We start from the raw sequence: 72089 nt of genomic DNA, 5'->3' as shown, positions 1-72089 counted from the left end.
TTCATTATAAGATAACAATAACATTTTACAACTGACTGTTCCTTATCAAAAATTTCTAGGACTGTTCATCATAAATACTTAAATGTCATTTTAATATCATTGAATGATAATAACAACTGCAAGTTATGCAACATTTTTATTGAACATAAAAATTATACATATTTACATGTCATGTACCATAATTGAGATCAATAAGATACTGTCTTGTGATGAGTATTAATATCCATGCTCTACGGACAGAAAGATGTCTTCTTCCGAAGCAAATCTGGGAATAAAATCACGTTTCAGAAAAATTATTCCCATTTCATTACTCATCGCTGACTTTGACGGCTTCGGATATTTATTAAAACTAAATATTTCTTGAAAAATACATATCTGCAAAGCTTATTCAAAGTTGAATCAACCTAAGTGAAAATTGATCAGGAAGTTATATCTTCTTTTTTTTACCGCCAACACTCAACCAACTTATGGTAGTTAATAGATAGATTCTACATGCATTTTTTAAACCTCACTAGCTTGAAATATAACTGCGGAAAATCTATTGTTAACAGGGTGTGCGGTTATTACGTAGGGTTTTCCTGTCGACCATTTCCGCAAATAGATGAGAACATCGAAGCGTCAGTGCTATGAATGGTGTTATAATTTATAAAATAGCGTGTTTTGGAAGTTTTTTGTTGAAACTTCTCAAATCCCTCCAGAGGCGTGCACGTCACGGAGAAGGCACACGGCAGGTCAAGGTCAAGTCATCTCAAGTACCAGAGGTGATTGGTTGTCCTTTCGTGACTTACTCTGGAGGTTTGGCGCTAATGAATGCCGTTTTTTTGTCGTCAGTCAGGAAGTTGATGCTTGCCAGTATTGTCGTCTTCTTTACCACCAACGAACGAAGAATGGGCTACCAGGAAGATTCGGCTTGAAAAAGACGTCCTCGATTCTATAATCTCGGACATATGGGTATTCCGGCCCCGAGTATAAATAAACTTAAAACACACACACTTTTATTGAAAACAAAACAAAACAAGATTGCATTTGAGAAAAATGCTATGCCACCGCATTAATACAACACTAAATAGTAGTGTAGGAACAGATTTTTTTTTGTTTCTATACAATTTTGTAGATTGTCATAATGCATAGATCCCTGACCTATCTAATTCTTATCAGATTAGTGGTTAAATCTGTTGTTAACTCAATAAAAGATCAGAGTAGGAATATATCAATGCACTCAAGTCTAGTGAATTTGGTGGTGAAGGTCATATTTCAAACAGCCTAAATTTCATGACTACATCAAAGGACAACACTGTAAGACACTTTGTCAAAATCTAGGTCAGCTGATATCAAAGTTCACTTTACATCTTAATCTGTGCACATGGTTCAAATTTCATAGCTGTACATCAAAGGACAAGAAAGTAGGTCACATCATCAAATCTAGGTCACCTGATATCAAAATTCAATTTTACAACTAAAACTGTGCACATGGTCAAAATTTCATTGCTGTACATCAAAGGACAAGAAAGTAGGTCACTGTCCCCTTTGGCAAAGCAAAATTTTGGACCCAAGGGTTTAATTCAAAACAATCTTGATACAGGTCCACCAAACAACATTTCAAGTCAAATATCTAAGCTGTAGCTTTCTCCATTCAGAAACATTTGTTTTATTTTCTGTTTTTACTATGTGTACATAATGAGAATCACTGCCCCCGGGCACGGCCAATTTTAACACCAGGGGAAAATTTCAACAACTTTGGTAGAGGACCAATAGATGATATATATAATATAGCAAACATCCAAAGCTCTATGCCTTGTACCTTCAGACAAAAAGTATTTTTTATTTTTTTACTATATGTACATAATGAAAATTAATGACCCCGGGCAGAACCAATTTTGACCCCAGGGCTATAATTTGAACAATCTTGGTAAAGGTTCACTTCGCAAGTCTCATGCCAATATATTAACCTCTAGCCTTTGTCAATTCTGAGAAGAGGATTTTTCAAGTTTTTACTTTATACATATAAGGAAAACTATCGCCTCTGGGCAGTGCAATTTTAACCTAGGGGCATAATTAAAACAACTTTAGTAGAGGACCAAAAGATAATACTATATACCAAATATCAAAGCTCTAAGCCTTGAACCTTAAGACAAGAAGATTTTTTAATTTTTTACTATATGTAATAGTGAAAATCAATGACCCCTGGGATGGGGCCAATTTTGACCCCAGGGCTATAATTTGTACAATCCTGCTAGAGGTTCACTACATAATGTTTCATGCAAAATATCTTAACTCTAGCCTTTGTAAATTTAGAGAAGATGATTTTTTAAGTTTTTACTATATACATATAAGGAAAACCTATGGCCCTGGGGCGGGGCTAATTTTGACACTAGAGGCAAAATTTGAACAACTTTGGTAGAGTACCTATAGCTGATATCATTTAACAAATTTAAAGCTCTAAGCCTTGTACCTTCAGACAATAAGATTTTTTTTTTATGTTTACTATATGTATATATTGAAAATCAATGACCCCCGGGGCGGGGACAATTTTGACCCCAGGGCTATAATTTGAACAATCTTGCTAGAAGTTTCACTTCACAATGTTTCATGCCAAATATCTAACCTCTAGCATTTGTCAATTGCTAGAAGAAATTGTTTTAAAAGTTTTTACTATAAGTTTACTATATACATTTTAGAAAAACCAATGACCCCCGGGGGGGGGCGATTTTGATCCCCGGCCTATAATTTTAACAATCTGGGTAGAGAGTCTACCAGACAATGCCTTATGCAAAATATCTAAGCTCTAGGCTTTTGAGTCTTTACAAGAAGGTATTTTAAGTTTTTCTATATGTACATATAGTGAAAATCAAAGACTCCTGGGCGGGGCCGATTTTGACCCCAGGGCTATAATTTTGAACAATCTTGGTAAGGGTCTACCAGACAATGCCTTATGCAAAATATCTAAGCTTAGGCCTTTTGGGTCTTTACAAGAAGGTATTATAAGTTTTTTACTATATCTATATATAGTGAAAATCAATGACCCCGGGGCAGGGCCGATTTTGACCCCAGGCGCTATAATTTGAACAATCTTGCTAGAGGTCTAAACCAGACAATGCCTTATGCAAAATATCTAAGCTTCTAGGCCTTTTGGGTCTTTACAAGAAAGATTTTTTTTTAATTTATTCTTATAATTCCTTTTGGTTGCCATGGCCACCAGATTTCTGCATGGAATGAAATTCTTTGAACAAACTTTGGAAGCCCTTCACCCAAGGATCAATCCTGCCAAGTTTGGTTGAAATTGGACAAGTGGTTTTTCACAAGAAGATTTTTTAAGTTCACTATATAATCTATATAACACACACACACACAAACAAACAAACAAACAAACAAACAAACACACACACACACACACACAGGTGAATCGCTATATGCCACCGCATCGCAGATGCTGCGGTGGCATAAAAACAACAACACATTTTCTGTAGTATTTTTTCAAGTGTTGTAAAATGAATACGAAATTCCTCTTATGCCGCCGATTATTTTTAGAACACAACTATATAAGTTTTTTTATTTGATTTATTCAAATAAACATTAATCACTTCAGCGCCCGCAAATATCGTTTTCAAATTAAAGTCTCGTAAGATATGTTGATGAATTCCCGATGCTAAACTGTAAGTCATTTGTATATATATATATATATATATATATATGCGTTTTTTGTTGTTGTTTTTTAAGCCTCTTATTCTTTAATATTTTTTATGTATCTCATAATCTGTATTGAAAATTTGAATTTTATTACACATGGACTAGCAAATTATGATGCGTTGCCCTAGAATTGAATAAACTTTCTAATTACACAATACGGATCATTCATTTGATTGAAGACTGATCTTTGCGTCTTTCTCTGAAATAATTATTTCCTTGTTAAAACATATTTGACCACATATTTCTGTCATTTAACTGTTCACTTTACAGCTATATGATATGGCGGTTTATGAGCGTTTTCCCGCGTACAGCCTCCTAGGGTGTACTAATAAGTTAGTTTTCCTTAGTTATCACGCAAGCACGATCCATGTCATTGATGTAAGCGACAATTTACCTTTATCTGTCTTTAAAAAATATTAAGGACTATTAATGTTTATATCAACAAAAGAACATGCATGATATTGAGACTACGGTGTTGCAATGTTCTAGTTAATGACCCGTCATAAACAGTTGGTCGCTGCGTAGTAATTCGAAAATTTGTTATCAAAAATAATAAAGAATATTTGCCACCTAATAAAAGCATTTACTTATAAATTTTTCATTTATGCTTTTTGTTAAAAAAATTATTGATAAAATTATTATGTAGAAGGGTTTTCATACCAGAACTATTTATTACAGACGTACGTATGCCTAAACCTGATTACCGCCGCCAGTATGACGTCACGGAGTAGTGATTTTGAAAAAATAACAAACAAAAATCAAGAATTTTTCAGAGAATTATTATCTGATATGAAATTATAAAGAATGAAAATATTTTTCATATTGTAAATGTCTGTGATGAGTGATCAGTCAGCTTAGAAAAAATCAAGGTACTATTTTTTGACCTGATTACCGCGGCAGTAAGATTTGACAGATGGTATAAACATTGGGTCGGCATAGCCTCCCCAAAAACTGATAGCGATCAGCATGGATCCTGAGCAGACTGTGCGGATGGGCAGGCTGGTCTGGATCCATGCTGGTCGCAAACGCACTATATTGGTTTTGTCATGACACAGCTCATTTGACTCAATGTCCAAGATCAATTATCACAGAGAAATATCACGATACCCTAGGACAAACCAGCAACCATTGCCTTTACTTATCTAAAGATGTCTTTATTGTACTTAGCAGTAAATCATGTTTTAAAAAGTAACACTATAGAACTATTATACCTGTGGGCTGTACAGGGACGTCTGTGTATGCTGTCCTAGAGGAGGCACTTGATTTTTGGCGGTATGGCATATTAAACTGTCTATTCTGACAACAGCAGCAGACAATGACAACAGCTGTCAAGATGACAATGACAATAACTGCTACTATTATTCCGATGATAACACTGATACTGACAATATATGCATCTATACCATCGGCAAAGGCATCGGCTAATAACAAGGAGAAAAGGGAAAGAATTAAAATTAATACGATTTACCTAAGATACAAAAATTATTGAGTACATGCACAATGGAATATAGCAATATAAACTTCATCTACCTGCCTTAAAGAAAACTATGTTGGATATCATTAACTGTGAAGACTGCTAAACTTTCAGGCTTTTCTTCTTAGAAATCACTGATTAATCGAGATTAAGCAGTCATAATCTTATTTTTACTATTTCTTAAAAGATAACATTGGTACAAGTACATGTCAATCTAAGTGATAAAGATTAAAAAGTATATTTATACACCCAAAAATAGTGATAATTCTGGAACTTACTATCACTATATTGTCGAAGCACCAGCTTGAAATCATACCCGTCATGTGATAACTCTCGTTTCTTCATCAGGACGGTCAAATATTTACCCTCACTACATACCATATCAGGAGTGCTTTCTGTGTGACAGTTATATGTTCCCTGACAAAAAGATTTTAAAATTAAAATCTAATGTTTGAAATTTATGCTAAAACATCAAACATAATTATACTCATGAAAATCAACACATACTTTCTACATTTTAAAACGTATAATTAATTAGACTTTGGCCTACTGGCAGCAACAAATATTTCCCAATGCAACCAGTTCAGACCAAGATTTGCCAGATCATCTGTACCGTCTGATCATGGTCTGCACTGTCTGCTATTCAGTACATAAATTACTTTATTTACCTTAACAAGTTATTACTTCATATTTTATAAATAACTTAATTTGTATACTGGCCAGGACCGTTCTCAAAATAAAAAATATAAAGATAAAACTTTGCACACATGTTCAGTCTTGTTTTATAATACTGCATGTTTGTAATGTCAATTTTCATTGGATAATCGTGACGTTTATATTATTTTATATACACAGCTGCTATCAATTTATCAAGAAATCTCACTTTTGTCTCTAAAAAAGAAGTTTGCAGTATAATAAATTCTTTATAAATATTCCTGACAGGTTATATGGCCGAATATAAAAGGTTGTTTGCAATATAACCCTTGCCTAGAGGCTCACGTTATATTTCCAAACAACCGTTTATTTAGGGCCATATAACCTGTCAACAATCTTTATAACTTATAATATACATGTATTCTTCCTTCATCTTTATGATTCATGCATGGAGCTCTTTATTGTCATATTTATCAATGATCAATAAACCTGTACAGTTTTATGTCTTTCCTGGCCTTAAATACCCGTCCTTACTACACAAACATTAATCATTATATTTAATGAAGCAATTTTGTGTAACACTGCTTAATTAAACAAGAACCACTGCCAAACACAGGGACACAACTGAATTTTTCTTATATCTAAATTAAAAATATTTGGCAGAAGAATATTCCGGTAAAGAAGTGTAGAATTCTAAGACAAACAAAAAGGAAGTTTTTAAAATATGAGGAAAATTCCATATTTAACCTTGACAGTCAAGGTCTTTTCAAGACAAAGGTCATTTAAAGGCTGAGGTCATATTTATGATATTCAGATTTGTTGTAAGTGCTATTTTGTCAAAAAACGAATCAAATCCTTTAATAAATAACAAACTTATGACAAAACGTATGTTAATGTTTGTGGATGGCAAGGGAAACAACAACATGACTCCTAAGCAATAGCTTTAACTTTTCTCTTTGGAAAAACCATGATAAAAATGTTTCAAAATTTGTTCCCATAACAATCTCTACAAGTTTCATGAAAATCAAGTACAATAAAAGTTTATGAAAAATAACGATATCTGCAAACAGAATCAGATAAGGCATCCTCTGTATAAATCATTTAATTCAATATTTATTTTCAGTCAACATAATATTTTAGATCTTGCCATCACATATCCAAATCTCATATAAATTTCCAATCAAGTCAATAAAATGCTCTTAATGGTTCCCAAACAGAATACACTTAAAAGGCAAATAAAACAATTTTCCAAAAAACTGAAAATAACTTGAGAAGCACACAACTAAAGTGCTTTAATGTTCTGATTTCCCGAGACTGTATTGAAACCAATCAGATCTGCAAATGTTATTAGTTTAGTTGTTTATACAAATCTATTTTAGTTTGATTGTGTTAAATGGAAGCTATAAGCTTATTGAAACACTCTCAAATCTGTTCCTGGAACCAACCAGTACTAAGCAATGAATGTAAAATTTCCTGCTCAATAAAATAATGGCTTGCCCCTGACACAGTTTGAACTCATGCGATCAGCAATCTTAAGATTACTAGTCTGGTGCAATATTTGTAATATTAATTGTAATTAAAAGAACGATATTCTCATTTGGAAGCAACCAGAAAAAACAACATGAAAACTTTACCAATGGACTGCCAGTGGAATCCTTATCAGAATAGACTGTTAATTTGACATCACATTTTGTTATCATAAAACTGGAAAAACTGAGACACAGTCTGTCATCCTTCATTGATTTAAACCTCATTTCACATGTTAACGTGTCATAGGCGGCGCCACCTTGTGCCATGATGTTATAGCTCTCCTGTTCTACCTCCATGATTCCTTCGTGAAAACAGTCTCCATATCGGTCCATGTATACTGTAAACAAAAACATATCACATACAAATACATTTTTGTACTTTCATTTCATGCTTTTACAAGGATCACATAATTTCAGTAAGAAGTGATGGCATAGCTAATAAAGATAAAAGTTTTGAACACAAAATAAGTGGTTTGGTGGAATTTAACTTAATTACCTTGACATCATGTCAGGACTTCACAAAATTTCGTTCAGTATGAATTTCATTTTACAAAATGTACAAGGTTTCCAGTTTTATGATATTTTTTATAAAAATGAAAACAGAAAGCCCTGAAAAAAATGCTTGTTTACAGAGGAATTTGGATTAGAGGAGATCCCATTATGCAAGCATTCACTGTACTTTTACAATGTGTATTTGTACAATGAATTTAAAGCACAATTCTTTAATTTTCCAAAGCTAATGAAAATCACCTTTAATATTTCACGTCAACAACTATAAAAGCTAGTTCTTTATCAATAAATTTCAAATGTAAAAAGTAAAGGGAGAAGAGTGTCAGGTTCAGAAAGTAAAAAATTCTACTTTATGTCCTCATCATAGAAAGACAAAATTGTATTTTAACAGGATAAAAGTAAAGTACAGTAGCTGTAATCAGGAACTCTGGAAAATATGTTTTTTTCCAAAGCTAATCACTCAGTAACTGGCACTGTTGATTTGTAACTTTCATACGTAATAGATTAGTCAACATGTTGCGCTTATTTTCAACGTTTTAATGCTGTACAAGATTAGTTTAGAGAAACCAAAAGTATTCTTAATTCTGGAGTGTCTATTAATTTGCATCCACTTTAAATTTGCCCTTTAAAGATTTACACTAGAAAGAAACAGTTTTAAGTAACAAGATTCTGCGAGCAGGAAATTATACAGTAATTATTCAGTACCATCTATAACTAATGACTATTTACATTAATATTCATGCTTTTGTTAATTCTTATAATCTTGAACAAATTCAGTGACAAACAATAATCAACTACTCTATGAATACTAAATAAGTAAATGAAGACATTATGTCTGGATGGTTGGCTTAAAACTGTCATAATAATATTCAAGTCCTAGAAATCTTATGTATACAGATCAATTGTTTTTCTCTTTTAACCAAATGACTTTATTCATCAAGACTGATATTGATTTTAAATTCAAATATATCATTTTATCCACTGAGTGTCGACATGTTTTAAATTTGCTTGTAAGAAAGGGGCAATTATAAAGCCAGAAGTAAGTAGTTCATCATATATACCTGCAACCATTTATCTAGGAACACCTGACATAGGCACTTAACATAGGGCCCCCCCCCCCCCCCCCCCCCCCCCTCCCGCACTGCCACCCCTCTGGGATTTGGTTTTATTTCTTCAACCTAAAGTTCGATCAGAAGTGTGTGAAACTACTCTGAGATTTGGTTGTTAGTATAACTTTTTTACAAAAAATCACACAAAATAAGTTAAAATCAGAAAAAAAATTGACTCAAGACCCTCTCTGACAACAACCTCTTGACACAATTTTTGCTCCCCCACCCTGTTCTCCCTCTGTTCTGCCCATGTAGCTGATCAAACTCTAGGTTGATCAAACAAAATCGATAATGAAATGAATATAAAGGAACTAAAGTACAGGTAAATAATACTATATAACTAAAAAATATCATGCAAAGGCTATGATTATACTCACAATAACTATATATTCATCCCAGCATAACATAGGAACAACAACAACAAACTAAAAATATCAAAATCAACATAACTTTTTAACTGAATCACTGCAAAATACAACAAAAAAAATAACTGAAATAAAGTAAAACGAAAAAAGGGAAAACTATAATACATGTATATTTTAAATAATTTTATTGCTTTGATGTAAATTGTCCTAAAACATTTCTTATTTCATTCCAGAGAATAAACTGGCTGTGTGACCAAGTAGTTATGGTAAGTCAGGCTAGTAACTAAGAATTGTTGGCTGCATGGGGAAAACCATTGTTTCCTTGAGCAAGAAACATATTATACTCATTGCTCATAGTGCCAGTTTATCCAATAGTGTATTTTTGAGATTATATCTCCCTACATAATCAAACCGAAATAAATTCTAAACATTAGAGTAAAATGAAAAAAATATGACACATCAACTTTCGAGAGTTTAACCTTTTCCCTTATATAAGCGTGTTTCCACGGCTTTTTGCCCCCACCCTTTTTTGAGGCCTCAAACAGTAAAAAAATGTCCTATTTAGACCCCAAACACTGTTTTTCGTTTGAGAAATGTTGTTAAAAAAAGTGACCATTTTTTCGGCGCCGTCCCCCATCCAAATAATACATCAGGGGGTTGCCAGAAGGGGGATGTGCCCCCTTCTGTTTGGGGGGTTTGAAGGGGGGCGGAGTCCCCCGCATCGCCAAGAAAATTTTTGACTTGTGAGAGGCTTAAAATGACCCCAGGTTGATCATAAGGTAACGTGTAACCAACGCTGAAAAGCCTTTGACTCTATCTCAATCCCTTGAGAACTCTATCTCAATCCCTTGAGAAGTTGCAGCACTTTGAAATAAATTTTGATGGAAAAAAATCGAGGCAAAAAAGTGATTTTTGGCAATTTTGAGATGTCCCCTCGTTGCCATGGTAACAGGAAATTTAAGACTGAGCATGTCGTTACAAAGGCAATGGTCCAGTCAACATTTGTGCCAAGTTTGATTAGTATTGAAGCATTTTTCATAGTTTCATAGCAGTTTGAACTTGTAAGAGGAGGCTTTTCAGTGAAAATGGCCATTTTTCACCATATGCTCATGGGGGAAAGGGTTAAGGTAATTTTCATCTACCTATTTTGGTTTCACACTGAACCATCGTTAGCACAAAATAACTTCTGTATAAAATAATAAATGAGAAAGAAAAAATTAGCTGAGAAAGTATAAATCATTAGAATTCAGTAATTCATGTTAATTGTGCATGTACTTTAAATAAAGAAACTTTTGAAAGAAATACAATCATTTCTGGTAATTAAATAGAGCAGAAAATAAATATGGTATGACAAAGCTAAAACTGAAAATACAGAATTTGTTCAATATCGTTTTAAAAAACAACTCGGGGTCAATGAGTACCTTCAAACAACAAAAACAGTAATAAAACAACAACAAGATAATCATAATGAATCATCAACAATATTTACCTGTTTCTGACCATGACTTCTCCAAGCACATAAACAGTATCACAAACAAAGCACTTGTTGACCTCTCAACACCCCATCCTATCACCATGGTGATCACATTCAGGTCAAGGTCACTTTTGGGGGAAAAAGGGGAACTTTCCAATAAACCCTACGCTCCAGTTGAAATATAAATTTATATTCCTCCAAATTATCTTATTTTCAGTTATATTCCATGTCAAATTCACAATTTTTCAGAAAATTCAGTAAATTTAATACTTTCTTTGAATTTTCATCCAGATTAATTATTTCCACAAACTGTTTAATAGGCAGCTAATCATCTAATCTTCTTGTGGTAAAAAACATATACTTCAGCACACCTGGAAAAAAAGACAACAAATGCAGAATTTTTAGTTTTGAAATACACCAGTACAAAGCTTATCAATATTTACTTTTCTCCAACATAACATATGTTTCTATCAGATAAATTTTATACATATATCTGACAGATTGCAAACCTTTTAAAATAGTCAGGTATTTAAGCAAAATGAAAAACATAGGAAGAATTTTGTGATATATTACCTATATCATGTTCTACCAGAAAGTATCATGTGGAAAATTTACCTATGCATGTTATTAGTTATGGTAAGTATTTCTCCTGGAAACATATATATCTTACCCTGATAATTATTGGATAAATAATATATAATTTACATACATGATTGTGTAATATATGGTTCTATCATAAAACATTAATTAACATTTCTGGGTCATTTTGTGTTCCAAGATAGGGCCAGATTCCCCTAATAAAGATGTTTTTCACTCTGTTGTTTTTTAAAACATTTTTTTTTTGAAGAATAAAAAATCAAACTGAAAGTACATTGTATAAAACATTCGTATTTTTGGATGTTAAACTATATTTAATTACACCTTCAACTTCGATTTACATATTGTACAGTACATGATTCTGCTATATTATGAGAGAAAAGTTTACAATAGAAGTATAATTTCATACCCTATATGTTGATATTGACATATTAAATCAACATGACTGTACTCATAGTGTTAGTCTTTGTCATAACACTATTGTACTATCAATTTACAAGTAACATCAATTTCTATCACATCCTTGATAAAAACTCACCTCAATTAGCAAGTTGACTGAATACTACCTCAGTTATATTATCATAAAATCTATAAGAGAAACAGCATGAAAAATGAAAACAGGAGATAAGAAATAAACACAATATGCTGCAGATTCTGCCATCTGGCTGGGGAAACACTTGAAACATTTGTGATTATAAGCCTCACCTGTATTATATAGTTAATAAATCCAATAATACACAGTATCTAAATATTCAACCAGATGTACCAGTAATCATTTGTTTTTCAGGTTTCAACACATTCATTACCATTAGACACATTATTAAAACCAGTAATTTTTTTCTTAGTTTCTTATATTTCTTGATTTTTCCTACGATAAGAAATGTAGAAACTGGTTTCCCTATAGAAGTTCCATGATTTCCAATAATTGGTTTAATGCACTAAATTCATGTACAATACAGTGTATTTATTTCCAGGTCTCCATTGGGGAATGCCGATCAATTCTACTTATGATTTCCAATACACTAGCCATAGCAGTATCCTTCTGAACTTACTATTATCCAATACACAAAACATTCCCATAACTGCAGCCCATACCAACAACATGGTATAGATTTTTTCCTGTTGTATCTTGTAATAGAATACCCACATTAATGTAAGAACAGCTTCCAACACAAGCATGATATTGCTTCCTTTTAATAAGATAATACAAATAAAATATCATGTAAAATAATTATTAATTTTATTTTCATTTAAAATTTTCAGAATTTTTAAGTCTTGTCTATTTTATAGTTCTCTTTTTTAAAAATCCTAGCATTATGGTGTTCTAAACAGACTAATTTCATGTACGGTATCATGCATGGATCCAGAGAGGGGTACAGGGGGAGGGGGATGGGAAGGGAGGTCAGGGGGTCATGATCACCCTTGAATTTGGCCATTATGGTAAACCCTTCTCAAATTTAGATATCAACTAACATTTTTCGTGAAAATCGCACAAAAAGTCTTGAAATGAGCAAACATTTTATTCATGCCAACCCTATGGAAAACCAGTGAAATATGAATTTTTAATTTTTATCTGTTGAAATTTTGCACCCCTCTCCGGTAAAAAATTCAAGATCCATACCTGTATGATGGTCATTGTTATATAGACAATTATGACACATAATTGTACAACCTTACAAGATAAATCTATGAATGATTGAGTCAAAGATCAAAGAACACAGAAAAGAATAGACATTATCCGGAATTCGGCAAAGTGGGGTTTTCCTACCTTAAATCTTTTACCATTATAGCTTCACGGCGCACTACCCGTCAACCTGTTTGGCTTATTTTCATAGCTGTTACTGTAAAAGTTGGTTTGTACCTATGTTATAAGATGGGAAAAACCCAAATATTCTTAATTCAGGAGTAAGACTATTTCTTGCATATCTGACAGGATTATAAACTGTTTACACCTTGCTTTTTTAAATAATACACCCCATCCTCCGCCCTGCATAAGACAAGTCATGTGTTTTTAAAACACATTCTTTATGAATGAAATGTGTTCTTAGGATTATGTCATATGCTGTTATAAATGAAGTAATAGATTTCATAGTTTCTTATGAGAAAAAAATGCCTCATAAAAATATCAGTTTTTGTAATTTCTTTCCCAAATATGAATTAATATTTATATGCAAAAAACAGAATCAATCACCAGCTGTGGTCACAGATGGGAATATCAGGTGACAAGATAAATCTATGAATGATTCAGTCAAAGATTCACAGAAAGAATATCATTTCCTTTGAGAATTATTTTTAAATTTTCAGGAACCTTCCTCTCATCTTTATGTGATAAATAAAATATAATTCTTACTCAATCAAATAAAACATGCTTTCTGTAAATGATTATAATACAACTGTGGTCATTTTTGTCTGCAATGGGAAAAGAGGACTCCTCTTCCAACTTTAAAAACAGGTAGAACTACATGTATATTTCACATAGGCAAAAAAACAAACAAAACAACTTGTTTTTACTAATGTTCTATATTAAAATTGACAAATATAAAGCTTTTTCTTATTAATGTTCTATAATTAAAGTCATAATTGCTGTTAATTAGATTCTAAAAGTAAGTCTTTAAAAGAATTGGCAGCTGGTGTATACACATATGAACTTTATACAGAGGTGATGCTTTAGTAAAGATCAGCTTTGTAGTGAATAACAGCAGAAAACAATGTTTTATATAGCAGACAATACGGAACTGTTACCATAACATGATACTTGGCAATGAATGTATTCATAATGCGAGACTAATTAACAACCTGGTATGTTTAATTATATATCTATTTCACTAAGGCCAAGTGTTGAAAAAAATATGTTACCCTAATGTTAAATTTATTGTTTCAAGTCTTACTTTGGGAAAAAAAATGATACAGCAGGTGTACCAGTACTTGCTGGTATATTCCCTTGCAAAATCAAATGTGTTACCCAATAAGAAATCATAACAATTCACATAATTATATACTAGTATACTGATAGCACAATATTAATTGCCACTTGCAAAAATTGGTTTAGCCTTATATTAATTTTCTATACAAGAACAATTCAAATGACAATTATTTAATAATAAACTCTCTAATATACTTTTTGATGGCATAATATGGTACAATATGATTACAGAATACTGGAAAAAATGTGGGAAATTTTCATGGGAAAAGATAATAAAAAACAGCAATGCGGGAACTTTTTTCCCAATTTTTTCCTATTAATTATCGTGACAGAAACATTGAGTATATGACAGAACATCAATATGTGATGATTCAGAGGAAACAGCTGTTTTATTAAAACACAAGTAAAACAATAGCCCTAGACTGAGAATATTTACTGTAGCAATATTATACTTTAAAGGACTTCCACTAAGGTAATAAAGTCTAAAAAAAATATTTGAAAATCTTTCATGGATCAACTGGGGCACTTAAAATGAAAAGATATGTAAAAGACAATAAAAAATATACTGGGAATAAAAGCGGAAATCATAATTTAGTGCAATTCTTATCCCAGATTTGGTTAAAAGCATTTAAACGTCCTTTTTTTTAAAGCTCTTTTTGCAGAATAAAAATTATTATTCTTGTAAAATGGAGAGAGCAAAATTAATGAACACAAGTTATTAGTACAGACTTTACCTACATCAAATGGTATAAAAAATCTCGAAAAGTATTTCCAGACACATCTAAAAATTTTAGTGGAGTCCCTTTAATGAGTCAATCGTAAAGCAGAACATGTTGATCAGATTCATTTAAAAAAAAAAAAAAAATTATAAAAACCCATTATACATGATGTTGTATTTCTAATAGCATAAAAACGTTGTTCTGCGGAACTCAGCAAAGATGTATTTTTTCAAAGCCGATCGCCTGCCTACTTCCATAATATGTAGCTTGTAGGTGCACTATCATTTAAAATATATTACCGGTAGTCAACCTGTTGTGCTTATTTCATTCATTCTCTCTCTTGGTTTTCCTGGATAAATAAATTTCATTGTGCAAACTGGTCCCAAATTGAAAAGCATACCTCAAATCGGTCCAAAAGTTAGTAAAAAAAAATGAATTATCAGTTTAATGCCAGGTATATTTATATATTATCTATTGCATAGTTTTCCACTTTAAGTTTATGAAAGAATTTCAAATTTTATGATTTCAGGCTATTGTACCTAAGTGTGGAGTTCCTTTAACTTAGAAACTTTATCAGAAAAGTACACATGATTATTTAATTACAGAGGATTATGGAGTATTGTACATGCATTAATATTTTAACATACTTGACCATGTACACTTAATTGACCTCAATCTGTTTTATTGATTACAGATTGTTTGAGGGAGGGGGAGCTGATAGTAATAACTAAATATTGAATAATGACTGCTGATTTCATGCAACAGAACAATATATATGATCATTCATTACCTATTAACAACACTAACCTGTAATTTAATTGACTTGCCCTCGTTTGGAACATCAACACGGTCCATTGTTGGCTTAAAGGATTTCAATAATTAAATAATAAATAGAGGATATTCAAGTTTTATCTATAAATACAGGATTTATTTTCATCAAGTGGTATGAAAATAAATATTTCATGAGTGGCACTAGTCACAAGTGAAATACGGTATGAAAATTTTCAAAGCACAAGATAAAAATAAATCCTGTATCTATAGATGAAAACTTGAATTTTCTGTTTATTATAAACCTTTTTCTCTTTTTTAACATTACAATTTGAAAGACTTTCCCTTAAATTTTTTGTATAGACAGAATTTAGAAAAAAGTAGTCCGGTAAAGACACCAGTGAAAATACGGAAAATATCTTTCACTGCAGTGAAAATAAATTTTTACAGTGAAAATACAGAAAATGAAAATACCCATTTTATTTCATCAATATTTCTCAAAATTTCATTTATAAGTATATAAAAAAAAACAACCAAACATAGAATGTGGTCTTTTGACTGCTGCACACAGAAATGCAGTAAGACTAAATAATCTTGGCATGCTGACAGGCATTATCCAAACATGCACTTGGATTTACAGTAACAGTACAGTTCAATAATTAGAGATGCTCTATATCTTCTCTAGCATATGTGGTCACTCATTAGTTCCTACAGAGCTGGTCAGATAAGATTTATATCTCTCTCAGTACAATACTGTATGTGTATTGAAAGTAGTTCAGGAGATATCTGCACTAACTAACAATGAAAGGACTTCTGATACCCTTCAATTACTGGAATATTCAAATTTCTATGTATTTATGATCAATAAGTTAATGTCTAAATATCCAGTGAACACCTCAGAAAAGAAACTGAAAAAAACCTATAGAACTACATTTGAAAAGAATAGAAGGTATGGAATAAAACATATCACCATGGAACAGATCACATACAACAGAACTGTACCACCTAAAACAGATCTGAACCCAACCACATCAAACAAATCTGAACTGTTACGCATCAAACACAACTGAACTGAACCACACAAAACAGATCTGAACTGTACCACACAAAACAGATCTGAACTGTACCACACAAAACAGATCTGAACTGTACCACACACAACAGATCTGAACTATCCCTTAACTGTACCATACAAAACTGATCTGAACTATCCCTTAACTGTACCATATAAAACTGATCTGAACTGTACCATTACAAAATAGATCTGAACAATACCATTACAAAACAGACATGAGCTGTACCATTACAAAAAAGATTAGACCTGTACCATTACAAAACAGATCAGAACTGTACCATGCACAACAGACATGAACTGTACCATACAAAACAGATCTGAACTGTACCATACAAAACTGATCTGAACTGTACCATACAAAAACAGACTTGAACTGTACCATTACAAAACAGATCTGAACTGTACCATACAAAACAGACATGAACTGTACCATTACAAAACAGATCTGAACTGTACCATTACAAAACAGATCTGAACTGTACCATACAAAACTGATCTGAACTGTACCATACAAAAACAGACATGAACTGTACCATTACAAAACAGATCTAAACTGTACCATACAAAACAGATCTTAACTATTATATAAACAACAGATCTGAACTGTATCATACAAAACAGATCTGAACTATACCATTACAAAACAGATCTGAACTGTACCATACAAAACAGATAAGAACTGTACCATTACAAAACAGATTAGAACTGTACCATACAAAAACAGACATGAAATGTACCATTACAAAACAGATTTGAACTCTACCATACAAAAACAGATCTGAACTGTATCATACAAAACAGATCTTAACTGTATCATACACAACAGATCTGAAATGTACCATACACAACAGATCTGAACTGTATCATACACAACAGATCTGAACTGTACCATACAAAACTGATCTGAATTGTATCATACAACACAGATCTTAACTGTACCATACACAACAGATCTGAACTGTATCATACACAACAGATCTGAACTGTACCATACACAACAGATCTGAACTGTATCATACACAACAGATCTGAACTGTACCATACAAAACTGATCTGAACTGTATCATACAAAAACAAACATGAACTGTACCATTACAAAACAGATCTGAACTGAACCATACAAAAAAGATCTGAACTCTACAACACAAAAACTGATCTGAGCTATCCCACACAAAGCAGATCAGATCAGTAACACACAAAACAGATCTGAACTGCACCACACAAAAATAGATCTGAACTGTACCACACAAAACCGATCTGAACTGTACCATACAAAACAGATCTGAACTGTACCATACAAAAACAGACATGAACTGTGCCATACAAAAACAGATCTGAACTGTACCATTATAAAACAGATCTGAACTGTACCATTACAAAACAGATCTGAACTGTACCATACAAAATTGATCTGAACTGTACCATACAAAAACAAACATGAACTGTACCATTACAAAACTGATCTGAACTGAACCATACAAAACAGAACTGAACTGCACCATACAAAACAGAACTGAACTGCACTGCACCATACAAAACAAATCTAAACTGAACTATACAAAACAGATTTGAACTGTACCATACAAAACAGATCTGAACTGTACCATACAAAAAAGATCTGAACTGTGCTATACAAAACAGATCTGAACTGTACCATTACAAAACAGATCTGAACTGTACCATTACAAAACAGATCTGAACTGTACAATTACAAAACAGACCTGAACTGTACCACACAAAACAGATCTAAACTGTGCCACACAAAACAGACCTATACTGTGCCATAGAAAACAGATTTATACGGTACCATAAACTGCACCATTACAAAACAGATCTGAACTGTACCATTACAAAAGAGATCTGAACTGTACCACACAAAACAGATCTGAACTGTACCATTACAAAGTACAGAACTTAATCCCAAACTGAAAAGTGCAGAACTGAATGAAATATAAAAGAACTAGAAATGTGTCCATAGGACACGGATGCCCCCACATGCCACTGTTCTGCAAATCTTATGACTTTAGGTCAAATATTTTTTGGACTACATGTGCCACAAGTTGAAAACTAAAAATCAACAAAGGGCCATAATTCTGTTAAATTTGGTCGCAGCAAAAATTCCTTCCTTTACTACCATCTACACATTAAGGTTGTTCATCCCTGGAAGTTTAAGCAAAATCTGCCATCCTGTTTAAGAGGAGTTGCGTTCACAAAATTTCTACATAGTATATAGTGAGAAAATCAACAAAGGGCCATAATTCTGTTAAATTTGGTCTCAGCGAAAATTCCTTCCTTTACTACCATCTACACATTAAGGCTGTTCATCCCTGGAAGTTTAAGCAAAATCTGCCATCCGGTTTAAGAGGAGTTGCTTTCACAAGATTTGGGGACATACGGACGGACAGACGGACGGACATCCTTACATTTGTATGCTTGTTGGGTAATTTACTGTGTAAAAAAAGTACCCAACAATCAAAGAAAATATCTAACAATACATACGGAGTGTGTAGGATTGGTAGTTGTTGGGTATTTAGTACCCAACATATACCCTCTCGTGCGCTCAGACAGACGGACGGACAAGTGCAATGTTATATGCTCCCACTTTGTGGGGGCATAACAAAACCTGAAGCTATATAATTATGTCTACAACAATAATGAATTACAGGACAAGACATTTTGCATGTCTTTATTTATACAATATATATTATGATAAAAAAGTTCACTTCCTTGTATTTGTAGGAAATTCATCATTACATTTTAGTTTGTAAATACGTGAATACCACTAATATTCAATTCTGAATTATTTCAATTTTAAATCTCAAATCAGTAAAAATGCAGGAACATTCAGTACTACATGATAAAGAAAATAGCCAAGGAATTATTCATCAACAGAATTTTATGTTTATCAAGAAAACTTCAGAATGATATAAATGATATCTTTATTTCAGAGAGCACAAGAGAAATGGCATAAGAAATGGAGAATTTTCACTGAAGAATTATTCTTTGTTTGTAAATCTTAATCATATGAATCATCAGTTCTACTCCCAGGTGAATAAAGAAACCTTTCTTTGTTGTTTTTAAGTTTAAGAATGATACCATTATTAAGTGGCAATTAACACAAATTGTTTCTGTTTAAAATACCATGTATTGAAGAATTTATTCCAAACAGATGTTACATAATTTTTCTAATTACATTGCTTTTTTCATTTTATAAAAGCTGGTCCAAATTGAAACAGAAATATTTGCGACACAGAATTATATACTCAGAAATAAATTGAAACTATTTAAGCCTGACCTGACTGTGTTGTACCACTTTTCAATTTTGGGACATTTTTCACAATTAGAATAATTATTATGGAAAAAAGAGTGGGTGAATGATCTTAACTTTTGAACACAAGTTATTGGTCTAGTCCTACATCAAACGGAACATCAATCTCGAAAAATTATTTCCAGTCCCGTCATGTCAAAAAACCCTCAGGTGAGTCCCTTTAAGGGATTATAATAAGAAAGACTCAATAAAGCCTGTCCAGTGAAGGCTTGTCTAGTCAATGTAAGACTCAAATCAATTACAATTCTAGCATTTATAAAATCCATACTCAGTAAATTAAAGTAAAAATTAAAATCCCTTTTTTTTAATTCTTTAGAAATGTCAAACATTTGTTCTTGCATATCAGACTGGCATTTCCGTTAGTTTTACCCATGCCGGAAATTTCATCTGGAATGGGGGGTGCCAGATGAGTCGCGTACTGTACAATGGCACGCTTAGGATGACGTCATTTTACCGTTATGAATGAAGTTGTGTAATTCATACGCTGTTGTAAAAAAGAAGTTACGGTTGTAATGATATAAATTTCCATTGAAATTAAAGATAAAGAATTTAAAATATAATGGAATATGGTAGAATATGCAAGAAAAAATATCTGACATATGTTTGCGGTTTGGATCGGAATATCCGTCCCTTGGTCATCCGCCCATGGGCGGTAACTCGGCAAGCCTCGTACCGCCCCTCGGGACGGATATTCCGATCCGAACCGCAAAATATGACAGATATTATTGTTATAATGCTTTGATAATGGATCAACTGAAGAAATTAGGGATGAATGTGCAGTATATGTATCACAACAGTATCAAAATACTAATTCACCATAATTATACCAATTGCCAACAGAGCAAAAGTAGCATGGTGAACTGAAAGGTGTAATATCAAAAATAAAGTTTTTGAGAAATAAAATTGAAACACATATCTGAGGCATAATGGGCCTATTATAATTCCATGCACATACAAATACAAGTGTAGCCAGGAAAAAAAAAATTATCTAAGAGAACTTTTCATTATAGATGTATATAAAGACATCAAGTTTTTATCATAAATTAATATACATGTATAGTATAATACATGCACAACATTTACTCAATCAGAATCAAATTTACAATTTCTTACCTTACAATTAAAAAGCCATTAAAATATAACTCCTTGTAGAACTAAAGGTATAGCAGTAAATGAGGCTGAACTGTGGTATAAGATAAGTCTGGGAATACAGGAGGAGGGACCTGAGTGTACTGTACAATATGTTATATAGTGTTTACCTGATGGTAATCAGGAACTGTAGCAGGAATAGCATTACCTGAGCTGTTATCATGTTTCACACCTGATACACTAAACCATCAGGTCTGTCTCTTATCTCCTCACATGTGATTTATTGATCTTTTTATTGTATTGCAGAGGATTGTCTCAATTTGGTTTCATTATCATATGAGCCACGTCATGACAAAACCAACATAATGGGTTTGCGACCAGCATGGATCCAGACCAGCCTGCGCATCCGCGCAGTCTGATCAGGATCCATGCTGTTCGCTTACCAACCCTATTACAAGTAGAAAAACTGATAGCTAACAGCATGGATCCTGATCAGACTGAGCGGATGCGCAGGCTGGTCTGGATCCATGCTGGTCGCAAACGCACTATGTTGGTTTTGTCGTGACACGGCTCAATTATCATGTGTATGATATATAATAAACTGCCTATTTGTTAACTTATGTTTCATTCACATGTTATGTAATGTTAGTACATTGTGTATTTCATTTGTTAAACAATGCTATCTGTTTTTCATTATTATAAATATATTATAGTTAATTAAGTTAATGCAGTCTGAACTGCTTTCAGGAAATTAGAAGGAATGTAGAAAAATATTGTGGATTTGACATCATATACAATTATTTAAATGACCATTATCATATTTTTAATAAAATTTACCAGTTTTAAGAATGTATAATTACCTTTTCGGAACAATATTAATATTATAATTAACTTAAATTTATCCCCCTTCCTCCAAAATAAATACTGGTTTCTTTTAGAAAGGAAAATGAACTTTATAAAATGTGTAGTATTAAGTTCTATGGAATTATTCAGATATTATCTCTATTCAATAAAATAATAAATTTTAAATATGCAATAACGCCAGTATACATGTATAAGTTATTGTTATAAAACAAGTTATTCAATACCAATTACCTAGAAAGGTTCTTGTTGGTGGAGAAACAATTACGAGCTGTTAGTGGAGATAGCATGCTGCACTTATTTAAAACTGGACAAAGAATATGAAAACAGAAATCAGTTACAATACAAAATATACGTATGTATCAAGTAAAATCTCAATGGCCAACTTATTCTCACCACTTAAACATGCACAAATGAAATGACCACTGTAAATGAAAGTGAAACAAAAAAAATCATGAGAAATTTCAGTTCCGTCACTGAAAAGACAATTATTTAAAGTCTAAATCTTTTCAGTAACAAAATTATAACAGGAGTTTAAAGAAAATTTTAAAGAAAAAAGTTTTAAAGAAAAAATAACTCTTGTAATAATGATGCTGGAGTTATGAACCTTATCATTCATGATCTAAATGAATTACAAGGAACAATTATGTTAAGTTTTTAGTAGATAATCATACCATCAGAAAGAAGATTAAGTAACAAAATAAATAATGATTTTTCGAATAAATTCTAAGTTGCATTTGATTAGCCAGTAAACTTGTTTCCAGTTAACCCATTACTTCATGAGCATTTTGTGAAAAATGGCTGTTTTCATTGAAAAGTCTCCCGTTACAAGTTCAAATTGCTATAATACTATAAAAACTGCTTCAACACTAATCAAACTTGGCACAAATGTTGACTGGACCATTGCTCTTGCAACAACATGCCTCAGGCTTAAATTTTCTGTTACCAAGGCAACGAGGGGACAGGCTCAAAACGCGTTGATTTTTTCAATCAAAAAATCCAAAGTGCTGCAATGCATATTTCCGCCCCCTTCAAAACCCCAGAAGACATCCCCTTCTGAACCCCCTGATGTATCTTTTTGGTTGGGGAGAACCACAGACGCTTGGGGTTTGGGAGCTCAAAAATCCCTTTAAAATCCATATGCCAATATTTGTCAATCCCAGGACATGTATGAATATAATATCCAAAAATCTTAAATATATGCGTTTTGAAAAAAATCATATTTTCAACAATCTATAATAATTATTATAGATGTTGAAATATGATTTTTTTTCAAAACGGCATATATTAAGATTTTTTTGATATATATGATCAGTAATGTCCTGGGATTGACAAATATGCATTTTATTTGGATTTTAAAGGCGTTTTGAGCTCCAAACCCCAAGCGTCTGTGGGGAGACCGCGCCGAAAAAGAGGTCACTTTTTTTAACAACATTTCTCAAACAAAAACAAGTGTTGGGGACCTAAATAAGGTATTTTTTCACCATTTGAAACAACAAAAGGGGGGGGGGTGAAAAAGGCGTTAAAAGGCGTGTATATAACGTAATGGGTTAAACATCAGTCCATGCCAGGTTCATATAAACTAAATATCCGAGACCAATAAAAGCCTGTAACAATCATCTTTTTTTAATGATTACAAATACATTGCAGGATTTTTCTGTTTTGATCAAGGTCATTTAAAGGTCATGGTCATATTCAAAATACTTAACAGGAAGGTTTTGTCCTTACAGTTTTTGTCCATGTATGAACCTTAATTGATCCAACAATATATAAGAAAGAAAGCAATATTAATATTAAAAATTTTGAAAATATAACCTTGATGGAAAATGTTGTGCGACCTTGAGCCACTATTAAGCATGCAGACGTGACACAATAGCCCTCTTTTGGACCCTTTTACCAAGGTCTGCAAGTTTTAATCATAATTATGTACCGATAATCATAAAAGAATTATTTTAAGTTCTTAAAATAACTAATTAGGACACTGAAACTTGTTATTATATTATTCGGATGACTTCGGACTTTTGTCGGATTCAGCCGAAGAATTTTCGTAGTTCTATTTTTAACTACGGTTTACCAAAACATTGATCACAAACATCATAACAACTTTTCATTGGTATCATCAGAGGAGTTTTTATTCCCTACGCTTCTAGTATTTATACTATTACTTACCATTTAATCCTTGCTATTAGTATTTTCGTGTCGCCTTTGAAAGTTTTGAATTTCAAAATGTAGACAATTCTGACAAAAAACAAAGGTCTCTTAAATCGGGAATTTGAAAGCAAAAGCGTCAGAAATTTTAAAGGGGGGTTTTTTTTTAAAAAAATTTGCCCAAAGGTATCCACACTCTCAATTAAGGTATGAATATGTGGATCAAAATGTTTCATTCAATGATCTATCTTTTAATTTATTCATTGCTGGTGAATTGGAGATAATCTCAGATAGTGAAACAAAATCAAAGGAAAGAAAGGGTAGGATGGAATTACTTAAAAGATTAGTGTATCTGAGTGTTTCATACAGTTTCTTCATTTTAAAAGCTTATTATGCGGCAGTTTTGAGGGAGATTGAGTTAGGTAAAAAGTCTTGGTCAGATGATTTTCAATTCATTGAAATGGCTATACTTAGCAATTATCAACCTCAAAACAAATTTTCTGGATCAAAAGGGGGTCGCAGAGGCTTCTCAAAACCAGTTTCTTCGGATGGTGTAATGGATGAAGGGTCAATTTGGTTTTGTTCGGCCTATCAAAGAAACAAGTGTGCAAGCAAAATAGGTCACATGATTGTGGTAAAAGGCAAAATGCGCTTAGCGCAACATATTTGTGCATCTTGTTGGCAAAAAGACAGGAAGAAGTTAGATCATCCGGAATGTTCAACTGCCTGTCCTTATGCAGTACAATGACTGGGTTCAAACCTTATGGTTTTCTCAAATGACAATAAACTTGAGGATTTATTTTTACCAGATTATTGTTTTCAAATTTCCAAAAAATCTTCAGTTGAGAATTGTCATTCTTATTCTAATTCTTGTCAGTTATATAACTTAGTTGGCAATACTTCTTCTATGAATTCTTATGTTAAAGTTTATATTCATGAAGTAGTTAAACAATCTGGAAAGTATAATTTCGAAGGTTGTCGTATACCAATTAATAAAAAGATAAATTCTGCATACATGAGACAAATTTTATTAACATTTAAATATAATGATATGTTAGTATGCGATTTATTAGAATTTGGTTTTCCAATAAATTTTTCGGGTGATGAAAACTCATTTCCTGCCTCTTTGGATGCCTCTAGTTATAACAATTATAAAGGTGCTAATGAATTTCCAGCTCAAATAAATAAATATATGCAGAAAGAGATTCACAATGGTCATATAATAGGTCCATTTCAAGGGAATCCTTTTTCAAATAATCTATTAGTTTCTCCTTTAAATTCTGTGCCAAAAAAGGATATTTCTGATAGAAGGGTTATTTTAGATTTTAGCTCTAATACATCTTGTGCTGTTAATGATTATGTAAGTAAAGATGAATATTTAGGGATGCAATCTATCATATTTCCAAAAATTGATGATTTTGTTAAATTAATTTTAGCTAAAGGTCGTTCTTCTATGCTGTTTAAAAAAGACTTGAAAGGTGCATATAGACAAATTAGTATTAGTACATCTAATAATAATTTAGTAGCTTATTCTCGGAATACAATTTTTTTGTGATACTGTTTTGTCAATTGGTCTTCGAAGTGCAGCTTATATTTGTCAACGGGTGACTAACGCTATTGCATTCATTTCAATGTGTATGGGTGTTTGTATTTTGAATTATTTAGATGATTTGGCTGGGGTTGAAAAGCCAGAACATGCTGAATTTTGTTATTCTACTTTGACAAAGGTTTTAGAGTTGTTTTGTTTTCGAGAAGCTTCGGAGAAATGTTGTCCTCCATCCACAATTATGACATTTTTAGGTATTTTGTTTAATACTGATAAAATGACAATGGAAATTACGCCAGAGCGTTTGGTTGAAATTCGTAAGTTGGTGAGTAGTTGGTTAAAGAAGAAACAGGCTACAATTAAAGAACTTCAATCTCTATTAGGTAAATTGAACTTTATTGGTGCTTGTGTCAAACCAAGTAGAGTTTTTGTGGCTAGGCTATTAAATTGGTTACGACAGTTGTATGGTAAAGATAAAAGGATTAAACATTCTATTCCTGATGAAGTTAAAAATGATTTAATTTGGTGGAATGAATTTTTACCAAAATATAATGGTATTTCTTTAATGTATCTTGGTCCTTGGAGTGAGCCAGATACTGTTTTAAGCAGTGATGCTTGTTTAGAAGGCTGTGGTGGTTTTTGGGAAGGTAACTACTTTCATTCTGTATTTCCGTCAGAAATTCTGTCCCTTAATTTACATATTGGAGCCTTGGAAATGTTAGCCTTAGTGCTTTGTTTACATCTGTGGTCTGCAAATTTTAATCAGTCTAGAATTATAAGTTTGTGTGATAATCTTTCGACGTGTATAGCTATTAATTCTGGTAAAGCTAAATGTCCATTTCTTCAAAAATACATAAGAGAAATTAGTTTTCTTTCGGCAATTCATGAATTTGAGATAAGGGCACATCATATTTCTTCATCGGAAAATTGTTTAGCTGATCACTTATCTAGGTTTAATCAGAATGAATTTCATAGGAATGAGTTTTTTAGATTGACTAAGAATTACAATTTGAGAGAGTTTCCTGTGAAGTCTGTTGATTTTGATATTTTAAATCCTTGGTAGCTATTTTTCTTATTATATAGTGCTTATAAGCTGTTATTAATTTTCAGACGTTCAGTTCACAAGTTTGAAGTATGATCTTCTTTTAACTAACAAGCAAGCTTATGCTGAAGGTACTTGGAAAAATTTGAAGATTCAGTGGGAGGCATTTCTGCTTTTCTGCACATATTTTCAGTTAGTTTTCTTACCAGTTTCAACTGAAACATTACAATTGTATGCACAATTTCTTAGTAGATCTATGAAATCAGTTGATTCAATTAGAAATTATATAAGTGGGGTGAAAACAATGCACTTGTTGTTAGGTGCATCTGTTTGATCATATTAATAATTTTTTGATAAATTTATCTTTAAAAGGGTTAAGCAGGCAAAAATTATATCTTCCTAGGCAAGCAGCGCCTATTACTCCTGAATTTTAATAAATATTTTTGAGAATTTGGATTTTCTGAGATAGATAATATTGTTTTTTTGGTGTTTATTTCTTTTTGCCTTCTTTTATTAGCTAGAAATCTAATTTAGTACCTACAAATTTAGTGAACTGGATAATCCCAGATTTCTGTTAAGAAAAGATATAGTTGATTGTGGAAGTTTTTTATTGGTTAAAATGAGATGGTCGAAAACTATTCAAACGGGAGAAAGGGTTCTGGAAATTCCTTTGCACTGTATTGATAAGTCTTGTTTTTGTTGTCCAGTTAAGGCTTACAACAGTATGATTAAAGTAGTTCCAGGGGACAGTGAGGTTCCTTTATTTTTACTGAAGTCTAAAAAACCTGTTACTTATTCTCTTTTATGAAAAAGTTAAAATCCTGTATTAACGAAATTGGTTTAGATTCCGATTCTTATTCTACTCATTCGTTTCGTAGAGGGTTTGCAACTTATGCTTTTAGGCTTAATTTACCTGCTGATCTTATTCAATTAATGGGAGATTGGAAATCTGACGCTTACAAAAAATATATTGAATATTCTTTTCAAGATAAGTTAAGAGTTTCCAAATTTATTTGTAATAATTTAAGCAAGATTGAGTGCTCTATATTTTAAGGTCTCTGATACAGCCTGAAGTTTACACGAGGTTGCAGAGTACATCTCTTATTTATGTCCTAGCGTGCCTTTCTTAGCCTTACTTAATTTGTGTGATGAGTGTATCAATATTTTAAGGTCTCTGATTACAGCCTGAGGTTTTCACGAGGTTGGCAGAGGATATATCTTATTTATCTGATAGTGTGCCTTATTTATTATCTGGTGTGGGTGACTCAATATTTTAGGGTCTCTGATTACAGCCTGAGGTGTTCACGAGGTTGGCAGAGAATATCTTTTTCATAGTGTGCTTATTTCATATGACTGTGTTTTAAAGTTTTTGTGAAGGAAACTGTCTACAGACCGATAAATAACAATATAATAGATTATGACAGAGTATTGAATATGGAAATATTCTAGTGTTTAAGAGTAATTACTTGTGTTTAAAATTTCGTATGTGGCTTCATATTAGTTTGAAGTTTCTGGTTACAATCTGATGTTTGCACAGGTTGACAAGAATTTCACATACAGAAATTTGTTCTGTTTTTTTCTCTTTATTAGTTTTTTCATGTCATAATTTTGCTATATGTTTTTTCTGTCATTTGTCAAAATTGCATTTGTGAGGTTTATCTGCCTTATTACTGGATAAATTTGTATTTAATTTATCTTGGATTTGACAAAATTTCAAAGTGGAAATTTATACTGTTTTTCAATTTTGTTTGTAATCATGTGTGTGGCTTCATTTAATTCATGAAGTCTCAGATTACAGCTTGATGTGTACACAAGTGACTGAGTTTACATACAAAATATATAATGTTAAAATATTGTATTTAATTAGTGTAATTTTAAAGTTTCTTATATGTCTATACTTTAATTATTAGTTTGACAATTCATATATTCTTATATTTATATATGTTAGCGTCATGTTTTGTATTCTAGGGTGCCTTCAATTTGTTCTGCTTTATTTGAATACATTATTATTTGTTGTAATTTAGTATCTGAAGGTCAATTTTTTCCAAGAATTCAGGAAGGTTGTCATTGTGGGGGATTCCATGATTAAGAATCTGCCACCGATTGAGGGTGTTGAAGTGAAGGCTGTCAGAGGCGCAACGATTGGTAAAATTAACTTTCTTATCGAGAAAGGACAATTATCTCTTGGTTCAAATAATTATGTCATTGTGCATGCAGGTACCAATAATATTGCCAATGGGAATTCTTGTGGTTACATTTTATCGGGGTTTTAGCTAATCTAGTTGCCACGATTCGTAGGGTGAATCCAACATTCATTTATTATATCTTCAATTTCTCCCTCGACCGGTGGATAAGGTTGAAAACGGAATCTGTTATTAAAGAAGTAAATAGTCGCCTAGAGAAAGAAATGTCCAAGGATTTGAATTTCAAATTTGTGAAATCTTTTCGTTCCGTTTTTATATAAGGGACAAATTAATAGAATACTTATTTGCCCAATTTGGATGGTTGGTCTTCATTTGAATTCAGAGGGTTCTAATCGATTGGGTCATTTATTTCTTCGGGTCATTTCTACACTAAATTATTGATTTGTCATGGATTTCTTTTTGATTAAGAAATGCAGTCTACAGGTTGGATGGTTTAAACCTTCTGGATTGTAATTTTTTCATGGCATATTATGTTTGTAATTTAGTGTAATGTCACTGGTTTGATCAGTTTAATGTAATTTTGTTCTTTCCATAAGTTTACTTGCTTAATTTTATTTGGATTGAATTTTCGATCAAAATTTGTGTGTATAAGGTTGTTTTTGTTGGCTTGTTTTATGTTTGGGCTTAGGGATGGCGGATATTTGAATATCTTTGCAGTCATTTGATGATATTAATATCAGATATAATTGAGTTTACCTACTTCTTGTTTGCGACACTCAGGACAATAAATTTATTCTATTTAAATGTTTTTGTTGTTATTTTCAAAGGAGTAATTGAATTATTATAAGTTCTTTAAAAAACTAATTAGGACACTGAAACTTGTTATTATATTATTCGGATGACTTCGGACTTTTGTCGGATTCAGCCGAAGAATTTTCGTAGTTCTATTTTTAACTACGGTTACCAAGCATTGATCACAACATCATAACAACTTTTCAATTGGTCATAGGAGTTTGTATTCCTACGCTTCTAGTACTATACTGATTACTTACCATTTATCATTGCTATTAGTATTTTTCGTGTCGCTTTGAAGTTTCAAATTTCCCGCCCCCCACGCTCTTTGTGTGAATTGATATTTTAGTTCATACCTGTATTTTTTGTATGACGTTTCTATAGTTCGAGTTGATGTAATTTGTGTAGTACATGCGGATATTTGAATATCTTTGCAGTCATTTGATGATATTTAATTACTAGATATAATTGAGTTTACTTACTTCTTGTTTGCGACACTCAGGACAATAAATCTATTCTATTTAATATGTTTTGTTGTTATTTCAAAGGAGTAATTGGCCCTTTCAGAGGCACCCTCACGGCAGGTCTTTAAAATACACGAATAAGTTGATGCACGGGCGTACGCACGGAGCATGGATAACATGTCATCACAATAACTCAACAAGATAATTAAAGATAATTGCATGTACTTACTCAAATTACTGTCTTGTTCAGAATGGAGGGTAGTTCTGGCTTCCAAAACTTTATAAGCCGCTCTTTAACATTTTTGTGTTTCATCTGATGCGGCACGTCATGTAAAGTATAAAAAAGGGGAAACGCTAAAAGACCTTAAGTTTAAAGGGAAGGGGAGATCACTACGTCAAAAAAAAATTTGGTACATTTGTAAGGGAAAAAACTAAAAAGAGAGATTTAAACTTCCCTGTAAGTAGAAAACAAAAGGGACGGGGGCCGGGAAATTTTTCCAATACCCAAATTTAATAGGGGGAAAAAACTTTGACATATCATTTTAACCCGTTTTTTAAAACCCGATCAGGTAAATGTCTACATTATTGATCTTCCAAACCAACATGGTGGAAAATATATTGTTGAAGGACATTAAATAACAAACCGATATTTTGACAATTTGTGCCACTTCTTGTAGTTGAGTCACGTATTTCGGGTGCAAACATTTCAAATGATTATTGGCTTAAATGTAGATTGGAGTTAGAAAGCACTGTATTAACCGTGACAAGATAGGTGCATTTAATAGAAAAGGATTAAGCCGTAAATGGATACTCAGAAGAGCTTTAAATGAAATCTGTTTTGCACGAGTATAATCACGTGCTCGTTATATGATGACATTTACCAACATAATGATACTATAGCAATAGACATAACTAATCATGTGAGAAGTTTAGTGAACATACCGGAGGCGCTGATCATTTAATCGATTTATAATTAAATATTGATAGTCCGGACATATCAATATTGCTTACTTACATGTATACATTTGTGAGTGAACGGAATGTTAACATTTACAGCTTAACTGTACTTGACACGATTTTTCAAGTGAAGTAGGGGAACAATAAAGTTAACTAACGTAATAAGCTGGATTTTGTCTCACATTTATTGATCAGTTATTTCTAAACAGTATGTATTGAAAACGTGACTGTGTAATGAAAAAACGTGACCGTGTAATGAATGCAAATGTTTATTGAATTCTTTTGTGAAAAACAACGACGGACGAACTTCCGAGGAATATATTAGACGATTTGTAATGTCGGGGACCGAAGCTGAACCGTTGTTTGCCCTGTTGGAGCTTATGCTCCGGACCTTTACGGCAAATACAGGGCCTAAAATAAAACCAGGCGGGCACCCGGAAGACATCTTTGTAAATTTGAATGATGAAGAAAAGGAGGAAATAGAATGCGCAATATGGTAAATCACTTTTTTGGCTGTAACCTAGGAATCGACATTGAAGGGCTCAATACCTATTTGGCATCGGTATTTCCGGCTAGCCACGACTGACTGAGCGATATTTCATGTAGTTATTATAATTCTTACTGATTTGTTAAGCTAAGAAGTGGCATATGCACTAATATAGATAAAAAGTGTGTTGTTTCATGCAATTTATATGCAAAGATTAAACTAAAACGTTAGTTTATATTTGCGGCAATGTCTGGCAACACTGTTGCTTTCTAGTATGAGCTTCACTGACGCTACAAATGAGCCGCGTCACGACAAAACCAACATAATGGGTTTGCGACCAGCATGGATCCAGACCAGACTGCGCACCCGCGCAGTCTGATCAGGATCCATGCTGTTCGCTATCAGTTTCTCTACTTGTAATAGAGTTGGTAAGCGAACATCATGGATCCTGATCAGACTGCGCAGATCTGGATCCATGCTGGTCGCAAACCCTGTATGTTGGTTTTGTCACTGACGCTACAACTGTCATTTGGCGATATTCTTACTCTCCTTCGAGTATTGTAATAAGCACAAATAGCTCATATACGAACATTTTTATCCCGCTAATTTTTTAACAGGGAAAAAGGGGGTTTTAACCCTCTTTTTCACCAGGTCGATAAAGGGTTTTTCCTCAAACAAGACTTTTTTATATACTGTCTTAAATTTCCAGACAGGAATATTTTATTACTTTAGGGTTTAACCCTTTAAAATTCCCAAATTTGTTAAGGGAATTTAAAATTATTAAAATCATGTTCTTCAATTACATGATTGTTAATTGTATTGGCTATAAATGTGCATTGTCATTTTATGCCAAATAAGGAATATGTTATGTTATGTTATGTATGTTATGATATGTTATGTTATGTTATGTTATGTTATGTTATGTTATGTTATGTTATGTTATGTTATGTTATGTTAACAAAGTAAATGCTTAAATTAACACGTATTCAGAGTTTGAAACTAACATTATTTTTAATCAATATACACCAAAACGTGTACAATGTAAAAACACTATATACATGTACATAGTTACAAAGTTTCAGCGTTGGCAATCTTTGATAAGTAGTGGGGTTTTGTAGCAGTGGAGTTTTGTTTTGGTTGGTTAGTGGATTTTATTTTAATCCCTTCACAAAAACAAAATGAAGCTCAGTAATAATAAGAGGGTGTCCGAGCGTCTTCTCTGTCTAGTTTCGGAAAAAATACCCTAGAAGTCAAATCCGAGTAGGTAACAAGTACTTTTATATATATATATTATTAGATTTCTATGAAGGCAAGCCTGGCTTGAGATTTTTGTCCTATTTCATTCATATATAAAATCTGTACATAGCCTAATCGTGTTAGATATTCCTTAATCTACAGGATTAAATCTTTACAGACGGCAATGGATTTTCATTTGCGGGTTTTTAAATATGACCGATTCAAAACTTTGACGTAATATGACGTTTATTGGGAATTAAAACTTTAAAATGATAAAAAATGTAAACCTTATTCGTTGATCTTATAAATACTGTAGCAATATTATGAAGAAGAGGAATTTTTGCTACCACTGACTTCAATTAAGTATTTATCCGTGCTGTTAACTAAAATGATGGTTCATCAATAATCAAAAACTAATGAAAATGTAATGAGAGCCTCTGCGGTTGAGTAAGATTACGGTTAAATTCTCTCTAAGGGAGTTCTTTCCAATCTTATTTACGCATTTGCAAATTAATGCAAAGAAATACACTCTTCCATCTTTAAATTCGCCAAATGACAGTGGCGGAGTCGATATCAACCAAAAATATCATAATTATGAACGTATTTGTTAAATGATAAATATAGCTTTATTCAAACACTCAGTATAAACTATAAAGTGTTCAAATCTCGAACGAAAATATCAACAATCCAAAATGGTTAAAGGTATTGCATTAATAACCGTATGAATATAAATGTCTAAGCAAAATTTTTGTGTTTATAGCAAAGTTTTAATCTGAAATACGGGTATATCATTATCAGTATCTTATTTCGCTTTAGTCATGGTTACCCAGTAAAATTTAAAACACGAAGGAGTCTTTACATTGTATGTTACCTTGCAAAATTTTATACTTGTTTATGATTTTTGATGTTTATGAAATTTTGTATACGGTTCCTTTGTGGATTTTCAAATATCTGTATATGGTATCGTAAAGAAGAAAGATCTCAGAAAACTAAAAATATAGTTATAACACAATCCACAAAATATCGAATTTTATAAGATCTATTTGCATTTATTTTCAGCTACCAAATCCTAAAAGATGTTCGCGAGTGTCAAAACAAACATGCATTTTGTTATTCTTGTATTTTCGTCTGGTCTACCAGTGGAAATCCAATCAACCACAGCAGATGCCCTGTGTGCAGGGTTGAGGGACTATATGTTAGAAACAATGCATTGGACGAAAGAATAAACGCCAAAATAGTAAAATGTTCTATGAACAAATGTAAATGGAAGGGCCCACTTGAAGGTCTAGCTTCACATCAACACACGCTATATTCAGAAGACACACGTGTGTCATCAACAATAAATACCACAGACGAGAAAAAGACAGAACTTCCGGTTGTTGCAAATAGTCCGGCGCCAACGCCGTCGTCTACTTCACGGAGCCGCTCACGCGCAGGTTCTTCACAAATTTCATCTACTCCATCATCACAGACATCAGTTAATTCTAGACCAAATACCCAGCGGCAGCCTTTAGGCACACAATCCTTGAATAATAGCAACAATACACAAACAAACAGCAGAACCAGTCAGCGTGCCAATGGACAAACAACAACACGCTCAAGAACGCGCAGCAGACACCGCAGTAGCCAAAATACTTCGTCGCCTCAACGTCGGTCAAATATTTCGGCTACAGGTCTAACTAATCGGCTTACATCTCGCGCCAGAATACAAAACGATGGAACAATAGACAAGAGAACAGTGACTGGTCAATCAACAACGCGTAATATAGTTTCTACAGCAGACGAAAACCAAAATCCTGTTGTAGAGCAAGCAACAACGGAAACAGTTCATGTTCCACACCCACCGACGACACCCCGCTCGTCAACAATCACTCCGCGTCCTTCACAAACACCCCGGCGTCTACCAACGTTACCAAACTTGCTACCTCTCAACAGTAGCAGCAGCAGCAGCAGCAGCAGCAACAACAGTAACAACAACAATAGTAATTCCAACAGTGCCACTAACAGTCAAACCACAAATACAGATAATAACAATAATGTAAGACCTACAGTGCCTTCAACTTTATACGATACTGCTGACACCCCACGCAGATTCACTCTTGAAGCGTCCATTCGGCGACCATCTCAGCCGCGCTCTTTCGGGATAATTCGCGAACGGTTAAATGAAAGTCGCCAACGTTTGGACATGCTTATGAACGTGTTTTCAGTAGAACTTGACAGAGGGCGCCAAGATCTGACTTCATTCCAAGAAGAACGTGAACGCAGACGACAGGAGCAGTTGGCGGAAGTTCGTGACCTCGGCAGACGACTAACACAAGTTGCGACAGAATTGCGCGGCCTTTTGTCGCAGAGACGCCAAATAAGAACTCAGATGGACAATCTTTTAGAATCTGCATCAGACGATCAGGATGAATGAGCTGTGTGACCTGTGATATAATGACTGTGTTACATGACAAGAATTATTATTTGTAAAAGCTGTAAAAAGATAAAAAGAAAACAAATGTTGTTCCAACTCGTTCTACTTTTCCAGAAAGTAGACTTACGGTATAACTTTCTTGAAGAGATATTTTTCCTTACCAGATAGAAATATAAATTTGTCATCACACATACATTGGTATCTTATGTGAAGCTTTCATCTGGCAAGAATGTAAAATTCTAGGTGTATAGGAGTTGAATATCAATCTTACTATTTTCATGAATAACATTTGTTAGCTCGACTATACGAAGTATATGGAGAGCTGTCCTACTCGCCCCGGCGTCGGCGTCGGCGTCGGCGTCCGCGTCCGCGTCCAGATTTTAGATTAAAGTTTTGGTGCAGTAAAATATTTTTCACTATAACTTTGTCATTTCTTAAGGTATCAACTTCAAACTTCAAATATATGTTCCTTATCATCAACCACATCTTATGTGACAAGGTTCATAACTCTAGCACCAATATTGTCAGATTTATCTCCCCTTGAACTTAGAATTTTCCTTAAAAAATACTATTTTTTACTGATACTTCTTTATTTCTTAAGGGATCAACCTCATACTTCAAATATATGTACATTATCATCATCCCCATCTTATGTGACAAGGTTCATAACTCTAGCACCAATATTTTCAGATTTATCTCCCCTTGAACTTAGAATTTTCCTCAAAAAAATACTATTTCTTACTGTTTCTTCTTTATTTCTTAAGGGATCAACCTCATACTTCAAATATATTTACGTTATCATCATCCCCATCTTATGTGACAAGGTTCATAACTCTAGCACCAATATTTTCAGATTTATCTCCCCTTGAACTTAGAATTTTCCTCAAAAAATACTATTTCCTACTGATCCCTTTATTTCTAAAGGGATCAACCTCATACTTCAAATATATTTATGTTATCATCATCCCCATCTTATGTGACAAGGTTCATAACTCTAGCACCAATACTTTCAGATTTATCTCCCTTTGAACTTAGAATTTTCCATAAAAAATATTATTTTTGACTGTAACTTATTTATTTCTAAAGGGATCAACTTCATACTTCAAATATATTTACGTTATCATAATCCACATCTTATGTGACAAGGTTCATAACTCTAGCACCAATATTGCAAGAATTATCTCCCCATAAACTTAGATTTATTTACTAGAAAAATGTTATTTTTTATTTTAACTTTTTTTATTTTTAAAGGTATCTACCTCAAACTTCAAATACTCATTCCTTATCATCAATTACGTTTTATGTGACAATGTTCATAACTCTTGAAGCAATATTTACAGATTTATCTCTCTTTGAACTTAGGTTTTCTTTAAGAAATATAATAACTTCTTTATTTTTTAAGGTATCTTCTTCAAACTTCAAATATATATTTCTTATCATTACACAAATGTTGTGTGGCAAGGTCCATAACTCTAGCATGACTATTTCTAGAATTATTCCCCTTGATCTTGGTATTTATGTTAACAAATGTTATTTTTTTACTATAACTTGATACATAATTATACATAATTGATTTTTCTTTCATATTTTTGTCCTCCTTACTGCGTCCAGTATTTTATTAGTCGAGCTTCGCTGTCTCCTGTGACAGCTCTTGTTTTTATTTTATTTTTGGTTAAGAAAAACTATAATTTTGATCAGTGCAAGTCTACCAGTGGAAATCCAGTCAACCACAGCAGATGCCCTGTGTGCAGGGTTGAGGGACTATATGTTAGAAACAATGCATTGGACGAAAGAATAAACGCCAAAGTAGTAAAATGTTCCATGAACAAATGTAAATGGAAGGGCCCACTTGAAGGTCTAGCTTCACATCAACACATGCTATATTCAGAAGACACACGTGTGTCATCAACAATAAATACTGCAGACGAAAAAATAACAGAACTTCCGGTTGTTGCAAATAGTCCGGCGCCAACGCCGGTGTCTACTTCACGGAGCCGCTCACGCACAGGCTCCTCACAAATGTCATCTACTCCATCATCGCAGACATCAGTTAATTCTAGACCAAATACCCAGCGGCATCCTTTAGGCACACAATCCTTGAATAATAGCAACAATACACAAACAAACAGAAGAACCAGTCAGCGTGCCAATGGACAAACAACAACACGCTCAAGAACGCGCAGCAGACACCGCAGTAGCCAAAATACTTCGTCGCCTCAACGTCGGTCAAATATTTCGGCTACAGGTCTAACTAATCGGCTTACATCTCGCGCAAGAATACAAAACAATGGAACAATAGACAAGAGAACAGTGACTGGTCAATCAACAACGCGTAATATAGTTTCTACAGCAGACGAAAACCAAAATCCTGTTGTAGAGCAAGCAACAACGGAAACAGTTCATGTTCCACACCCACCGACGACACCCCGCTCGTCAACAATCACTCCGCGTCCTTCACAAACACCCCGGCGTCTACCAACGTTACCAAACTTGCTACCTCTCAACAGTAGCAGTAGCAGCAGCAGCAGCAGCAGCAGCAGCAACAACAACAGTAACAATGACAATAGTAATTCCAACAGTGTCACTGTCAGTCAAACCACAAATACAGATAACAACAATAATGTAAGACCTACAGTGCCTTCAACTTTATTCGATACTGCTGACACCCCACGCAGATTCACTCTTGAAGCGTCCATTCGAAGACCATCGCAGCCGCGCTCTTTCGGGATATTTCGCGAACGGTTAAATGAAAGTCGCCAACGTTTGGACATGCTTATGAACGTGTTTTCAGTAGAACTTGACAGAGGGCGCCAAGATCTGACTTCATTCCAAGAAGAACGTGAACGCAGACGACAGGAGCAGTTGGCGGAAGTTCGTGACCTCGGCAGACGACTAACACAAGTTGCGACAGAATTGCGCGGCCTTTTGTCGCAGAGACGCCAAATAAGAACTCAGATGGACAATCTTTTAGAATCTGCATCAGACGATCAGGATGAATGAGTTGTGTGACCTGTGTTACATGACAAGAATTATTATTTGTGAAAGCTGTAAACAGATAAAAGAAAACAAAATTTTATGTTGTTCCAACTCGTTCTACTTTCAAGAAAGTAAACTTACGGTTTAATTTCTTTAAGAGATCTTTTTCCTTACGAGTTAGAAATATAAATTTGTCATCACACATACATTGGTATCTTATGTAAAGCTTTCATCTGGCAAGAATGTAAAATTCCAGATGTATAGGAGCTAAATATCAATCTTACTATTTTCATGAATATCATTTGTTTTTTTATTTCATTTTTGGTTAAGAAAAAATGTAATTTTGATCAGTGCAAGTATAAACAGGCGCAAATTTAGTTTCTAAAACATTGTTATTATTGTTGATAATAATATTGACTGTACCTCTGGTCGTCAGAAAATTAGGAACTAAGTTCGTTCATTATGGGTACAAATCTTTATTGATGTTATTTTGAAACAATGTACAAAAAGTACATTCCTTTGCTATTCAATTTAGATTGATATTATTGTAATTTCGAGGACATACATATTATAATATTACATTTTCTATGTATACCCTTTGTATGGGTCGCTAAAATATGTTTTGTTTACAGTTATATAGTTCAGTTTGTGCAGCCGGCTAGTTAAAAGATAATTTTAATCTCTTGAATTATCGACGAATTGGATATAATATTTACTTTCTTTATCGCTCTTTGATCAATAATATCGTTTGTATGATAAGCGTTGTAAAGTGTTTTGTTGATATTACAACATAATATGTCTTTAATGTTTACATAGCTTGAAAATTAATTATTCTCTCCCTGGTTGCGTCATCAACTGTTTTTTGAATAATGTAAACACTCGTTATTAAAAATACATGAAATTTAATAGATTAGAGTTTTAAGCGTACAGTGCATTAATCAATAAGTAAAGAGTATTTTTTTCATACTAATGTAAACAGTAACACATATTGTATTTAAATAATATGTACATGTATGTAATTTGATCCGACACGAACTGGGATTTATTTTTATGTATATGTTTAACGCAGACCCTATTTACATTTTTGATTATATAAAACCATCATTAAACTAAATTTTGGAATTTACTTTGTATGAAATTCAAAATACGATTTTGTTTACATTTCACTACTTTTATGAACAAATTATTTCACATTCAGCGTGATAATCGTAAAACATGTTCTAAATCTGTTATTGAAAAGTGTACTTTTGAAAATTAATGTGCCTTAAATTGAAGAAAAACCGAAAGAGTATACGGCAATTTTAGGACACGACAATTTTCTCAGAATGAAAAGGGTTAAAAAAGTAAATTTGTAAATATGATATAAAATACTTGCACATTTTAGTATTACTCTGTTTCAGTTTTAGATTAAAGTTGTCGTCTGTTGTAATTTTTCAGATGTAAGAAAATCATACTGTTTCAAAACGTAAATTAAATTAATGCAAGTGTGTGTGTGTGTGTGTGGGGGGGGGGGGGGGAATGGACAACATTGGTTTTACAAGACCATTCTCAAATTAAGGTGCCGGAAGACCTTGGTTTTTTTTTACAAATGTTTTTTGTTTATTTTCATGTATAAACATTTTATTGTCCAATCATGGCTTTCCATTTGGTTACGCAATAACTATGACATAATATTATTATAAGATGACATTTTAACATTTATTTCTTGAAATTAAAGGGGTCTGAACCGCGTTTGTCACTGCATTACGAGATACATACCTGCTATAGCAATGAATTTTTTTTTATTTTTGAATGGTGTGGATAATAAAAACCATTTTGAAATTATAACAGTGGACTAAAAACAATTTTAGATAAATTTTAAAAGTGGCATTTTTTTGTGGTGATTAATGGGCCTTTAGAAGTGCTCTATATTTCGGTTATTATTGTTTAACATGCTTTAGAGGTATTATCTATTAACACTGCAATTGTTATTGGTTATGCATTATATATAAATGTTTAGTTTTACCACAAGGTCCGACCTTTTCATCATCAGGGAGTGTGATTATTTCTATAGACATTTTATCATCTCAGGAAACTGTTTCCTTCTTGACATGCATAGTTATTGACGAGTTAATTCTTGCTGCTAGTATATGGTTTCAATTTAACACATTTAGTCTCATAAAATATAGGCCTACCACATATTCAAGAAATTCCACTAAAGTACAAACGCCTAAAAATGGAAAAATTAATTTTTTTTACATCGATCATCTGGGACAGTTTAAACAGAAAGACATGCAAACGATAATTAAGAAATTTTTACTCGGAATTAAGTTGAAAATATTCTTAGGAAAGCGTTGAAACGCTTATCAATTTCGGGCACTATTAAAATTAGATCTGTCACTATTAAAATAATTATTCTGGAAAGAAAAAGTGAATGAAGGATTTGAATTTTTGAGCACATGTTATTGGTTTAGACCTTCATCAAGTTAAACATTAAAATTAAAAAAAATCCAGTCCCGTCATGTAAAAAAACCCAAAAAAACCTTAATATTGGTTTATTAGGATAGACATTCAGGTTTTGTTTGTGTGTGATAAATATCGAATACTCGTTAAGTAAAGTCACTGCTGATAGTATTTGAAAATAGTAGCCTCCCTTTATAATACAGATGGTGATAAATTATAAAGGGGGTAATTTTTGTTCATTTTCTTGTATATTTTCTGTGATATTTATCTAATCGTTCAAATTTGCACATTTCTTTTTTGTTGTCACTTTGGCTATATATAGAAATTGTGAAATAAACTATTTCATAAACGATTATGAAAGTGTTATCACTTAAGACTCGGAGTGTCATTTGTAAAGTTCGTGCTTAAGAAAATTAATGGTACGTGCCACTCGGTAGCATCTAAGATCATACGAGATCATTTTAGCTCACCTGAGCTAGCTCAGACTGAGCTTTTAGGATCGTTGAATATCCAAAGTCCATCGTTTGTCGTCCATCCACATTTGTTCGTTAACACTTTAGTGGTCACATTGCTGCCTCAATCATCACCAAACTTCGTCAAAATGCTTGTCTAGGTAATTGCTCAAATAAGAACGAACACGGGTCATCGAGGATGAATAACTAGGTCACAGGAACTAAAAATAAAAAATTCTTGTTTAAACTCTATATACATGTACTCTATACATGTAATAGCTTCTGTTTTGATTCAAATATCCTGGAAATTTGTCTGAAAGTTTGTTTTGATGATTTCTAGGTCAAGTTCGAATATGGGTCACCTGGGGTCAAAATCTAGGTCACACTGCCCAAATATGAAGAAAAAACCTTGTTAACACTAGTGGTCACAATTTTGACTCAATTGTCATGAAACTTAGTCAAGATGCTTGTGTAGTTAATTGCTTCTATGTATTTGAACATAGGTCATCATGGACAGAAGCTTAAAATAAAAGAAATCTTGTTAACACTCTAGTGGCTACTGTTTGATGAAAATATTCTTGATATTGGTCTGAAAGTTTGTTTTGATGATTGCTAGGTTAACTTCGACTATGGGTCACCTAGGGTCAAAAACTAGGTCACACTGCCCAAATATGGAAAAACGTTGTTATCACTCTAGTGGTCACATTAAAGTGTAAAGAACAGATAATTTAATAAACGCATTTTATTATAAGTAGATCTTATTGAAATTAAATGTGTGTTCACGTTGAAAATATAAAACTATAGAAAATATTTGCACGACCTTTAAGCTTTGGGCAGTGAAAAGTGGTATAAGTAAATTGTATTCGAACGGAATTTTCGTGTACCTATTTCAATCGGACATAATTCACTTTCATTCACGATGAACTATGTGAAAATGGCTGCATTCAAAATTAAGTCTTATTAACGAAATTCGATTGTCATTCAACTTTGAAACTGTCTTTGTTTTACGTCAATGTTATAATAATAACGTTTTGGTCCTTTAATTTGGATAGTTTCCTTAATCACATGCTTAGCTTAACGCAATGTTCAGCTGTATGTCGCCGATGATTTTTTTTGGGAGGGGGAGCTGGGACAGTAAATGTCATGTTTATGTTGTTAAACAGGTTTTCAACGAAAACCGGGTTATTGTAAAGCCGAAAATTGACGGGCGGGCTTGCATGCGGGCAACGTATTGGTTTCCGCTCAATTACTTAAGTTTGCTTTGGCCTATTGACACAAAACTTGATGTGTAGGTAGCTTCTATCAAGAGGCAGCTTGGGATTGCTACCCAGGTGTCTGTGATCAAGGCCAAGGTCACTGTTACTAGAAATAGAAATTCAGTTTCCGCTCAAAAACTTGACTTTGCTTTGGCTTATTGACACCAAACTTGGTGTATGGATAACTTTTATCAACAGGCAACTTGGGATTGCTAGCCAGGTGTCTGCGATCAAGGTCAAGGTCACTGTTGCTAAAAAAAGAAATTCAGTTTCCGCTCAATATCTCGAGTTTGCTTTGCTATTGACACCAATCTTGGCGTTTATTGCTACCCAAGTATCAGTGGTCAAGGTCATTGTTACTAAAAAAGAAATTCACTTTCCGCTCAATAACTTGAGTTTGCTTTGGCCTATTGACACCAAACTTGGTGTGTATGTAGCTTATATCAATAGGCAGCTTGGGATCGCAACCAAGGTGTCTGTGAATAAGGTCATTGTTACTAAAAATAGAAATTCAGTTCCCTCTCAATAACTTTAGTTTGCTTTGGCCTATTGACACAAAACTTGGTGTATCAGAGGCAGCATGGGATTGCTACTCAGGTATCTGTGGTCAAGGTCAAGGTCATTGTAACTTAAAATGGAAATTCAGTTTCCGCTCAATAACTTGAGTTTGCTTTGGCTTATTAACACCAAACTTGATGTATGGGTAGCTTATATCAAGAGGCAGGTTTGGGTTGCTACCCAGATGCTTATGATGAAGGTTAATGTATTCAGTTTTCACGTAATATCTTGAGTTTGCCTTGACCTTTTGACATCAAACTTGCTGTGTGACAGTTTTGGGTAAGGTCAAAGTTATTTCCTTACAATATCATTTTCAGCTTCTACTCAATAACTTCAGTGCATTTTGACCTATTGATTGCTGTCACAACATTGGTCGTTGAAAACCTGGTTTTCGTCGCATTGCGGCGCTTATACAATATACGATATATAAAAAAGAATATAGTTTTAGTATCATCCAACGAACACCTGTTAGTTTCGTCAGTGCTAAAATCAACAGTAACTTTGTCCCTGGAAATGGCCATCCAATTTATTTGATCCTTTCTCTCCGAACTGAATTCACTCAGGAGTTGCACTATCAAGTTCGCTACAACTTTCCATCGGTTTCTATGGTGTCCTGTTTGAGGCAGTTAAAATATTGCCTGTTACGATTTAATTTTGACTAAATCTCTTGTTTTAGCTTGACTATTCGAAAAAAAGGGAGAGCTTTTGTAAGTATGAATTTTGACAGAACTATGGCCCCTTTGTACTTAGAATATTCTACATTATTCAGGCTCTTGTTTTACTACCAACACTAAGAATAGTCGAGCTCACTAGCTCTTGTTAATAGATAAGTAGCGAGATTTAACATTCTTTTTTGAAGAACTTTCACTTTAGTCTTTGGTACTGTAAAAAAGTTACAGTTCTCGAAAGAAACATGCAGAAAATAAGGTTAATCATCGCGAAGATTTTTATATTTTGATTCGCTCGAGGATTTAAGTTAAGCATGAGACAAATTCAATGAATGGCGCGAAAAGTTTCATACCAGAATGAAAAATCTTGCTACTTTATCTATAATTATACGACTGTAACCTCAGCAGAGCTATTAAAAAATGTCTTACGTCTGTAAGAAGAAACTTTTTAATAACCGTTACTTTCCACGTTGATTTAGTACAGTTGAAATAAACATGTCCTGCTTGGGCCACTTAAAGGACACATATTGACATGCAGAATTTTTTCTTAAAGTCTTGTCCTGCCTTACTGTATTTTATAGATAAAGTAGAAAGATTTGGCATTCTCGTATGAAACTTTTCGCGCCTCGAAAAAGAATGCTAAATCTCGCCACTTATCTATTAACAAGAGCCAGTGCGCTCGACTGTTTTTTTCAGTGCTTTATAGTAAAACAAGAGCCTGAATAATGTAGAACATTGTAAGTTCAAAAAGGACCATAGTTCTGTCAAAATTCACAATTACAATAGCTCTTCCTATTTTTTCGAATAGTCGAGCTAAATAAAAGATTTAAATCTTAAATTGACGATACGAATAGTTGTTAGTCTGACATTCTATTAAAAAAACAACAACATTAACATGACATGAAATGTCTCCCCTCCCCCCTCGCCTACAGAAAAAAATCAACGGCCATAAACAGCTAAACATTGCGATAAGCTAAGCATGTGAATAACGAAACTTACCAAAACGTTATAACATTGACGCAGAACATGTTGAGAGACGGTTTCAATGTTGAATCTCTCTGATGAAGGCAGCCATTTTAACATAAAATGGCTTTCTGGTTTATAAAAGAGAAACATTTATGAAAGTGAATTCTGTCCGATTAAAATATGTGCACGACAATTCCGCGCGAATCCAATTTACCTACGACTTACACTGCCGAAAGCTGAAAGACCATGCAAATATTTTCTATAGTTTTATTTTTTTCAACGTGAACATAAAACAAAAAATGATTAAATATGTTAATAAATAAATACAGAAAGGCGGGGCGAGACAGTAGAAAAAATATAGCATGCCAATAGGAGCATGTCTATAAATGGCACAAGCAGGACACGTATACCTCAAGTGTATTATTTAAGTGTCTTCTTACTGACGTATGAAGACACTTTTTGAATAGGTATAGTCGTATGACTAACTAATCATGTGAGAAGTTTAGTGAAAATACCGGAGGCGCTGTTCATTTAATTGATTAAAAATTCAAAAATTAAGTCGGGACATATAAATTGCTGGTAAACTTACATGTTTTCATTAATGAGTGAACAGAAAGTTAACATTTACAGCTTCACGGTACTTGACAAGATTTTTCAACAATAAAGTTTACTAACGTAATAAGCTGGATTTTTTAATGGCTATATTTTGTCTCACATTTATTGATTCGATATTTCTAAACAATATGCATTGTAAACGTGACTGTGTATCGAGTCGAAATGTGTTTTGAATTATTTTGTGAAAAACAACGACGGAAAAACTTCGGTGGAATATATTAGCCAATTAGTAATGTCGGGGACCGAAGCTGAACCGTTGTTTGCCCTGTTGGAGCTCATGCTCCGGACCTTTACGGCAAATACAGGGCCTAAAATAAAACCAGGCGGGCATCCGGAAGATATCTTTGTATGTTTGAATGATGAAGAAAAGGAGGAAATAGAATGCAGACTATGGTAAATCACTTTTTGACTCTATCCTAGGAATCTTACAATGAAGGGTTTAATACCTAATTGAGGTCGGTATTTCAGGCCAGCCATGGCTGGTTGAACGATATTTCATGCAGTTATAATTTTCCTACCTATTTGTTTTATAGCTGAGATCAGGGTCGTCTATGTGAAAGACCCGGCTGAGAAGTGGTATGCACTAACTTAGAGAAAAGTGGGTTGTTTCATGCAATTTATATGCTAAGATTAAACTAAACAATTAGTTTTTAATTTGCAATCAATGTCAATGTCATTTGGCGACATCCATATGTTTTATATACTTACAAACCATACCCAAACTGGCAAGGTTGGCGACAGGGGGAACTAAGATATTTTAAGATTGGCATAGCAATAGAGGTACAACAACAGCGAAAGGAGTGTTCAAGCTTTAAATGTTGATGTGGTTTTAACCCGTTAACGACGTGGATGAGTGTCCGCCTTGCAAATGAGAGGTTCGAAGAGTTTTCAGCGGGGTTTTAAATATGACCGGTGTAATATGACCTTTATTGATAATAAACTTTAAAACGATAAAAAAAACCTCTGTTAACCTTATTTGTTGAACTTATAAATAAATACATGTAGCAAATATTATGACGAAGGGGAATGACAACAATTAAGTACCATCTTGTGTTGCTATCTTAAATGAATGGTTCAAATAACCAAAAACTAATGAAAATGTAATAAAGGGCCATTGTGGTGATTAAGATATACATGTACCTCTAAAATAAACAGTAGAATTCTGTCTGAGGGAGTTCTTTCGTAATCTGATTTACGCATTTGCTGGAGCTAATGCAAAGAGATACACTCTTCCATCTTCTAATTCGCCAAATGACAGTGACAGAGTCAATATCAACAAAAATATCATATGATGATAAATATAGCTTAATTCTAGGCAACTTGTCTGTCTAGAAAAAGAAAAAACATTTAGTTTACGTTATTGTACACGAACTTAAGAACCACGAACATGCCAGTTTTGATAAAACCACGAAATTTCATGCCCACGAATACAAAAGATTTCACACTATATGATATTTGATATTAATGAAAATTTGTATACGGTTCCTTTGCGGATTTTCGAATATCTTTATATGATAAAGTAAAGAAAAAGTCAGCAGAATCTGTTTGCATTTATTTTCAGCTACCGAATCCTAAAAGATGTTCGCCAGTGTCAAAACAAACATGCATTTTGTTATTCTTGTATTTTCGTCTGGTCTACCAGTGGAAATCCAATCAACCGCAGCCTATGTCCTGTGTGCAGCGTCGAGGGACTATATGTTAGAAACACTGCATTAGATGAAAGAATAAATGCCAAAATAGTAAAATGTTCTAAGAACAAATGTAAATGGAACGGCCCACTTGAAGGTCTATCTTCACATCAACACACGAAATATTCAGAAGACACTCGTGTGTCATCAACAGAACTTCCGGTTGTTGCAAATAGTCCTGCACCAACGCCGGTGTCTAATTCAAGGAGCCGCTCACGCGCAGGTTCTTCACAAATATCATCTACGCCATCATCGCAGACATCAGTTAATTCTAGACCAAATGCCCAGAGGCAGCTTTTAGGAACACAATCCTTGAATAATAGCAACAATGCACAAACAAACAGCAGGACCAGTCAACGTGCCAATGGACAAACAACAACGCGCTCAAGAACGCGTAGCAGACACCGCCAAAATACTTCTCCGCACCAACGTCGGTCAAACATTTCGGCTACAGGTCTGACTAATCGGCTTACATCTCGCGCAAGAATACAAAACAATGGAACAATAGACAAAAGAACAATGAATGGCCAATCAACAACGCGTAATTTAGTTTCTACAGCAGACGAAAACCAAAATCCTGTTGTAGAGCAAGCAACAACGGAAACAGTACATGTTCCACACCCACCGACGACACCCCGCTCCTCAACAATCACTCCGCGTCCTTCACAAACACCCCGGCGTCTACCAACGTTACCAAACTTGCTACCTCTCAACAGTAGCAGCAGCAAAAGTAACAACAACAACAACAATGATAATTCCAACAGTGCCACTAACAGTCAAACCACAAATACAGATAATAACAATAATTTAAGACCTACAGTGCCTTCATCTTTTAATGACATTGCTGAGACCCAACGTCGATTCACTCTTAAAGCGTCGTCCATTCGGCGACCATCTCAGCCGCGCTCTTTCGGGATAATTCGCGAACGGTTAAATGAAAGTCGCCAACGTTTGGACAGACTTATGAACGTGTTTTCAGTAGAACTTGACAGAGGGCACCAAGATCCGACTTCATTCCAAGAAGAACGCGAACGCAGACGACAGGAGCAGTTGGCGGAGGTTCGTGACCTCGGCAGACGACTAACACAAGTTGCGACAGAATTGCGCGGACTGTTGTCGCAGAGACGCCAAATAAGAACTCAGATGGACAATCTCTTAGAATCTGCATCAGACGATCAGGATGAATGAGTTGTGTGACCTGTGATATAATGACTATTACATTACAAGAATTATTATTAGTTAAAGCTGTAAAAAGATAAAAGAAAACAAATGTTGCTCCAACTCGTTCTACTTTCTAAGAAAGTAGACTTACGGTGAGATCTTTTTAAATATAAATTTGTCATCACACATACATTGGTATCTTATGTAAAGCTTTCATCTGGCAAGAATGTAAAATTCCAGGTGTATACGAGCTAAATATCAATCTTACAATTTTCATGAATATCATTTGTTTTTTATTTATTTCATTTTTGGTTAAGAAAAATGTAATTTTAATCAGTATAAGTATAAAAAGTACCAGTCAACAGCCGCAAATTTAGTTTTAGTTTTAGTTCTAAAACAGTGTTAATATTGTTGATAATAATATTGACTATACCTCTGGTCGTTAGAAAATAAGGAACTAAGCTCGTTCATTATGGGTAAAAAAAATCTTTATTAATGTTATTTTACATTGTACAAAAAGTACATTCCTTTCCTTTTCAATATAGATTGATATTATTGTAACTTCAAGGACATACATAATTATTATAACATTACATTTTCTATGTATATCCTTTGTATGGGTCGCAAAATATGTTTTGTTTACAGTTATATAGTTCAGACAAATTACTTTTTGTGCAGCCGGCTGGTTAAATCTTGAATAATCGACGAATGGGATATGATATTTACTTTCTTTATCGCTCGTTGATCAATAATATCGTCTCTATGATAAGTGTTGTAAAGCGTTTTGTTGAAATTACAACACATTATGCCTGTATTGTTTACATAGCTTGAAAATTAATTATTCTCTCCATGGTTGCGTCATCAACTGATAAATGCACATTTTTTTTAAATAATGTAAACACTCGTTATTAAAAATACATGAAATTATGAAATTTAAAAGATCAGGATTTTTAGCTTATAGTGCTTTAATCAATAAGTATAGAGTATTTTTTTCATACTAATGTAAACAGTAACACATATTGTATTTAAAAAAAAATATGTACATGTATGTAATTTGATTCGAAACGAACCGGAATTTATCTTTTATGTATTTGTTTTACGCAGACCCTATTTACGTTTTTGATTATATAAATCCATCATTAAACTAAATTTTGGAATTAAGTACAGATGTACTGTAATTTGGCACTTTGTATGGAATTTAAATACCATTTTGTTTACATTTCACTACTTTTATGAAAAAATTATTTCACATTCAGCCTGATAATCGTAATCTGTTATTGTAAAGAGTATTTCTGAAAATCAATGTGCCTTAAATTGAAAAAAAAAAAAAACAACAAACAACAGAAAGAGTATACAGCAATTTTAGGACACGACAATTGTCTCAGAATGAAAAGGGTTAAAAAAGTAAATTTGTAAATATGATATAAAATACTTGCACATTTTAGTGTTACTCTTGCACATTTTAGTGTTACTCTGTTTCAATTTTAGATTTAATTTTGTATTGAAATTTGTCGTCTGTTGTAATTTTTCAGAATCCAGTAAATCATACTGTTTCAAAACGTAACTTAAATGCGAGGGGGGAAAGAACATTGGTTTAACAAGTCCTTCCTCAAATTAAGGTGCCGGATGACCAAGGCCCATATAAAGTTTTTTGTTTGTTTCCATGTAAACATTGTATTGTCCAATCATGGCTTTCCATTTGGTTACGCAATTACTATGACATAATATTATTATAAGATGACATTTTAACATTTATTTCTTGAAAGTAAAGGGGTCTGAATCGCGTTTGTCACTGTATTACGAGATACATACATGCTATAGCAATGAACATTTTTTTATTTTTGGTTCAGAGGTATGGATAATAAAAAAACATTTTGAATTTGTATCAGTACACTAAAAACAATTTTAGATAAATTATAAAAGTGGCATTTTTGTGGTGATTAATGGGCCTTTAAAAGTGCTCTATATTTCGGTTATTATTGTTTAACATGCTTTAGAGGTATTATCTATTAACACTGCAATTGTTATTGGTTATGCATTTTATATAAATGTTTAGTTTTACCACAAGGTCCGACCTTTTCATCATCAGGGAGTGTGATTTTTTCTATGGACATTTTATCATCTCAGGAAACTGTTCCCTTCTTGACATCAAAAATTGAGTGCATAGTCATTGACCAATATGTGCCATGAATTAATTCTTGCTGCTAGTATATGGTTTCAATTTAACACATATAGTCTCATTATGAATATAGGCCTACTAAATGTTAAAGAAATTCCACTTAAGTACAAAAGCCTGAAAATGTAAAAATTTATTTTCTTACATTGATCATCAGCATGGGGCAGTTTTAAACAGAAAGACATACAAAAAAGATAATTAAGAAACATATACATATATACTCGGAATTAAGTTGAAAATCGTATTGTGTCTTTTCTTAGCACGATTTTAGGGAAAAACGTTGTAGCGCTTATCAATTTCTGGCACTATAAAATTTCAATTTCTCACAATTTAAATAATTATTCTGGAAAAAAAGAGTGGCTGAACGATCACATGTTAGTGGTCTAGACCGACATCAAGTTAAATATTAGACCGCTAATCTTGAAAAAAAATATTTCCAGTCCCGTCATGTCAAAAAAAACTTCTTTGGGGTTCCTTTAATATTGGATTATTAGAATATACATTCAGGTTGTGTTTATGTGTGATAAATTTCGAATACTCGTTAAGTAAAGTCACTGCTGATCTGTTAAAAGTATTTGAATAAGGTAGCCTCCCCTTAATAATACAGATGGTGATAAATTATAAAGGAAGGTAATTTATGTTAATTATCTTGTATATTTTCTGTGATATTTATCTAATCGTTCAAATTTGCACATTTCTTTTTTGTTGTCACTTTGGCTATATATAGAAATTGTGAAATAAAATATTTCATAAATAATTATGAATGCGTTATCACTTAAGGCACGTAGTTTAATTTATTAAGTCCGTGCTTAAGGAAGGAAATCACAATGGCACGCTCGATAACATCCAGATAGAGTACGAGACTTTTTTGCAGTTTACCAGACAAATACAAATACGCTTGAAAATGAATCTATGTCATAGCAATATCCTGATTTCTGTTAGTTTGACTAAGATATTTATATACAATATAATAGGAAGTGCTATCCTTCCCGCCCGTGCTTTGGCGTAATTTTTTACGATTAACTTAAATACTAGTACATTTGTATAGCATGGAGAGCTATCCTTTTCTTGTCGCCCGTACTTTGATGTGATTTTTTAAGCTCGACATAAATAATGATATAACATAGAGAGCTATACTTCTTTGGTGCCCGTACGTACTTTGGCGTTATTTCTTTAAGCTCGACTTACTTGATAATATAACAAGTAGAGCTATCCTCGCTCATGCGTCGGTGTGACGACTTCTTTCTACTTGACGGTGGTCGGAGCGATTTTTCGATAATTATATAATAGGGATATATATTCTTCTCGCCCATGCGTGGGGACCAACTTGAAAAAAAAATAACTGGGAGAACTATCTACTCTTCCGTGAGTGAGCGATTTCTTTAAAACCAGCTTAAATAATTATATAACAGGGAGAATTATCTACTCGTGCGTGGGGTAATTTTTTATAAAGCTTGGCTTAAATAATTATACAAGGTCAATTTTTAAAAAAGGCAAGCCGGCATAACAAGTAGAATTACTGTACTCTCCCGTTTGTCGGCGTGATTAAGCTTTCTTCACTACTCGAATAGTTGAACGCCTTGTCCTAATGACAGCTCTTGTTTTGTATTTTCTAGACATCCATTTCAAACTACACGTACTTCTGAAAATTATTCGTATTATTTGGGAAAAGATCACCAGTGCACTTTTTTTGTGATGAAATAATTGTTACCAGAATACTGTGAACAGATATAGGTACCTTCGACATGTTAATCTCTTGAAAAATATAATGAATTAAGTCAAAGATGTATCGCTGTTACTTCAGTGATGATGGTATTTAAATAAGTGTTCAATTTTCTTCTTTTTTTTTGCTAAAATATTTTTTCTTCAGGCAGGGTCTTTCAAATAGGACCCTGCTTCAGGCTACCTCCTTTCCATATTGTTTCAAGGAACTGTACACTTGTGACCGAGTTTTGGCTCAAAATATTCATATCTTTGGCTAATACTCCGTGGAAATTGCATGAAGGTAAATTATCACCATTTTGTGCTTCAAAATTAACCCTTTAAGGGCATGACTGGTGACATGTACCGGGTCCGTACTCGACAGCTAAAGCTGCTTTTTGTACCCTTCACGGGCAGATGGACCCTTATTAAGCATAGGCTACACACACACACACACACACACACACACACACACACAATTTTTCTTTTGCCACCGATGTTCACAATAGGGCTGCCAACAATAAACAACTAATTCTCTGTCGAGAGAAGCGGTGGCCTAGTGGTTAAAGTGTCTGTCGTTCAACCCAGGAATCACAGGTTTAAGCACTAATCGGATCACGATCATGTTTTTTCATATTACACCAGTTACTGGTTAGTTTCAGGAAGCGGACTCAAAAGTGATCAATATAAGTTTGCAAGAATTTATTTTGCAATCAAGCTAAAATATGTTTAGACTAAATTGTATAATGGTAAAATGAAACAAACTCTAAGCACCATTTTGATATGTTTTATTTGAAATTATCTAAATCAGTAAATAAACATGAAAAGCAAATATGGAAAGCGTGTTACTTTAGAAACGAAATGGCTAGACTTTTTTTCAAAAGAAAGATGTAAATTCTTGTCCAATTTTCTTTTTTTAACAATAATAATCGTAAACCCTTTTGGTTAAAAAAAATTAAAGTAATTTGCACCAAGAAATTAACCAATTTTCTTCTTATATACAAACATTTGTTTTCATGAATTAATTGAAAATAGAAAAGAAATGTTAACAATATATGCATCAAGTATGTAAATTTAATTTAAGGCAAGTTATACATAATGTAAAATAAGCTTTTAATAAGCTTTTTGAAAGAAAAAAAAATGACATGGAATGCCAAGATTTAGAATGTATGTTAAATATATTAAGAAAATAATATAATAATAATATATATATAATGTTCCCTTTAACAAAGTGTGGTACAGATCTACTGCAGTATAACAAGAATAACACATTAAATTAGCACAGTCTAAAACATATTGCAACATAGTCTGTTTAAACCTTCACCATGTCGAATTTATGTAATGAAATTTGTCTTGCTTTAAATCTAAAATGAATCTTAGTAGTTTATGGATTGATATATTTAAAAAAAACAACAATACAATAGCAATTAAAGGTTTGAAAAGGCAATTATAAGCTAAGCTTAAAGTTTTAAGATGAATGAAACAATCTAGATTGCACAGATTTTCTCCTTTACACTACATGTTTAAAGTAATTGCAGCATATTGAACATTTGACCTTGAATAGCAAAAAGCAATCCTTGAAACAACAAGATCTAAACAGAAAAAAAACCTAAAAAAACAACAAAACACAATATACATTCATTAAGTGTTCTAAAGGAAAAATACATATTTGCTTCATCATTGAAATATAAAAAAAATTTCGCTCACAGAATATTAATCATTGTAAAGCTTTTGTTTTCTGTATTTGATTTTTAATGTTGCACTAACGCAGTAAAGGTCATATGGTGACTTTCCAAAATGTATGGGACAATGGTACTGCTACATTATATAGTTTCAAAACTTGAAAGTAATATCATCATAATATTCAAGTATATTTTCAAAATATTTTCATGATGATATAATTATAATGTAGTGTTGGCATCAAGACATTTGTGTATATCAAGGTGATGGTTACATATTCAAAAAGAAACTACATCATCAGATAATTAATTCTATAAACCCTTACTTTGCTTTAAACCAAAATTGATTAGCCTTTTGGCCTCAGCCAGCCAAGCACATCCATGCCGTCCGACCTGTCTATATACTGATGGCTGGCTATATTAGAATTTTTAACTTGATATACCCAAAACTGACAATAAACAGTTCCAAGTATGGTAGGTGGATTAAAGAAACTTGGCAGAGTGTAAAACAGGTTATTTTAATGTTTGCTGACTGAACATCACATTTAAGCACATCCTGGTACCGAGCTTTTGAACAAATCATTTTCCTTACCCTCGGCTACGACAGTAACAGGTGTCCACGGGACTGATGTTCCTTGCAAATATTTCTGTTGAACACAAATAAAAAGAGTGATATTCTAAAGAATGTATTTTTGTAAAAAAAATACATTATATAATAAAACTTTTACATGAAAAATGTATTTATTTGTAAGTTTATATTTGAAATTTTACTCATTAAAAAGAAGTGAGTTTTAAAATAGCAAATAAATCTGACACACTCAAATTTCAACATGAAAAGTATTTTTTGAAAAATAATTTTTAAAATAGGATTTTTTTCAAACAGTAACTTAATTATTGCTTCCTCCTCTATTGCATGTTTTATAATACTGCACGTTTGTAACGTCATTTTTCATTGGATAATCGTGACGTTTATATAGTTTTATATACACGGCTGCTGTCGATTCATGAAGAAATCTTACGTTTTTTCTATAAAAATGATGCTTGCTGTATTATAAATTCGTTATAAAGATTGTTGACAGGTTATATGGCCGTATATAAACGGCTGTTTGCAATATAACCCTCGCCTAACGGCTCGGGTCATATTTACAAACAGCCGTTTATATAGGGCCATATAACCTGTCAACGATCTTTATAACTAATAATATATCAATTTACCTGACTGAGTGTAAAGCATTAATTTACAAGTGAATGAATTATTATCAATGACCTCAAATCACCTGTCAATAAAACCTATATTGTCATAACATGTTTGTTTGATTGGGTTTTATTTTGCACCAACACAGTATAAGACATATGGCGACTTTACAGCTTTACTTGTGAAGTTAGACCTCAGGTGCCCTTCACTCCGAAAACTAGCTAGATAGCTTCCTCATATGAAAGAATCCAAAGTCCCTGTCAGGTGAGGGTTGCCATCATATAAAAATAAGAAATAAAATAAAACTTACATGAGCATATCCAAACGCATTACGTCTCTCATCAACAGATGCTTCAGTACCAATCCAAACAAACAAATGCTTGTCTTTATGTACCAAATATGCAGCCTACAACACAAAGAAAATACCTAGTAATACATATTAAAATCCAGCAGTTGCAAATAGTCTGATGCCAAATTCACGAAGCCGATCAAGCACAGGTTCTTCACAAATGTCATTTACTTAATCATCACAGACATCATTTAATTCTAGACCAAATAGCCAGATATTAAACAAAATCTTTTCTGTCTGTCTGTCTCTTAAAAGTCTAATATATGAACACAATGTTTTAATACACTGGTTCAGTAACTAGCTGTAGAGAAATGTTGCTGTAACAGCATTTGTGACAGGTCATATATACATAATCTTAAACTTTAACACAGTATCTTAACTGTCTGAGTTCACTTTATGAATTATTTTGAGATAACCCTAAAAGATTATCTGGAACTCCGAAAATGTGGGTTTTTCTCAGCTAATTTGCAGTTACAAACAATTTTGTCATCATTATATCTTCACGGTGCACTACCCGGCACAATAGATAAGTCCACCTGTTGCACTTATTTTCAAAGCTGTAACTGTAAAAGTTTGTTTGTACCTACAGATTAGCTTCGAAAAAGCCAAAAATATCTATTTTTCCAGATTGAATTTGTATGTCACAAGAAAGCTCTGATGACCTAGCATCATTTGTCAAAATATACTTATATAAATGTAATTTTATAAGTTTGAATGCAATGAATTAGTAGAAAATTAATTTCCCTTTGTCCGATACATATTTCCGATAGGTGTCGCCAGTATTACGATGCACGAAGTTTACATGCTTGAATAAGTATGTGTATATCGCTCATTCAGCTTTGGGCAGCCGGCTATACACAAACGTATTTTTTTAGGGTAATATTCTATTGTATTTCATAAGAGTATTCAGTGGATTTTGATATAAGATCATGTTTCATATACGGTATATTAATCTTATAGTCAAATATAGTAATGCATTCATTAATTATGAATTTATGTTAATGTGAATATATTGTACTGGTTCAGCCGGTTGTTCAAGTGCTACTTACAAATTATAAGTTAAGTAATTCATTTTATGTGTTTGTCTTTATTTCGGAAATATGGTGGTTGAAGGGAAGTTTAAAATAACCTTTAACCTTCAAAAACCAAAAGTGCAATCTGACCTGGGGTTCTATTATATTGCTGGCAGCTCAGCTGTTGTATTTTGATATTGAAATCCCTTTAAATGTTAAATTGACAATTCCAAATTCTTGGTGAGGCAAATTCATTAAAATTTTTAGAAGATTAAAGATTTTAGTCACACAAAGAATGCTACAAAGAAATTTTGAGGTGAATTTGACCAGAACTTATGAGAAAGCTTATTCAAAACAGATCTTGATCCTGAATTTGATCTTTATTTTGATCTGATCGATTCCTCAATTTGATAAAAAAATAGGGCTTTTTTTCTTTTGTTTTTTTTTCTTTGTAAAACAGCACGTTTTTGCACATTCCTTACACAAGTTCAATTTTAATTTTACAAGGTTAAAATGAAAAGCACAGAGTACAAAGCCTGTTTGACAGGTTTTATACCAGTGGCAAAGCTTCATGACTTTCAATTTCTGCCGAGTGACAGTTAAACAAAAGAACAAAAAGTTCTACACTTACATCCGACGTGAGGTCATCTCTACTAACTTCCCCTTCTTTCACGTCCTCTAGGTCACAGGTTCCGTCAGCATCACACACCTTCTTCAGAACAACAGCGTCATCATCATCAGCATCTGGCTCATCATCATCATCATCCTCTCCATCAAGGTAACCATAAACTGCGTGCTAAATAAATAAAATCATTGCAAGGAATTACATTATATGGTCTAACCTGGTTTCCTAACCAACAGAAGTTTAAATCCAAAATAATCGTCCTCAATAATTTTTATCCCATGTGCAATATATGACTGTTTTTTTGCAGTATTTATCATCATATTTCTACTGTGTTACTAACACAGTAGGGGCTATTTTTGCATATTTTGACCTCTTCTTGGTAATTTACGTCCATTATAAGTGTCCATTGCAATGTGTCAATTACCTTCTTTGTTCATTTCACAATATTTTACTTTAGACACATTTGACGAAATTTTCATGAAAATTAGGATGAATCTCTAGGCATGCTGCTTTAGGACATACTTTCATTCAAACAGTTTTTTTCTGCTAATTATTTTTCTTATTTGTGGGGTGTGGTGGGTACGGTGGGTTTGTGGGTGTCAGGTATGGTAACACTGTAAAAGACATGTGGCGATTTTTTTCCAGCCTAACTTGTGTCCCTCAGTGCATTCCTTCAGGCATGAACTGTCACCTGAGTAGAACCACCAACGTTCCTTATTCTGCGGTAATAAGTGTTGCTTCTGTTAAAGACTTACATTAAAAGTTGAGACATTCATTAAAAGTGGAACAATAAGAGTAAACAAGAGGGCCATGATGGCCCTGAGGTCGCTCACACTGTATATAGCCCCCCCCCACCCCACCCCGGGCCAATTTTTACCTAAGGGCTTTTATTTGTTTATTTGAACAGACTTGGTAGACACCCATAAGAAGATGTTTCATGCTAAACATCTAAGTTCTAGCTCATTGGGTTTTTTTAAAAGAAGATTTTTAAAGTTTTTACTATACACATATAGTTAAAAACAATGACACCCTGGGGCAGGGCCAGTTTTTGACCCCCAGGCTTTTATTTGAACAAACTTTGTAGATATTTACTTAAAGATGTTTCATGCTTAATATCTAAACTCTAGCTATTTGGGTTTTTTCAAAGAAGATTTTTAAGTTTTTGCTATACACATATAAGGAAAATCAATGAACCCCCAAACCCCCCCCCCCCGGGTGGGGCCAGTTTTGACCCCAGGGCTTTTATTTGAACATACTTGGTAGACACCCATTAGAACATGTTTCATGCTAAATATCTTAGCTCTAGCTCTTTGAGTTCTTTAAAAGAAGATTTTTTAAGTTTTTACTATATGCATATAGAGAAAATCTATGACCCCCTGGGGCGGGGTCAATTTTGACCCCAGGGCTTTTATTTGAACAAATTTGGTAGACATTCACTAGAAGATGTTTCATGCCAAATATCTAAGCTCTAGCTCTTATGGTTCTTTAAAAGAAGATTTTTTAAGTTTTTACTATATGGATATAGGGAAAATCAATGACCCCCCCGGGTGGGGCCAATTTTGACCACAGGGCTTTAATTTGAACAAACCTTGTAGACACTCACTAGAAGATGTTTCATGCTTAATATCTTAGCTCTAGCTCTTTAGGTTCTTTAAAAGAAGATTTTTTAAGTTTTTACTGTATGCATATAGGGAAAATCAATGACCCCCTGGGGCGGGGCCAATTTTGACCCCAGGGCTTTTATTTGAACAAACTTGGTAGACATTCACTAGAAGATGTTTCATGTTTAATATCTAAGCTCTAGCTCTTACGGTTCTTTAAAAGAAGATTTTTTAAGTTTTTACTATATGCATATAGGGAAAATCAATGAACCCCCGGGGCGGGGCCAATTTTGACCCAAGGGCTTTTAATTTGAAACAAACCTTGGTAAACACACATTAGAAGATGTTTCATGCCAAATATCTTAGCTCTAGCTCTTTGGGTTCTTTAAAAAGAAAGATTTTTAAGTTTTTACTATATGCATATAGGGAAAATCAATGACCCCCTGGGCGGGGCCAATTTTGACCCCAGGGCCTTTATTTGAACAAACTTGGTAGACAATCACTAGAAGATGTTTCATGCCAAATATCTAAGCTCTAGCTCTTAGGGTTGTTTAAAAGAAGATATTTAAAGATTTTTCTTTCGGTTGCCATGGCAACCAGAGTTCTGCATGGAATTAAATTCTTTGAACAATTTTTAAAGGTGACCACCAAAGGAACATTCCTGTGAAGTTTGGATGAAATTGGCTCAGTGGTTTATGAGGAGATGTCATTTAAAGCAAAAGTTTACGGACGGACGACGGACGGACGGACGAAAAGCGATCACAAAAGCTCACCCTGTCACTTTGTGACAGGTGAGCTAAAAAATTATTAAAGACTAACTTAATGTGAGTTTTCATTCAAGCAAATCAAAATTTTACTAATGATTTCTTGTTAATTATCACTTAACCCATTGCTTCATGAGCATTTTGTGAAAAATGGCTGTTTTCATTGAAAAGTCTCCCGTTACAAGTTCAAATTGCTATAATACTATAAAAACTGCTTAAACACTAATCAAACTTGGCACAAATGTTGACTGGACCATTGCCCTTGCAACACATGCTCAGGCTTAAATTTTCTGTTACCATGGCAACGAGGGGACATCTCTCAAAATTGCCAAAAATCACTATTTTGCGTTGATTTTTTTAACAATCATAATTGATTTCAAAGTGCTGCAACTTCTCAATGGATTGAGATAGAGTCAAATGCTTTTCAGCGTTGGTTACACGTTACCTTATGATCAATCTGAGGTCATTTATATGCCTCTCACAAGTCCAAAAATTTTCTTGGCGATGAGGGGGACTGCCGCCCCCCTTCAAACCCCCAAAACAGAAGGGGGCATCCCCCTTCTGGCAACCCCTGATGTATCTTTTGGTTAGGGGGCGAGCCGAAAAAATGGTCACTTTTTTAAACAACATTTCTCAAACAAAAACAAGTGTTGGGGGCCTAAATAAGGCATTTTTTCACCATTTGAGACAACAAAAAGGGGGGGGGGGGGGTGAAAAAAGGCGTTTAAAGGCGTGTATATGAAGTAATGGGTTAACAGAAAATGATGAAAATACTTGAAATTACCCTAAATCGCGTTTTTCCATGTTTAAACATGGCCTGTCATATAAATTTGAAAGAAAAATGTTGTTTTGTAGATTTTTTATTTTTTTTTAACCCATTGCTTCATGAGCATTTTGTGAAAAATGGCTGTTTTCATTGAAAAGTCTCCCGTTACAAGTTCAAATTGCTATAATACTATAAAAACTGCTTAAACACTAATCAAACTTGGCAACAAATGTTGACTGGACCATTGCCCTTGCAACAACATGCTCAGGCTTAAATTTTCTGTTACCATGGCAACGAGGGGACATCTCAAAATTGCCAAAAATCACTATTTTGCGTTGATTTTTTACATCATAATTGATTTCAAAGTGCTGCAACTTCTCAATGGATTGAGATAGAGTCAAATGCTTTTCAGCGTTGGTTACACGTTACCTTATGATCAATCTGAGGTCATTTATAGCCTCTCACAAGTCCAAAATTTTCTTGGCGATGAGGGGGACTCCGCCCCCCTTCAAACCCCCCAAACAGAAGGGGGCGCATCCCCCTTCTCGCAACCCCCTGATGTATCTTTTGGTTGGGGGGCCGCGCCGAAAAAGTGGTCACTTTTTTTAACAACATTTCTCAAACAAAAACAAGTGTTGGGGGCCTAAATAAGGCATTTTTTCACCATTTGAGACAACAAAAGGGGGGGGGGTGAAAAAGGCGTTTAAAGGCGTGTATATGAAGTAATGGGTTAAAAGGGGATAACATATTAGAAAACTTACTTCAGGTGAGATACTGTCTTCCTCCAGGCATACTGTTTTAGCTTTGCCTCCTCTTTCACTGTCAATCTTTTGCATTTCTTGGGCAGCCTTAAATATTACATATAATAATATTTTAAATCATTATCATAGAAAACAAAACAACCAGAAACATCTTATTTGACACTTCTTTTGCAGTATGGTGGTGGTAGTTTTGGTAGTACACTTCAGATCACAGCTACCACGTGGATCCTGGGCAGGCTGTCAAGCAGTTTACCAGTATTAGGTAACTTCACTTTCACAAAAAAAACCTGTTACCTTCTGTACAGTGTAGATGACCATAGAAAAGATTTCATAATCACATTAAAAAGGATGTGCACAGTCTGGGAATCAAATCGATTTGCCGGGGAGGGGGGGGGGGGGGGGGGGGGGGGGTCGTCTTATCAATGATCAAACAATATTATACTCTTTTTTCTCAATTTTTATTTTCTTGAAATATTTTGGCTCATCAGTGACGGCATGCAGCTTTAAGCTATCAAACAAAAAACTAAATGATCCGCGTCACAACAAAACCAACATAATGGGTTTGCGACCAGCATGAATCCAGACCAGCCTGCGCATCCGCGCACTCTGATCAGGATCCATGCTGTTTGCTATCAATTTCTCAACTTGGTATAGAGTTTATGAGCGAACAGCATGGATCCTGATCAGACTGCGCGGAAGCGCAGGCTGGTCTGGATCCATGTTAGTCGCAAACCCATTATGTTGGTCTTGTCATGACACGGCTCAAATATGACACATGATAATTATACATGACACTTTCATACTTTATTAAACGCAAAACTTAGAACCAAACTATGTACCTTGAATTTCTCATCATGACTGCAACTTGATCCATTCCATTGGTATAATGTAAGTCCAGCATCAATAATATACACATTGTCACTTTTGAGGTTACTCCTAGTACGGGCAATCTACAAGAAAACAAGTGACATAAAAGTTACATAAACAAGTTTCTGCCTATAACACATACATGTGTGTGTTTTTACTAAAATAGAATATTCATGAATTCACATCATTATATCCAAAATCAAAACTGTTGCAGCTAAATAAAGTGAAAAAGTACAATATTTAATCATGATAATTTAACTGCAAAGAAAATTTTAATTGGTTTGTGAATATAAGCAAAATTAATATAATAATGTAAATAAAACCAGTTTTACAGTATACTAAATAATCACCATTATTCATAGGGAACTAATACTTTGTGGTTTTCATGAAAAGATCAGTTATTAAATTTGTAAGGTTATTTTTGTATTATATTTAATTCAGTCAACAAGGAAAATGTCTTTTGTGAAAAACCACAAATTACATGCCACCAAAATGAAGTGAATTAAAAGAATAAAATTGGGGTGTCTGTGGCCAAGTGGTGAACGTTGTCGACTTTAAACCACTTTTCCGTCACTGCTGTGGGTTAGAATCCCTTCCGTTTCTTTCATTTGAGGAAGCTATCAAGCTCCCTTGTGGAACCTCAGTGGTTCTACTCAGAAGCACGTTTGTGCCTAAAATCATGCACGGAAGGGCACCTGAGGTCTTCCTCCACCAGTAAAGCTGGAACATGGCCATATGACCAATACTGTGTCAGTGTGAGGATAAACCCAATCAAACAGTATAAAATCTGGTGATGACTAGTACATATGAATAATGTATATTACATACCTCCTTTGAGAATATTTTCCTCCCTTCTTTTTTCACCTCGAACAATCTCGGAACATATTCCTCAGGCACAACTCTCCTAAAACCAGTGTCTGCTCCACCCTTCATATACCTGCAATATATCATTTCACAATTAAGTTTAACATCTGACCTGGTGGGTTAAATATAGACCTTTTGACCTTCATTCTTGACCTTTGCATAATTTTACAATTACCTTTGCATAATTTTATGATAAAACTAAATATATGACCTGGCTGTTATATAAACCTTTGTTTTGAAATTTACTTTTGATCTACACTCTTGACCTTTTCGCCTGCATGGGGCTAAACAACTGATCCATGGTTATGAGTTCTTATAAAGAGTACTTACGAAATACTTTCGAAGTAAGACTTGAATAAAGTAGATTCATGGCCTTGAACTTCCCTATGCTGGATAGGCTTGTCATCCAAGAATGTATCAAGTTCTACAGTCTTATAAGCTGCAGTGCCATACTCATCCTTTAAATAAACAAAAGTATATCATTCAATACAATGTTTTCTAGAAGGGAATTAATTCTATCCAAATAAATTTAAAATTATCAATTTTCTAGAAATTTAGATTCCCTTTTTAATAAACAAAATATCTAGACTAGTATTCTCAAACAAAATTCATTCTTATTAAATAAATAAATATTTATTTCAGAATTATACAAGGACCAATCTAAGAATAAACAAATGATCAAACATTCTAGATCATATTCTACATTATTACCCCTCACTTTTTTCGTAATGCTAATTTCCCATAGGCCTCTGGGAGTTATTCTTACTGTTAATGCAAGTGTACCACGTGACTAAGAATTTTGTACTGTTACATAGGTAACAGTATTTTTTAACAGTATAAAATCTGGTCACGTGGTCTATTCTAAATAAAATGAAATAAAATGGCCGCCATTTTTTTCTCGAGTCATTCTTATTTTCGACGTTAAACCCCGATAGGACATCAATTTTTGCAATAATACTCAAAAAGTGAACATCCGTTTTCAACGGAAGTAACTGCAATGTAAATAATTATGTGTCAAACTGGAACATGCAGAGGATTAAAGCATGCAACAAAGGATTATTTAACAATTTTAATCAGTGAAACGTTACAGATATGGCGGACAGACATAGGATATCATCGTTATTTTGTCAAAAACAATGCTAAGAATATGCTGGAAACAGAAGGATCAGATTTCACAGATCATAACCGTGTAAATGGGTTGGTGTTTTGTTTTCTAAATAAAACCTAGCTTATTGTATGTTTATGATTTGTAGATATCATCACTTGCTTAAAGAATAAAAGAAAAAGAAAACTTCTTAAGTAGGCCTAAAGTACACTTAAAACTTAAAAGGTCAGGACAGTTTAGTTATTGTTACTCTTGGTTTGTTTTTGTTACAGTTAGATTTTAGTTGTCAATTTCAGATCATCACAGTATTTCTGTTGGGGGTAATAAAATAAATAACACATGGGTTTGTGAGTAACAGTAAAAATATCATCCCTCGTAAAATACTGTTACCCTCGGCTACGCCTCGGGTAACAGTATTTTCCTCGGGATGATATTTTTACTGTTACCCACAAACCCATGTGTTATTTAAATACTGTTCGCTATTCAGTCAATTAAAATAATTTTTGTCCAACTTGAAAAATGGATGAATCCAATTCAGATATTCAGTATGGCACAGGTTTATCTCCTATTGATTTAATTCATATACATGTATATTTGAGGATTTTTATTTGGTTTTATGGCACACTTAAACAATTTAGGTCATATGGCACCAAAGCAGGACAGATGATTTTAACTAACCTTGGGTGCAACACAAGCGTTCTAGCATCTCTCACCTGCCAGAGCTAAGAGATGTTTAGACTCCAGTAATTTGAACCCATTTAGTCCCCTGACTTACAATCCTGCAGAGATAAGCAGTGGCAGCAATTCTGATGCCTCAACCCTTAAAGGCAGCGTCTTGGCAAAAAGGAGGTCCATTTGAGGAAAATACTTACTTGTGTGCTGTGCTTTCCTATCCAAAAGTGAACATCATATAACAGTTCATCACCATCTTCCTTCTTGTATGTCTAAAAAAAAACAAATGATATAAGTCTTTCATTTCAGACACTAAAGAAGTAAATTAAGATCTTAAATGAGATAAATGTGTAGTCCAACATTAACCCCTAACCTGCTGGAATCAAAAGTTTTTGCCGCCAGCATAAAACCTTTTTTTCAAAAGTTATTGAAGAAAATACCACCTGGACCATAATTTACATCAGTTTTCTGCTTTATGCAGATCACAAAAAGACTCACTAAACAGGGACTGTGAAAAATGTCTGATAAGGTATGTTAGGCCCTGATAGTTAGTTTTATATAGTGTAACAACTATCAATAATTCATTGTTTCTGATTACTTACATTGAGAACAATGTATGAGTCTCCTTCGTAGAATTTACTATAGTCTTCCTTTGGCCATTCTGTTACCTGAAATTTCTGGTAAAACAAAACAAACCACATCATTTCAATAACCATCAGTTTTGTAACACAATAACAAAAGTAATTTTATCACTTATCAACATAGTGTATAAATGACAACATCCTGTTTATCACAAGAAAGGTACATTATAAGTAAAAATAATACTGGCGCCAAAATAAGGTACGGTGATTGGCATTAACAGTTGCTTGTACTTGCAAGACAAGGTTCAGTGATTTTGTTTAATCACTCTGATTAAATATTTTAAAAAAAAAGTCAACAAAGTATTATAAAATTAAGTAAAAAAATAATTTCATCATGGATAAATACATTGAATTGAAGACAATCACTTGAAGGCTGGTTTTGGTTTTTAGGCGAGTATTAGAATATTTCAGCCCTATCCATCTACGTGCTTTATATGTTGTAGTTTACTTTACTACTGTTCCAGTTCTAACCTATTAGTCCATGAGTAACTACAAACTTGAGTTGGAAACAGAGCTGGCAGATTAAATGACAAAGTTGTTGAATAAACATCAACAAAATCAAAACATGTTACTGAGCAGGAATTTAATGCATGAATGGAAGGAAAATGGTCTCCATACTGAGATATTCCAACAGTAGTAACTATATGAGCCGCGTCACGACAAAACCAACATAATGAGTTTGCGATCAGCATGGATCAAGACCAGCCTGCGCATCCGCGCAGTCTGATCAGGATCCATGCTGTTCGCCTTCCAACTCTATTACAAGTAGAGAAACTGATAGCGAACAGCATGGATCCAGATCATATTGCGCGGATGCGCAGGCTGGTCTGGATCCATGCTGGTCGCAAACAAACTATGTTGGTTTTGTCATGGCGTGGCTCATATATACAATAAAAGCAGACATACCACAATCCTCCAGATTTGAAGACCTGGTTCCTGGCCACATCCCTGCCAGGCTGGCTCACTCTCTGCTGATTCCTCTATAATAAAACAAGAACCAGTCATAAATAAAAAACTCCAAAAAATATCCATTCAAATTGTAATGCAATGTATGGAGTAATGCAGTTAAATTTATCAAGAATTATATGCTTTGAATCAAAATCAGAAAAATATTGCCTGCACATTGGATTTAGAAGCTACTTGTTCCTGCAAGAAAAGTGAAAATATTTTCGATGCCTGGTACTTAAACATTACATTGTGGATAAAGTTCAAGACTTGTCACCGGAGTGCAGTGACATGTTAACTCTGATTAAATTATATGAGGAATTAACATGTTATTGCACTAAAGTAATGACTTGTGGCAACTTTGTAAAGTTAGAAGACAGAATCACTCAATAGGTGACTGTTACATTCTGCAAAGTTACTTACTTTTAACTTGCTTTTCTGTATCAGAACCAAACAAGGCCATGTTGGAGTCCTTCCAGTCATATTTCTTAGCTTTCTGCATTTTCTGGAAGAAATTTAAAGCAACTTTTAAAATATATTCATATTTAAAATTATTATACTTTTTAACTCAAATTCAAAGTTTATGAACATGAAAAATCTTACTTATGTCCTGTATGTAAGTTTTGTTAAATTACTGTTTTGCCCAAAGCTTTTTTTGCTGTAATTGTTTTGTATGTACTAGTACATGGAATGTAGCACTTCATAAGTAAAACATTTACCATACCATCCACAGCATGTCACTTTGATATTAAAGCAACTTATACACAGGTAAATTCATTTACATCATCCATATCTTTTGTACACTCTGAGAACCATTACATTTTTTTTTTTTTTTTTTTTTTTTGGGGGGGGGGGGAGGGAGTGCTGCTTTTTTACAATGGCAGAGAAGGTAAATTTAAACTAGCACAGAGGAAAAAGATCTGAAGATTGCTGGACTAACAGGATAACCACTGGGCCATGCCACCACACAGCTGGGAATTGAACCTATGACCTCCCACATACATGTCATATCTTCTTCTACAAGGCCACAGCTACATTATGGCCATATAGTAATATTGGCTTTTCTTAAAACAGATTAAATACTATGAGTATTGTAATGACTGAACATCAAAAATAAGGTGACAGTGTGTGATAAATTCATGACAAACATTATTGTGGTTAACATAGACAATCCTTGTTTTTATTACTTATCATATTTTTACAGTCGATGTCAGGTCAATGATTGACCTTAGGTTAACTAATTACTAATTTTTCATTATTTGTAGTTGTCCAAACATTATTCTGGTTAACGTTGATAAACCTTGTTTTTATTACTTATTATCTTGTTTCAGTCAATGTCAGGTCAAAGACTGACTTTAGGTTAACAAATTACTAATTTTTCATGATTTGTTTGTCTACTTGAATCATAATAATATCCAGCTTTCAAATTTTGACCTCTTCATAAACAACTATAGTGATATCAGGATGAAAATTTAAAGTTTCTCAGCCAACAGTGTGGAGCCTGGTCAGAGCGAATGGTTTGCAGGCTGACCATTGGCTCTATACTGGTACCAAAGGCTAAAGGTTAGAATGCCTTTACTTTATTCTAACTGTATGAGTCATAAAACATATGTTACCAATGTTTACATATGAAAGAATGTGGGAAAGTACAAGGATTATTCAAAATCAAAATATCTAGAATCTGTGCATTATTTCAGGCATGAGCAGGCACGTGAGTAGAACCACCAATGTTCTGTAAGCTAGGTGGATATCTTCCTCTCATGAAAGAATTCAAAATTGCAGTTACACCCATTTGATATATAATTTCATACCCTCGACATACTTAGAATTTACCCAAGCATAGCATTTTTTTTATGTAACATACAAATTGCATGATAAACATAATAACACTAAGTTATGTATATTACAGTACCATCATGAGAATGTAGATGACAAAGATCATCAAACAAGAGCTGTCCGTAAGACAGCGCGCTCGACTTTTTTATTGCTTGCCAATAAAAAAAGTTTTTGCAGTAAAAGGCAATACAAGAATCTCTGTATTTTTAAAGTGAACAATGGCCATGAGCATTAAGATATTTAGTGAAGAATTATTTTACTGAATTGTGTGAAAAATAACTAGTTGTTTGATACCCTTGAATATTACAGCAATGTTTATATGACATAATTTATGGTAAAGTGAACAAGTGGATAGGAATGAATTTTTTTAGATTTTTTAAGTTTTTTAGTGCTTGCCTATAATACAAAACATTGACAGTTAAGGGCCATAATTCAAATAAAATCTTTGACAGAATTACCTTCTCCTGGACATGTTTGGAATCATGATTGTAAACAAGTATTCCAACTTTCAAATTAATATCTCAAACAGTTCAGTCAAAAAGTGGACTGGTACTAAAAACTTAACCAAGATTCTAAGTCGATAAAAGGCTTAATTTTTAAAACAAATCCTTGACAGAGTTACCTTCTCTTGCGTACAGATGGGGGTAATGATGTGAAATAGCATTAAAATTCAAAGCAATATCTCAAAGGGTAAGGCAATAAGTGGATTTTACCCATATTCAATGTATTTTCTAAGTCAAAAAGGGGCATAATTCTGTAAAAAACCTTGACAGAGTTATGTCCTCTTGTCTGTTGATGAAGGTCGTGATGGTAAACAAGTATGGTCAGTTTCAAAGCAATACCTCCCAATGGTTTTTGAAATAAAGTGAGGTGGTACAAAAAACTTAACCAAGCTCCAATACACTTTCTAAAAAAGTCAAAAAAGGGCCATAATTCTGTCAAAAACCTTGACAGAGTTATGTACTCTTGTCTGTTGATGGAGGTTATGATTGGTGAACAAGTATGGTAAGTTTCAAAGCCATACTTGTAATACTTCTGAAATAAAGTGGGGTGGTACGAAAAACTTAACCAAGGTGTGACGCCGACGCCGACGCCGGGGCGAGTAGGATAGCTCCCCTTTTCATAGAAAAGTCGAGCTAAAAATGACTTAAGTAGATCACACATTAGTCACACTATGTCAAAGTTACAAGGAATATATAACATATTGCCTGAGATATAGAAGCATTTTTATATAATAATAGCTCATTCAACTACATGTATACTATAGGGATTGAATCCACAACTCCTGCTGGTACTGATATGCAGTTGATTCTGTATGTATCTTAAAATTCCCTAATCAAGCTAGCTGAAGAGATATAGCTCATGGCAATGAAGAGTTACTGTATATCTTAAATATCAAAATGATGTTTAATATAGAAAGTAACGTAAATAACTGTCATCATTTCTTGATATCCATGTATTGCTAAGACTTTCTGTCGATCAATAATCAATAGAAATTTTTTGAAAATTGATAATTTTGACCAATAATTAATGTCTAGAAATTAAGAAAATTCACCCAAAAGATATGCAAAAGCATATTTCATTGCAGTTACAATGACAAAAACTGTCGGCTAAAAATTCATGCAATGGGCATTTATAAATAAAGACATATATATGAAAAGATTCATGTTTAAGATTTTTTATTGAATTTTAAAGAATTTAAACAGGTATAAAAAAGGAATTACAGACAAGTAATTAACTTTAAAGTTTAAGTTATTTGTTTGATATTGGATATAAGGAAAATCAATTTGACAGCTCTAGAAAAAGTTTCATTATTTAGAAAGGTTTTAAAATAGATCTTACCTTAGATTTAGGTCTGCTTCACAATACAGGAAGAAAGGAAAATTAATGGTTCAAAACTTGAGGTCTGAAAAGGAAACGAGTTTGATAATGTGAATATAAATTAGTGGATTAATGTGTAGAAACTGCAAAACATGAGTAAATATATTTTATACCCAATGATTTAAGATTATTCACAATGTTAATCTTAGGGAAATACTTTTCAAACAAACAGGAGAAGAAGAAAGTTAAATGACTGCCAAATAAATCAACACTCTGAAGCTTTTAAATTATATAAAAAAGCATTAAATTATTAATAGAAAATCCACCATGTTGAATGCAAAATTTGCAATTAAAAACAGTTGTTTTTCATAATAATTTATTCTGACCCAAAAATTTTCAACCAAAAATTTCAACTGGCAAAACAAAAAACTGATAAGTTTGAAAATACAAAAATTTCACTATAACTTATCGAAAAACAAAGTTTAAGAAAACCAATAAGTACAGTCAATTAACTTTACTACTTGAAAGTAATGATGAACTAACATTATTAGCATTTATACAAATTAATCTGAATGAATATTCAAAACTATTTCATGCCAGTAAATGTGTTAAATAGATATATATACTTAAAGTTATTGTATCTGTATAATTTTTAAATGAACAAAAAAATTTTTAGAACCTTAATCACTAATCTGTTTCAAATAAAATTTCACTTATTTTTTAACAATTATACTTTACACTCTAATCACATTAATAATATCAATTTTTATAAATGATTATGGTATATGAGTAATGCATTGACTGACATATTCATTTGGTCTACAAAAACATGAACCTGCCAAAAATATTTTGGGATGAATTATATAGACAATCAATGGACCCAATGGCTGTGTTATTCACATCTAGACTACTCACACATTAAAGTAAATTATTCATTCAAGTTAATTACTTATTGAGGTTGCGTACACTACGGTATGTATACATCAAACCAATGTTAATATTCATTAAAAAAGCTTATATATTATATTCCCACATAAATGAAAGAACGAGTCAAAGAGCGTGAAATTATACAACAGAAAAATCACACGCAAATTCGGCATGCCTGACAGTTGCGAACTCAAACCCACGGGGTCTCTGGTTTGCCAGGTCCAGTATGCTTACCACTTACACCACTTTAATGGCCACCTTCTGGTGTAAAGGTTAGCATACTACTCCCTTAACTAGACCGCCAATCCAAGATCGGAATTCATTGGGGTTTGAGACCTGAGGCCCCATCATTGGCTGATTTTTCATGTGATTTTTCTGTAAAGTACACATATATATAATATATTACATCCCCTAATCAGCTAAAATTATTTATAATGTATCCAAAGTATATTGGATATCGTAATGCCTTACCCATAATTAAATAACAACATCTGGAACGATCCGTCTATGCATTTAATCAACTATTGAAGCACTCATTCAATTGAAGAAAGGATATTTCTATTTTTTATAAATTAACTTCATATCCTTAATATCATATGAATGCAAAATATCGCAATTTAATTAAAGTTGAAACTCCGATAATGGATCTTGAATCATTTCAAATTCCAAATCAGAAAAACAAGTTTAATCATAGCGGATGTGGTGTAGGTGGTAAGGCTTCACTGAGATTCTAATCCTATTTTTTGAGTGTTATAATACATGTATTTGTTAGGATTATACATGGTGTACCCTAAAATACAATATATCACAGGCAACAATTCAAATTACAAATAAAAACAATTTCACAAATAATTATTTATTACATACCAGGATTTGTTTTAAGAAGTTATTTCAATGTAACAAATGAAGAATGCAAATATATCAGTATAATTCCATGAAAGAAATTACTGTTCAAAGATAACCTTATATAGAAATAAAATTTTTGATGTGTCCATTTCCAATCAAAATGCAAAATCAAGTGGTGGTCAGTTTTTTACTGAGAAATCTTTAAAAAACTTTCATACCAAAAACCAGTGTCATCTCCATGCACTGAACTGGTATAACCAGTTCAAATTTTCACCCATAAACAAAGGGACAATAGACAAACCTCATGAACAGTTTTTTAAGGTCTGGTCCCTTAAGAAAGAAATTACCATAAACGTTCTAAAAATAAGCAATTTGATTATTTTGTACCTTAATCTTACAACAGTTACATTAATAAAAAACAGCATTTTTAATTTAAAAGCACGATTACTTTAAATTAGGTCAATGAACTGACCTTGCATTAGTTACCAGATAGCCCAAGGAAAATTTTGTATTGAAACAAAGTGAAACATAATTTCTCGTCAACACCCTTCAAAAATTGGATGATATCCCCGGCAAAATTGTCAGATGCTTTTGTTTTTAATTTTCAAATCTTTATCCTGGGGTTACAAATAAGCCTTACCATTGTAGTTCCCAGGCGAACCACATGGTTCAAAATATAGTGATTTAAATGCCCAAAGCTTTTATTAATCAACAAAGTTAAATTACTGTATAAAAACTTTTAAATGTTTTGTACCCTAA

General features: G+C 33.3%; 4 protein-coding genes across 7 annotated transcripts in view; 2 read left to right on the top strand and 2 right to left on the bottom strand.

Annotated features, from left to right (window-relative positions):
• LOC132742204 (uncharacterized) overlaps positions 1-21471 on the bottom strand; it is a 27284-nt gene extending 5813 nt beyond the window's left edge. The window contains exons 1-6 of one of the 3 annotated variants that reach the window (XM_060730553.1): positions 12105-12460; positions 10818-11173; positions 9341-9388; positions 7450-7682; positions 5440-5578; positions 4899-5108 (exon numbers count right to left, since the gene is read on the bottom strand). In XM_060730553.1, coding sequence (XP_060586536.1) covers positions 4899-5108; positions 5440-5578; positions 7450-7677 — 577 coding nt within the window. In that variant the 5' untranslated portion in view covers positions 7678-7682; positions 9341-9388; positions 10818-11173; positions 12105-12460. Of the gene's footprint in view, positions 1-4898; positions 5109-5439; positions 5579-7449; positions 7683-9340; positions 9389-10817; positions 11174-12104; positions 12464-21325 lie in introns of those variants that run through there. The other 2 variants (XM_060730545.1, XM_060730538.1) reach the window with 2 other exon arrangements.
• A 9391-nt stretch (positions 21472-30862) lies between these two features.
• LOC132742190 (probable serine/threonine-protein kinase MARK-A) lies at positions 30863-40881 on the top strand. 2 transcript variants are annotated; one of them, XM_060730528.1, is made up of 2 exons: positions 30863-31751; positions 34038-40881. In XM_060730528.1, exon 2 carries the CDS (start codon positions 37216-37218, stop codon positions 38392-38394), a length of 1179 nt encoding a protein of 392 aa, XP_060586511.1. In that variant the 5' UTR covers positions 30863-31751; positions 34038-37215; the 3' UTR covers positions 38395-40881. The 2 variants fall into 2 exon arrangements, with proteins under 2 accessions (XP_060586511.1, XP_060586501.1); XM_060730518.1 differs by having other exon boundaries at positions 34038-36614.
• Positions 40882-44943: 4062 nt separating this feature from the next.
• LOC132742179 (type-2 histone deacetylase 1-like) lies at positions 44944-51112 on the top strand. The gene is made up of 2 exons (XM_060730508.1): positions 44944-45720; positions 46889-51112. The coding sequence occupies exons 1-2, from the start codon at positions 45560-45562 to the stop codon at positions 48201-48203; spliced, it is 1476 nt and encodes a 491-aa protein (XP_060586491.1). The 5' UTR covers positions 44944-45559; the 3' UTR covers positions 48204-51112.
• A 2979-nt stretch (positions 51113-54091) lies between these two features.
• LOC132742167 (gelsolin-like protein 2) lies at positions 54092-69624 on the bottom strand. Its single transcript, XM_060730497.1, has 12 exons — positions 69579-69624; positions 66324-66405; positions 65862-65935; positions 64917-64991; positions 64515-64586; positions 62868-62995; positions 62502-62610; positions 61646-61756; positions 60807-60893; positions 56921-57085; positions 55238-55333; positions 54092-54379 (listed from the first exon to the last, which is right to left on the bottom strand). The coding sequence occupies exons 2-12, from the start codon at positions 66400-66402 to the stop codon at positions 54278-54280; spliced, it is 1098 nt and encodes a 365-aa protein (XP_060586480.1). The 5' UTR covers positions 66403-66405; positions 69579-69624; the 3' UTR covers positions 54092-54277.
• Between the last annotated feature and the right edge of the window lie 2465 nt (positions 69625-72089).

This window comes from Ruditapes philippinarum, unplaced genomic scaffold (assembly GCF_026571515.1).
Source record: "Ruditapes philippinarum isolate M1 unplaced genomic scaffold, ASM2657151v2 ctg1968_1_1_1_1, whole genome shotgun sequence".
NCBI classification, from domain to species: domain Eukaryota; kingdom Metazoa; phylum Mollusca; class Bivalvia; order Venerida; family Veneridae; genus Ruditapes; species Ruditapes philippinarum.
This window is presented reverse-complemented; position numbering and strand designations above follow the sequence as displayed.

Bases quoted from the DNA above. Each gene is read 5' to 3' on its own strand.
- LOC132742190 (XM_060730518.1), top strand. From the start codon at position 31,591: ATGTCGGGGACCGAAGCTGAACCGTTGTTTGCCCTGTTGGAGCTTATG. The intron at 31,752-34,037 runs GTAAATCACTTT...ATTTATTTTCAG, and splicing joins GAAATAGAATGCGCAATATG to CTACCAAATCCTAAAAGATG.
- LOC132742179 (XM_060730508.1), top strand. From the start codon at position 45,560: ATGTCGGGGACCGAAGCTGAACCGTTGTTTGCCCTGTTGGAGCTCATG. The intron at 45,721-46,888 runs GTAAATCACTTT...ATTTATTTTCAG, and splicing joins GAAATAGAATGCAGACTATG to CTACCGAATCCTAAAAGATG.
- LOC132742167 (XM_060730497.1), bottom strand. From the start codon at position 66,402: ATGCAGAAAGCTAAGAAATATGACTGGAAGGACTCCAACATGGCCTTG. The intron at 65,936-66,323 runs GTAAGTAACTTT...GTTTTATTATAG, and splicing joins TACAGAAAAGCAAGTTAAAA to AGGAATCAGCAGAGAGTGAG. The intron at 54,380-55,237 runs GTAAGTTTTATT...TGTGTTCAACAG, and splicing joins ATGCGTTTGGATATGCTCAT to AAATATTTGCAAGGAACATC.